Genomic DNA, 71,613 nt, shown 5'->3' on the forward strand with positions numbered 1-71,613 from the left:
TCCTTCCCCTGTCATCAAACTAAGTACTATAATTTTAGGTTTCTTCATTTGCGTGGCTGAACCAGAACACATACATGCACCTGTGAACTTAGTATATTACTAAATAAGACTGTAACATGATTTCAGGTCTCCTCAAGCCCCAAGGATACCCTAACCCACTGGTTTCTGCTCTAGGTAAAGCCTCTGGAGTGTTTTGAGCAGGGAACATGTCCCAGCAAATGCTTTATAAAAAGCAACTATTTTGTGCTGAAAATGGATCAGGGAGCAAGGATGGATACAAGACTATTTGGAAGCTATTCACTAACCTAGGGATACAGGGTAAGGATCGGGGAAGGGACACTTGGCTGGATTCTGATGGGTCAGCTGATGGCTAGAGGAAGACTTCAGTGCTGGAAGGTGGGGGCCTAAAGTGAGCAACAACCTTCAGGAAAGACCAGAGGTTATGTAAAGCTAGCGTTCCCTGAGTCATCCCTGACTAGACACAGAAACAAGGTCTGGGCCCTGGACCTCTGAATATGGTGTTACCTAAGGCATGAAAAGCCCACTTGCAGACAGTTGGTTTCGGGGTCTGTCTGTCAAGTTAGATGACTTCCTGGGATCTGTGCCCTAATCCCAGAGCTGCTCAACAGTACCTCTTTGCTATTTCTAATACCAGCACCATATCCTCCCTTACTCTGGGACTATCGAATGTCTCCCTCTCTATGATTGCAAAGGGCAGTCATGTTTCTCTAGAGCATAGCTGCCTTGCTAGGGAGCCTTCCCTCCGAGGGACCATACACATGACCCTACCCCCCAATACCTGTAGGTCCCCCTCTAACTTTTAGGTAGTCCCTTTCGAGCTCACTGCACACATGCCCTTACTGGATTCCTTTCAAGGCACGACCCCCCCAATACCTGTAGGTCCCCCTCTAACTCCTTCCTTGTCCCACTGCCTGTCTAGCATACAGCTCGCTGCTACAACTACTTTGTTCCCCAAGAACAGCCTTGCAGCGGGGTGGAATAGCCTTTAATCCCAGCACTCAGAGGGCAGAGGCAGGTGGATCTTGATTCCTAGATAGGACAGGAATGTTAGAAGAAGGCACACACGGGAGGAAACCCGTTGTCCGGGTGCTCCGGCTTAGTTCCGGACCCAGATAGTCGCTTGTTAGAAGTGTTCTCAAGTCCTGCAGACGCAGTTTCTCCAGATGGCTGCCTCTGACCACGCCTTCTGACCCACCTCTCACCCTGTGGCCACGCCCCTAAACTCCACCCCGCTTGTCTTGTCGCGCCAACTTCCTGAGTCAAGCGGGGCCAGCACGCGCCTGCGCCCTCTGGCCCCGCCTGGACCCCACCCCTATAGGCTCCGCCTTCCAGAGGCCCCGCCCCTCCCACTTGCGAAGTGGGAGCTGAGCCGCACACTGCGCATGCTCCAGCCGCGGCGCCCCCGACTCCGCACTCGGCTGGATTCGGGCATTTCCGCCTCTTTGTTTTAAACTCCGCACGGCTTTTTTCTCCTCCTCTTGGGGGGGACCCAGAGGGAGCGGCGCCCCCTCCCCCTCCCGGCGAGCCCCCGCGTGCGCCCGCTCGCCCGCCGCCCGAGACGCAGGTCAGTGAGCCCGCCCCGCCCGGCCTGGCCCGCGCGCCCGCTCCTCAGGCCGCGGCCTCGGCCCATGGTCGGCAGAAGGCTGCGAGCCCAGCGCCCTCGGCAGGCCCGGGAGGCGGGACCCTAAAAGCTTGCCAGAAGGCCAGGACTTGGGAGGTCTGGACCTTGGGAGGGTAGAACTCTGGGCCATTCTGGATCCTGGAACAACCTGGACCCCGGGAGGACAGGAACCGGGACCAGACAGAACCCTGGGAAGACAAGAGCCTGCACCAGGCTGGACCCTGGACTAGGCTGGACCAGGGATAGGCAGAATCCTAGAGCAGGCAGAACACCGAGCCAGGCTGGATTCCAAGCAGACCGAACCACGAGAGAACAGAACCTAGGGAAGACAAGGATCCCAGACGGGCTGGACCAGGCACCAGGCAGGATTCCAGAGAACAGGACCCCGGAAGAACAGAAGTCTGGACCAGGCTGGTTCCAGGGAGATCAGAACCTCAGACCAGGCAGGACCCAGAGGAGGCCAGAAATACTGGGACTGGGCAGATCCTCATAGTGCTGGGACCTCAGGACAGGTAGAGACCCGACCCTTGGATTGGTCCCTGGGGGAGGGTCAGTACTAGAGCCCTGACAAGATTCTAGGAAAGGTCATTGAGGAAGACTGGATCTCAGGACCCGACAGAAAAAGCCAGAATCACTGAGATGGTCCAACTCTAGATAGATTACAGAGGAGGGCTAAGACCCTGAGACCACCCCATGCAGGGCCAGGACTCTGGGACAAGGCCATAGGAAGGTCAGGACCCAGGGACAAATCAGCTGTAGAGAGCTGGGAATCCAAGGCTGGCCCAGAGGAATCTGGACCACTATGGCAGTCCTTAGAGCAGTTTGGGGCTCCCGAGGGTAAACCTTGAGAAGGGTTCAGAATATAGATAGGCTTCAGGACCAATAGAACCAAAGGTGGGTCACGTTAGGGTGAAAACCTTGGGACTGAACCACAAGGAAGGTCCTCAGGGAGTACATGGATAATAGTTGGAACTTCAAGGCATGGAGGCTTGGGACTCCAGACATATAGACCCCCAAATCTGCTGAAAAGATCCCTAGGCATTGGGGATCCAGGGGTGGCTCAGATCTACCCAGCCCACACAGGGCCCTTTCTGTGAAGTGCTTACATGTGGGTTCCTGGTTATTTAAGCCCAAGGATTCAAACCCTGCACTTCGCACAAGTCCCCGAGCACCCTGATGTTATGGAGTGGGTGAGGCTCTTAGTATAGTTACAAGGCAAAGTTGGAGCTCTTCATCACTGCAAGGACTCAGGACTTGCTGCTCCATGTCCCGGCCTCCAAGCTGCCTCCCCTGCTCTCCCAACTCCTACAGGACTGTGCCTTTTCCTAGTCTTGGCCACAGGTCGGTGGCTGCACCTTTACCCCCTTCTCTTTCCCCAGAAGGTCCTGAGGGTGTGTACAGAGGCTAGTGGTGTATCCAAGGGGGGAGGCACCCCAGGAGTAGATAGGAAGGTGAAGTTAATGGGCAGAGGATTGAGGGGGCTGTTTCGTGGATGACCAACTAGCACCCACATTCCTGTTTCATCCCTAAAAAGGAAATTAGAGGACCTTGGGAAGAGGTTTTTGTTTCTCTGAAATCTTCCCAGTCAGTCTGTCATAGAGAACACACTGTTTGTGGAAAAGTGAAATGTGTTTTTGCTGCTGTGGGAGACATTAAGAGATAATAATAATATGCTGCTCTTGACTAGGGCAAATACTAAGATGTCCACTGAAAACCTGATATGTTTCAAGATGAAAAGGCCAGGGGATTCTGGAGTGGCCAGGTTCCCACACAGATCTGGGGTAGTCAACAATGGGTGTGTTCCCTTGCTCTGTTTGGTCAGGCTGCACTTAAAAGTGCTGGCTATAGGGTAATAAACTCTGGGCTATTTAGATTTCCAAGAGATGCTTGAACTGGTCAATTCCATGTTTCATTTTGAGCCACTTTACTTCTTGGTTCCTCAGGAAAAAAACAAATCTAGGTTCCTTAGCACTGGGTGTCAACTGAGTTGTGCTTCTGAATGGCCCAAAGTGGAAAGTTGTGTTTGCCAAGTGTCCCTACACTTGGGACCCTTGTACTCAGAGCTTGCTTCTGGTTTGTTCTTTGGTTATGCCCCTTACTGTAATTTGCTGTGTGAAATTTTAGAAAAGAATGAGAATTTGTTTAGGTTCAATGATGCTCTTCATCTTTCCATGCTTGGACTTTAAACATGAGCAGTGTTGAAGAGATATTATTTATATGTTGCTGTGCAACATATTACCCCAGAATGTAGTGCCCTGAGACAAAAATTGGTTCCAGTAGAAGGTAAAGAGCCTAGGCCTGACCTTGCAGATCTTCTGGCCAAGTTCCATAGGCCTGTAGTCAGGGTACTAGGTCTCCTTCGGGGGTTCCACAGGGATCCCAAACCAAGCTCCCTCCTACACTGCCAGCTGGAGACCCAGTTCTTTTCCTGGGGCATCTCAAAGGACAGTAGAGAAGGGACCACTGATAGAGCAAGGCAGCCTCTGGAAGGAGGCTACAGGCTTTACAGTGTACCCTTAGAAGTGGTATGCCATTACTTCTGAATTGTTTTTTTGGAATGAAGACACAAGATCCTGTGCACAGTTGGGAAGAGAAAAATCCCACAAAGTGGGTGTACCAGAAGGTGAATCAGGCTTTGCAGTATTGCTATCAGCCAGGAATTTATCAAGTTTTAAGTATCATATGTCCTATACCGAAGAAAATTTTATAAGTAAATTAAGAGTTGTGTGTAGCTCCAGATGTGGTGGCTCACACCTATAATCCCAGCACTTGGGAGCTGAGACAGAAGGATTGCCGTGAGTTTGAGTTTAAGCCAAACCTGAGTTACAGTAGTGAATTCCAGGCCAGTTTGGGCTACAGAGTAAGATCCTGTCTCAGAAACAAAAGTAGTTGTGTGTAGAGTGGTATGTTAGAATGAGGCTTCTAAATAACATATGTCTAATGTCACTATAAAAGTTCAGATGATTGTGATGCATATGTGTATCCTATTTAAGAGGCATCTGTTACAAATAGAAAATGTTCCTGGTAGTTAACTTACCATTTGGAACGCTCTGGCAAATAGACCCCTGTGAACAAAGTGGGATGTAGGGGCATAACCTTTGGGTGAGGGATTTCCAGTATTCTGAGAACCTTGCCATGTTATTCTGAAATACATTATAAACCAACCTTCTAGTTTTTCTTAAAAACATCTTAAATAAAAGTATCTTTCCTGGTACATTGGACCTCATACACTTGATTATAAGTGGCTTTTTAAAAATAGTGTGTAAGATGTGAGGTTGGAATATTTGTCCTTGTGGGAATCTATGCTCAGAGATGTCCTGCAGACAGGAGCCCCTTCTCCCCATCCCAGGTCTTGTGAGTAGGCCTGGAAGATGGCTCAGAGTACTTATCCAAAGTCGCTCTGGATGCTCTTGCCCCTGATGGCCACTTCCCTATCATTTCTAAACTTTGGGAGGTTCCACCTCAAGTTCACAAGGTCATTGACTAGAATTGTTAGGGTTTATTTGTGCTTTAAAACAAGGTTTGTCTGGGTCTGTGTTGTTATTCTTTAATGACCATATTTATTATTTGCTGCCTTGTTTGTTTGATGTTCAGAGTTGGATTTAAAGATGAAGATGTAATTTTTTTAATTTAGAAATACATTGGAGTTGAAGGTCAGTTTCCTGTTGTCTGTTGTTACCCTTACAATCTTACCGTTCATATTGGAAGAATGCTGCACGATGCATTATGCTTCAAAAACTGGAACTATTCCTTAGTTCTGTGAGTTGATTATCATTAAATTTAGCTGGACATGGTAATATATGCCTATAATCCATGCTACTACTAGTGAGACTGAAACAAGAAGATCTTTTTGAGTTCAGAAGTTGAAAACCAGTCTGGGCAACAGTGTAACCCTGTTTCAAAAAATAAACTAATTAGTCAATCACAAAGATGGATGAAGCCTTTAAAAACAAGAAAACACTCTTGTCTGCCACATACCTTCTTACAGAATTAAATTGTACAAAAGCCAGAAGGATAGGTAATAAGCTTACCCCACTTTTGTTGTAAACTACCCATTGAATTGAGCAAACTCCCACTAACAGGAGCAGCGCTTGCTGGAGACGCTGTCTCCCTCAGCCTGTTGTTGGCTGTATGTTGTATTAAACAGACTCGACAGTGTTTAGTTGGACCTCAAGAATGGAGGTTAATTGGATTTTTCTTTTTAAAAGTTCACTGATATTTGGTGGACTTTGCTATATTATCAGTAAATTCTATAGTAAGAAGCATATAGATGGTGAGATGTTTATAAACTTCCCTAAAGTTCCTGATCAACCCCATGTCTTATGTGGGTCTCATTGGGCCTCATGGGGTCTTATGCCTAGAAATCTCATGGGTCCTGTGTGTGTTTACTGGCTTTTATGGTACAATGGAACTTACGAGGACCTGTGAGCCCTATGTGGTTATGTGGTTATTGTAAGGCCTCATGGAGGCCTCTGGGTCACATGAGTTTGTAGTGACTTTCTGTCTCCTGGTTCCACAAACGTATTAGGTGTTCAGCAAACTGTAGCCTAAAGCAAATCATAATCAGTGGCTTTTATAGCTTTGTGCTGAGGATATGTGTCAGCTTGGTTGCTGAAGTCCTCAGGACATGCTCTACAAACCAGGAATGGGTATTAAGCCATACATACCACAACTGTCCTTACTTCAAGAACTTTTACTTTTTTTAAAAAAAAAATTATAATTTTTGTGTGAGTGTATGTTTCGAAGTGCAGAAACACTGAGCATGTATGGATGTCAGAAGATAACTTTATGGAGTCTTGTTTTCTCCTGCCATCTTTATGTGGGTTCCAGGAATTGAACTTAGGTCATCAGTCTTGATGGTAAGTGCCTTTACCCCCTGAGCCATCTCACCAGCCACTACCTTTTGCTTTTTTTATCTAATGTTTACCAGAGCAAACCACAACAACAAAACCTAGTGGAACAAAAATGCAAGAACTAGCTGGGCGGTGGTGGTGCACGCTTTTAATCCCAGCACTAGGGAGGCAGAGCCAGGCAGATCTATGTGAGTTCGAGGCCAGCCTGGTCTACAGAGTGAGATCCAGGACAGGCACCAAAACTACACAGAGAAACCCCTGTCTGGAAACGCCCCCCCCCCCCAAAAAAAATGTAAGAACTATATATAGTCAATGGGCATCTGCTGTGGCCTGGATGTTGTTTTCATTCCTCCCAGTTTTTTAGGTTGAAATTATAACTCAAAGATGACTGCATGAGAAATGAGCTTTGTGGGGAGGCAAAGACAGAATAAATGCCTTATCAAAAATTCTGAGAGCTCTTCCATCCTTTCTGCCTCAAAGGACTTGCATGGTGATTGGGTTTGAACAAGCCACCAAGTCTACTGTGACCCAGCTACCAGTGCTGAGGAGTAAACTTAGGTTGCTTATAAGCCTTCCATTGTAGGGTATTTTGTGACAGCAGTCTACAGTCCAGGACGGGACCCTCATGCCCATTTGCAAGACACAATTTTCTATTTGATAATATCTTTATCAAATATCTTTTAGTATACCACTTTCCTGTCATTGAAGTATCAAAAAGTAACTTCAAATGGTAGGCCACCTCTTGCAGGAAATGAGGGGGAGGAATACTCTGCTTAAAATAGACCTGGCTCCCATCCCACAGTCCCTGCAGGGTAGGGGGCTTAACATGTCCCACAAATAATTACTTCTGGGGTTTTACAGTTGGCCTTGTTGTCATAGGAAAGTTCTTATAATTTTTCCTGAATAGATCCCTGGGTTCTGGTGCTAGGTTGATTCCCATCTTGACAACCCAGGGAAGTCTGGTGCTGTGTTGCTATGCATCATCCTGACACTCAAGGAGGTCTAACATGAAACGGATGTCTGTTCTCCTAGTACACTCATGGAATTCTGGTGTTGAGTTTTCTGCCCTCCTGACATCCTCAAAGTGGTAAACTTTAGAGTAAGACATTACAGGTTGGAATATTTCTGCTTTGTGACATATATCAACACTCCATGGCCACCTGACTTGTTCCTCTGTTGGCTGGTTTTGTAAGGCGAAATGCCTCAACATAGTCAGCCAAAGAAAGACAAGGCATATTGGTGAGGTCATAGATCTGGACAGGCATCAGTCTTTGGTGATACATTGGAGATTATGCTTACCCCCAAGGCCAATGGTTGTCACTGGAAACTGATAGCATAAGCACTTTTGGCCAGGTGTAGTACCAGATCATAGAAAGTCACAGTTTCAGCACACATTGAAGGGCACATAACTGTGGGTACCTGGGAGGGTACATTGTTCAAGCTCCGCACAAAGCTGCTTAATCTGGGAAAGTTCTAATCTGTAGGAAATGCCTACCTACCAAGGACTAGCTACACCCTATTGAATGAAGGATAATGTTCCATCTGTTATCCATGGGAGGGACCTCTGCAAGACTCCCACAGATGTCAGGAAGTGCTCAAAGAGACTGGAGTGGCAAGGGAGGCAGGCAAGAGGGTAGTGATCTTGGATATAGGAGCTATACTAGTGATAACAGCTGACCACTACAAAAAGGGTCAGCACAGAAGGAAAGAGGTCTGTCAACACAGTTCATAGTGAACAACACTGTTGTGGACAGGTCATAGAGCAGAAAGAGGTCACCTTTGGAATGAGATGGGGAAGACAGTTGTCAACAGCTGAAGGTTTGTAACTGGCTTATTTGGAAAAGATCTGTTTTTGTTTTGTTTTTCAATTGTTAAAAAAAAAAACTATTCTTTTAGTATTAATATGTATTAGGCCTGGACTATTTAGAGACCAACTTGAAATCTGATCAGATCAGTGATGCCTAAGCCATAGATCTGATGGTGTCTCTACCTAGATCTTACCCACAGGAGAGTAGGCTTGTGTTACTGATTTTAATAAGGACAGCATCATTCTTTTCCTTCTTTTGCTTTTCTTTTCTCTTCTTTTCTTTTCTTTTGAGGCAGGGTCTTATGTAACCCAGAGTGCGTCAAACTCACATAAGGATGATCTTGAGCTTCTGATCTTCCTGCCTACACCTCCCAAGTGCTGGGATTACAGACATGTATCACATGCCTAGCTCTCTATGGTGCTTGGGATTGAACCCAGGGTCTTGTTCATGCTAGACAGGCGATTACCAACTGAATTACATTCCCAGGACAAGGACAGTATCTTGCCAGCTTGGATTTAATGGTTGTTCCATCTTCTAAGGCTATGTAAGGAGCACCAGGGTTGCATGGCTAGTAGTTTGTATTACATTACCTGGATCCAGGATTAAGAGAAATTTTATTTTCTAATTTTAAAAACATTTTAAGGTTATATTTTTATTTATTTACTTTGGGTGGGCATATGTGGCATTCTGAGGACAACTTGTAGAAGTTGGTTCTTTCCTTCTACCATGTGAGTCCTGGGGATTGAACACAGGTTGTCACACTTGGAAGCAGGCACCTTTTTGGGCAGAACATAATACCTTATGGGCCATATTTTCCTCTTTTAGTCATTCATATTTTTGCATCTCACAGAACTGAGACTCTGACTAGGTGTTGACTAAAGTTAGGGAATGTGACTCCCATCCCCAGGGAGGCTACTGGGTGGAACCCACAAGCTAGACAATGTGCAGAAGGGGAAGAAGTGTTCTGGGCCCAGGCCTGCCATAGCAGGGACACTGTTTGCTTATAAGGAATATGAGTCCCCTGTATTCTCATTCATAAATTCCCCTGTATTCCCTCATTCATAAACGTGCACAGGGCATATATGTCATTGGGAATACAGCACACGGCACCCACCCTGCAGTAGATGAAGACAAGTGACCAACCTGCTTGCCTGCCTTCATGGTAGTTTCTATCCCACTGTTATGGTTTGCCATGTCCACGTGCATGTTGTTTTTGTGACCACAGGTGTGATGATGTGCAATGTAGTAAGAAACCAAAATAGATGATTCTTGGAATGCATGGAGAGGACACCAGGCTGGCCATTTGGCCACATGATATGGTAGTGGTACTGATACTTAGCTCATTTTTGAGTGCTGGAGCCTCCAGAAAACACTGGTATAGAGTTTGGTAGGGTGTGTGTTGCCTTTACCACAGAATGCCAGCCTTTTTTCTCAACACTGTACACTCATGGTACTTGGTACCATGGCCTTCTATTCACCATCACTCTCCATTTTGTGAGTCTCATTGGATTTTTAATTTATACTTCCAGTTTAGTAATAAAGTTGATCAGCTGAAATCTACTTAATTTGGACTTTTTCTTTAGTGAATCTCTTTTCATTATTTAGAGCAAAAGTGGACAAAGTTTCTCTCTAAAAACCAAATAGTACTTTGGCATAGCTGGCCCTGGGACACTAAATAGAGCAGCAAAACCCCCCCTGTCCTGAGGACCTGAGTTTGCTAAGCCTGTTATAATTCTAATATGTTGTAGATGTGTGCCTCTCAGTTCATAATAGAGCATAATGCAATCATGAATTAAAAAAGGTAATAAATACCCCTGAACATAGCACCACATACTGTGTTGAATGTTAGTATTTCCTTGAGGGATCGTGGGTGCCTGTGATCTGGTGTCACCCTACCAATAGGAGTATGTCTGTCATTTGTTTTAAATTGTAAGATACTCTTTTCATCAGTTTATTGTGTAGGTGGGGACTCAAGACCTCTTCCTGAGACCTGTGGGCCACCATTGCTGGCCAGCCCATAGCAGGCAGCTCACCTTTTTGGAATCTTGTGTCCCATGAGAATGGCATTGTTATGTTCTCTGTGGGCAATTTTCTTCTCTACAAGGAGCCATGCATAGCCAGAAGCACCCTTTTTTTCCTAACTGCCGAGGAACAGCTGCTAGGTGGGGCCCTATCTTCTATGGGCTGCCTGCTGATGGGTGTCCTAGTCACCTCCATCTGAGACTTTTGTCCGTGGAGCTGTAATTGTTCACATCTGAGTTGTTGAGCAGTCATGTGTTAATGTCTCCTTCAACAGGGTTAAAAGTATTTAGTCTTCTAGGATTCCTAAAAATAATGAATGGATGGTTTATAAAATAATTTTTACATGTCTTTTGGGAAGATCATGTGTTGTTCTATTTTTACCTTTTGTGGTAAGTGATTTTTTCCTTGTATTTTTGCCTAGCTATATTCCCTGGGATACACCTAACTTGGTCCTGAACGACTGTACCTTTATATACTGATAGATGAAATTAGCCAATGCTCTGCTTAGGGCCAGATAGGTCTGTTAGTTTTTGTCCATATCTCACCTTGCTAGAGTTTGGTGTATGGCTAGTAGTTTCATAAAGTAAGTTAGAGGGGCTAGAGAAACGGCTTAGCAGTTATAGAGCACTGACTGCTCTTCCAGAGGACCAGGGTTCAATTTCTAGTACCAGGAAATCTGACACCCTCACACAGACATGAATGCAGGCAAAACACCAAAGCACATAAAATTTTTTTTAATTAAGTAAAATGAATTAGAGATCCCTTCTTTAGCTGTGTAACTGGGAATCTGAACTTAGGACCTGGTGGTGCAGGATAGACAAGTGCATGTTCTGGCCCCAAATACTTTTAACACCTGAAAGGGTGATTTGCTCTCAGATATGGTATACTCACAGACCCAGAGTTTTGTTTTTGTTTTGTTTTGTTTTTTATCTTTCTTTTTTTTTTTTTTTTTTTTTTTTGAGACTGTGTTTTCTCTGTGTAGCCCTGGCTGTCCTGGAACTCACTCTGTACACCAGACTGGTTTTGAACTCAGAGATCCACCTGCCACCTCCCAAGTGCTGGGATTAAAGGCGTGCCCCACCACTGCCTGGCAGCCCATGAAGAAAGTTTGTGACTACTTACTCAGCGTCTGTAACAGAGAATATTTTGGGTGTTCTTCACTAATCTCAGTTCAGCTTTTCACCACCACTCAAACCCCACCCCCTCAGGAATTGATCCATTTTGTACAAACTTCATTTTAAAAAATTACATGTAAACCAGGAGGGGTGGCACACACCTTTAATAATCCCAGCACTGGAATTAAGTACAACTAGAAAGCCCTGTATGGTTGCTTATACTTACAAGCACAACACTTGAGAGGCTGAGGCAAGAGAATCACTGCAACTTTGAGGTCAGCCTGAGGTCCATAGGGAGTTTTAGGCCAGCCAAGGCCTAAAATATGTAATGGAACCCTATCTCAAAGCAATAAATGAATGACTGCCATAATCTGATTCTTTTGTCACAGGAGCCACCAAATTTCAAGGGACAGCATTTTTATATGGTCAGTGGCCTCCATAATAGGCAGGGGCTAGTTTAAGATAGGCCTGGCCTTGAGCTGGCTCCACCTCTTCCTCTAAATGTTTCCTCCCTTGGTTTACCTGATAGAACATACTTACTTTCTTCTACCTTCCCATTTCCCTTCTTCATTTTGTACGATTTCCTGGGTTGATTAGTTAATGTAGTTCTGAGGCTGGAGAGAAAGCCTAGTGGTTAAGAATGCATATTTGTCCTCCCAGAGGATCCAAGTTCCTTTCTTAGCACCCACATCAAGCAGTTCATACAGCCTGTAACTTCATCTTCGGGGGATCCAATTCCCTCTTCTGGCCTCTGCAAAACACTCATACACATATTACATACATTCCCGCAGACAGACACAGACACACACATACACAGGTGTGTGGGTGCATGCGCATGTGCGCACATAAATAAAAACTTTAAAAAAAATGAAGTTCTGGAAAATGTTTAAAGTTGAAATTATCTGAGTTGCATTTAAGAGTAAGTTCATTCCAGGACATGTTAGGGTACACCATGTCCAGGTTGTAATCAGTCCTTAAGCTACAAATACCTAGAGCTCAGGTACTGTTCTAGTTAAGCTTCCAGGTACATTACCAAGCCCTTTACCAGCATTGCCTGTTCCACGTAGGAGCCTTCAAAGTACCTCAGTCAAGAAGCAAACTGCCTGCGTAGTTATTCTTGGGAGGTCCCAGACCACTCTACCAGGATTTCTCCAGCTGCTGCCATCTCCACATCCTAGCATGAATATCTGGCTCACTGGCCTCAGCCCACTGAACCTAACCTAACTTTAAAAAAAATGAAGTTCTGGAAAATGTTTAAAGTTGAAATTATCTGAGTTGCATTTAAGAGTAAGTTCATTCCAGGACATGTTAGGGTACACCATGTCCAGGTTGTAATCAGTCCTTAAGCTACAAATACCTAGAGCCCACATGGGCCCAGAGAAAATTCAGTGAGTGGGTGGCAAGTCTGTGAGTAGGAGAGACAGTGACTTAGTCTGGGTGTGAGGATGTAAAAATGAAGTGAGCAATGAAGTGCTGCTCATCATCCTCCTGAGGTTTCTCGGGTCATCCCTGAAATCCACTGTCACCTGGAGCTTCCACAGATACCTCATCCCGCCTCTTGGGCCCCAAAGCAAGTAGTGGAGCCATCTTCTCTTTCCCTTACACCGTAAGCTGTGTATTTGCTCTGGATTGGGCAGAAACTCTGGGAGGTGTCTCCTCAGCAGAGCCACCTTCTTCACCATCATTTTAAAGCAAGTAAATAAACAGACACGTTTAACTAAACAGCACTTGAGAATTGCTAGAGGGTGAGACAAGATCCTCCCATGGTAACACCCATCTCTGCTTCTCCACAGACTTCACAATGTAGCCCCGATTCCAGGCTATCATTCACAGGTAAGCATAGCTGAAGCTGATCTTCCTTTCTGGCTACCTATGACTCAATATGGTGACTGCCTCGTATTTCCTTGAAGTTTGGTCTCTAGCAACTGTCTGTGGAGTTATTTGGTGGTTCTTGATTGTCTTCCAGCATTTCTAGTGTACCCTGTCCCGTGGTTTAATATGTAGTACTTATCTAAGATGTAGTAAGGGTTTAATGTGTGATTGTGTGCAGGATTGGCATCAATGTGCTTTGAATTAACAGTGCCATTTTTGTGCTAGAAAATGGAAAAGGAACAAGGGACAGAAAGAAGGTGCAGAAGCCAGCCAGAACTCAGAGTAAGGAGGGATCATCGCATCCACTTGGTGGCCTGAAGCCTCCATGCCACCGGGTGAGGAAGGACTCACAGACATCCAGAGGAGGTGAGGTCTGGAATTCTCCCAAGGGGCCATGCCGTCTGAAGAGTGAGGAGTTTGGCCATATTTATGCTCTGCATGCTGGCTCTAGAGTACCATTAATTCAGGGTGTGGTAGGTATGTAATATTGATCAGTCAGTTGACTAAGAGAGGTGCATAGCTAGAAATGGTACCATGAGCCAGATGGACTTTTCTAGGGCTGTTATGGCCATGCTTAGCCCTGAGTATAGTATCTAAAAGGCATAGAGGTGGCCATACTATGCTAAGAGGCCGCTGGTGAGTCTGGAGCTCAGCGGGATCTAGGTGATGACTTGATGTTGTAAGTTAGTTTCCTGTGGCATTGAGTGAAGATCTAACTGTTCCCTCTCATAAAAAGTCCTAGGGTGTGTAGACAAATTTCTAAAAAGTCTTATTAAATAAGAAACACAGAGCCAAATACAGGGGTAATGGCTGAAGAGATCAGAGAGTTAGTGAATAGCCACGACTAGCCTTAGCTTACCACCTCGCAGTAGCTTCCCCAGAGAGAGCTTCTTCCTGTCTAACCTGTGCTTTTATTGCCTTTCTGTTCTGCCTTTTCACTGGCTCTAAGCCCAGCCACATCACTTCCTCGTCACTGCCTGTCTATACAGACCTCCAGGTCTCTATGGTTGGTACTGGAATTAAAGGCGTGTATCACCACGCTTGGCTATGTCCTTGACCACACAGAGACTCTGCCTGCCATGTGATCGGATTAAGGGCATGGGCTACCACCGCCTGACTTTTGTTTATGGCTCACTATAACCTCTGATCTCCAGGCAAACTTTATTTATTAACATACAAATAAAATATCACATTTCAGCACAAATAAAATATCAACACAAGGGTGAGGATGGCTAAATATCTAAGGTAGGATTGGACCCAGATACCAGCTGTGATGTTGAAAGGCCATGTGGTAGATCCAGGTCAAAGTGGCTGGTGATTAAGTTTGGATCCACAGAACTTAATCTAGCCTCTTGTTGGGCTCTATGTCTTTCTGGTAGACAGTGTAGTGGCTAGTGGCAGTCCCTTGAGTTGAGGTTCAAACTCTACTTACCACTGAGGCCTGAGGTGGGTCATTATTTAATGATAGGATGAGAAAAGATGGGTCATGTGTCCAACAAAAAGGATGGTACATCTGTGAGTAGAGGAAAGGCAAGCTGGGAATGAAACAGATACCTGTGTATTAGTCAGACAGGCTGTGGTCCAGCTAGTCCAACAATGGCTGTCTCCCAACAGAAAGTCCAAGAATCCAGTAGTTTTTCAGTCCATGAGGCTGGATATCTTAACTGATCTTCAGTATACACTAGAATCCCAAAGAAGTAGTCTCCATTGCCAGTGAAGGAATGGATTTACCAGCAAGAGCAGGCAGACAAAGAGAGCAAGCTTCCTTATTTGGGGCCCAGATTAATGGTGGATCTTTCCACCTCGAAAGGAAAATGGGTCTTCCTACTTTAATTAAGAAAAAAATTCCTCATAGGTATATTCAATCACTTGGGTTTTAGTTAATTCTAGATGTAGTCAAGTTGACAACCTAGATTAGTCATCATTGTTACTTCACTGTATTTCTCTTGCAGAAGCCAAAGATGTTGACCAGGAAGATTAAACTCTGGGACATAAACGCCCACATCACTTGCCGCCTGTGCAGCGGCTACCTCATTGACGCAACTACAGTGACTGAGTGTTTGCACACATGTGAGTACAGCCAGTTCTACTCTGATCTAAATGGGGTAGGGAGTGCTCCAGCACATTCCTTAGGACTTTAGTGTGGGCACAAGGGCAACAGGGTCAGGAGAAGAACAAAGATCCTGAGGGGTGATTGGAAAACTTACCTTCGACTAGGGATGCTATGGGTAACTCCCTGGAGGGAAGTTTCTGTCAGGAAAGCTGAACCAAAGAAAACTACTTTTTTTTTTTGTCTGCCAGGTTGGCCACTGGTGGAGTGATACTGTTTTCTAGCAGGACAGTACTTGTGTTGTGAAATTTCAAGTGAAGTCTTTTCTTTTTAACAGTCAAGCACCTGTGGGATTTCAAGAGTCAGTATGGTACCTATTGCCTGTTACTCATTCTGCTTGTCAGGCCTGGACTTGTGCAGGACAGGATTTTTTTTTTTAATTATTGTTGTTATTTTAATTATTTTTAAATTTTTATATCTATGAGTTTAGCCTGTGTGTATGTATGCGTATTACATGCTTGCAGTACCAGCAAAATCCAGAAGGTGGTATTGGATCCTGTGAAACTAGAGTTGCAGACAGTTGTAGACCACCATGTGGATGCTAGAAACTGAACCTAAGTCTTCTGCAAGAGCCAAGTGCTCTTAACCACTGAGCTGTTTCTCCAGCCCCCTAAGATTTTTTTTTTCCTTGTCTCACTGAAAGACAGATCTCCTGTGTGGATCACCTAGAGGCATGACTGCTGCATGAAAGTGCACATAGTGACCAACACATATGACTTGTATACATTTTGCATTTTTGAAGATGTTTTCCATTTTTAAAGAATTTTTAGGCTAAGATTAATTGTATTGTTAAAAATTGGTGGTACAGTTTTGTGTTAGGCAGTTTCACTGACTTTTACCTAGTTTTGCTATATAAGACAATTTTATCATCTTTTAAGTCAAAATGCAGATTTTTAAATATTAATTATATTATTATGATCTTGTCACATAGTAACTTAGACAACCACTCCTTAGTGTTTTCTTCTCCAGTTAGTTCCTAGGCCAGGAGTGTGTAACAGGTGGGTAATGCACAGTGCAACCCAAAGGCACTTTCTTTTCAGAGGTCAGGAACTATGTGGAGGAGGTTTATACAAGTGCCCTCTTAGCACTCTTGGAGTTGGCTGGGCATAGTACCAATTAGCACCTCTCTTGTGGCTGCTGTCATTCTCTCCCTTTGGATAGTCTGCAGGAGCTGCCTGGTGAAATATCTGGAGGAGAATAATACCTGCCCCACTTGCAGGATCGTGATCCATCAGAGCCACCCACTACAGTATATTGGGTGAGTAACAGTGTGGTCTGGTGCTCCCTGGCCATGATGTCCTTATATCTGCATAGTAGTGGCCACCTTGTTTCTGGCCCCCAGATAATACACTGCAGGTGACCAGGGCCATGCCAATGGATATCTAGTAGCACCTGCTCTGGAGGGACCATGAGAACAATTGAATCTTATAAGTTTTCTTAAACTAAAAGTTGAAAGTAGAAGGGACCCCGGACCTCCTTTCTTTAGAGTAGTAGCTTGCCCCTGGGCTGGAACTTGAGCTGAGGAAGCAAGGGCCTGTAAGTGGAATTTCTGATTTCAAAGGTCATGCTGAAGGAAATTAAGGCACCGACACATATGGCATGAGGAAATCAGAGAACATGAACTAAAAGGAAGAGGTGTTTGTTTTTCACTTTAAAGTTGTACAGCATGTCACAGTCATAGCTCAGTCACATAGCAGTTCAAGTTGAGCTGTCTGACCTTAGAAGCCCCTCCAGACTTCTAGACAGCACTGCTGATGCCACTATTTCTGCTGCCCACACTGAGATGAGAGTGTTTTCTGTGTGCCTAACTTCATTGCTGAATCATTTATTCATAGAATCTCTGGAGAAGACCTCAGGGTCTACATATCCTATGTGGTGGACCTATGGCAATGTCTAGCAGTTCTTGGTGTTAAGTATTGTCCTGAGTCTTTGCATGTGGAATGGGTGGGGGACATCTGATTTAAGGAACTTCTGTCCAAATTCCCATTGACTCTTGAACCAAGTTCCGATGCTCTGTGTTCTGGACTACCCTGTATAATGGTATGTTTTTAGTTTTGTCACTATAGTGGCTCTAGGCACATCTCAGCCCACTACCATAGTTATGCCTAAGCTTGGTGCCTTCCCATGCATCAACTCACTGTTGAGACTTCCTTGTGATACCACCTGTCCCAGGCTCTGTTCTGCGTTTTCTGTCCTCATGGGATAGTACACGCTGTGTCACCCGCTTTCTCTCTGGGGTGCAGTTCTGTAGAGCTCAGAAGCAGGTTCCCCACTTAAATTGTTGCTGACAGGAGTGGTGAGGGGTCTCTCTTAGGGCTGGGAGTTGGAGGCTGGGGACACTGCTGCCCTCTTTAGGGTTGCTGGAGTTTGCTGTTGGAGGAAGAACACTAAAGAGCTATTTTGTGGGCAGATCCTCTCATGGAAGTTTAGATTGTTATGCAAACAAAAAAGAGAATTAGGGGAGGAGCACAGTAATGGACCTTAGTCTCTCTCTCTCTGGTTTAATTGACATAGGGTTTTATGTAGCCTTGAACTTCTGATCCTCCTGCTTCTACCTCCCAAGAACTTTGATTATAAGTGTTCTACCACACCCCATTTATGCAATGCTGGGGATCAAACCTAGAGCTTTGTGAATGTAAGGCAAGTATTCTCATTTGAGCTGTAGCCCCAACTCTCTTAGCCCCCCTCTCACTGGTAATGTCAGGGTTCCATCTGAAATTGTCTATGGTGATACCTCTGCTGGTGCCATCCTCTGCTCCTGACTTGGTTTCACCTAACCCCACCTCTTGCCTGATTCTCTACTTACAGGGCCCAAAGAGAGGAAGCCTGTGGGCCCTTCAATGTTATGTAGAAGGGATTTTCTTGGCTTCAGAATTTACGTCTCAAGATTTAGGGTGGAAAGATGTGTAGCCAGAACTAGCAGGGATGATCCAAGCAGGTGGTAGAGACATTGCCGAGTGTTAAAACATGCCACTATGAACCTGGAGTGTGATCATGTTCACTTTGAAGAAAGCTCCACTTTGAGAGCCTTCCATCCAAAAAGTACCCTGTGTTATGTTTCTAACTAGCCCCCTTGCTAGGCCTCTAAGGTAGGCAAAGCCTGGCATTCAAATATGGAGCTCTGACCATAATTCCACTCAGCATGGGGTCTAGCAGAAGCTAGGTGGGTGTGGTAAAAGATGTCAAGGGCATCAAATGCATGGAGGGCCATGTCTTGTTTGCTTCTCTGTTGCTGTGATAAAACACTAACCAAAACCAACACCGAGAAGAAAGGATTTATTTAGCTTATACTTCTAAGTAATAGTTCATCACTGTTAATGTAAGAATCGGGGCTTACTGGCTTATTCTCCATGGCCTTCTCAGCCTGCTTTCCCCATACAATCTTGGACCCCCTGATCAGGAGTGACAGTTACACAGTGGGCTGGACTCTCCTATATCAGTCACTAATTAAGACCCTACCCCCACCCTTGGCCACAGGCCCAGTCTGGTGGGGGCAGTTCCTCAGTTGAGGTTCCCTTTTCCCAGATGACTCTAGTTTGTGCCAAATTGGCAAAAACCAATCAGCACAGACCCCAGTCTACAAAGTCTAAATTGCACCTGAGTGGACCATGCATCCTGGTCTAGGTAGTAGAAAGGAGGTTTGGAGCTCTGTGTGACCACCTTACAGTATACAGTTGGGCCTCATAGCCAGGAGCTTCCAAAACACAGGAAGTTGGTTCATGCAGTGAGTGATGATCTTAAACAGTTAGGTGGTTACAGTTGCACTAGGACTTGCCCATGAGTAGCCACTGGGCTGAGTCCAGGATGGCTAGATTCCTATGCATTTGTTGAAGTGTAATCATTGGCCAGTTACTGGATTTATACAGGCTTATACAATAAGGATTAGAAGTTAAAATGGCTTTGAAAATTAAGAAATTCTCTATCACTTTATTCAAGAAAAGAAGTTACTTGACATAATTATTATTATTATTTTTTTGGTTTTTCGAGACAGGGTTTCTCTGTGTAGCTTTGCACCTTTCCTGGTAGACCAGGCTGGCCTCGAACTCACAGAGATCCGCCTGGCTCTGCCTCCCGAGTGCTGGGATTAAAGGCGTGCGCCACCACCGCCCGGCGACATAATTATTTTTTATGCTTAAAAATAACAAACTGCCGAGCGGTGGTGGCGCATGCCTTTAATCCCAGCACTTGGGAGGCAGAGCAGGCGGATCTTTGTGAGTTCGAGGCCAGCCTGGTCTACAGAGCGAGATCCAGGAAAGGCGCAAAGCTGCACAGAGAAACCCTGTCTCGAAAAACCTAAAAAAAAAAAAAAAAAAAAAAAAAAAAAAAAAAAAAAACCAAACAAACTATAATAAGAGCCATATTGTAGATAAAGAAGCTCTGCACCTTCATGTTTTCCTGTGTCCAGGAAGTTGAGCCTAACCCTTTGTCCAGAGTGACCTTTTCATTCCATGAGGCTGGACCCTAAATTAAATGATGCATCAATTCAAGTCCTAGATAATTTTTAGAACATGTTTTTCATTGCAAACTAGAAGGAAAATCTAACCTCAAGTTGTTAAGTAGAAGATATAAATATAGTGTTTACATTGGTTGACTCCCCCGACATGCCTGTTTTCTTTTTGCAGTCATGACAGAACCATGCAGGACATTGTTTACAAGCTGGTGCCAGGCCTCCAGGAAGGTGAGTTGAAACACTGCTCAGCCCAAGTTCATAGCTAGGGCTTTGACTCTTGGACCCAGGCCCCTTCCTCAGCAGCATCCCTTCTTCCCACATGTCTGTTATCAGTTCTAGATTCTCCATTGTCTTCCTGTGATACATAGGCTGTGTTAGTTTTGGGAAACAGCAACGCCTCAAGATAAAATGCTGAGATCTTCAGAAACATTTCCAATAGAGTTTTATAAGGATATAGCCAAGTACATGAAGATCTCTGTATGCTGTGATCACTGATTTTTGTTTATGCTACTTTGCTGAAAGTGTTTATCAACTATAGGAGTTTCCAGGAGGAATTTTTAAGGTCAGTTATGTATACAATGGTATCATCTGCAAATAAAGATACTTTGACTTCTTTTCTTCTAGTTTGTAACCTCTTGATCTCTTTTATTTGTCTTATTGTTCTAGCTAAGACTTCTGTTACTGTATTGAAATAGATATGGAGAGAGTGGATAACCTTGTCTTGTTTCTGATTTAGTGGAAATGTTTTAAGTTTCACTCTATTTAGGTTGATGTTAACTGTGGACTTGTTGAGGCCTATTATGTTGCAGTATGCCCCTTATGTCCCTGGTCTCTACAGGACTTTTATCATGAAAGGGTGTTGGATTTTGTCAAAAGCCTTTTCTGCATCTAATGAGATGATCATGTGGTTTTGTTGTGAACCACCCCTGAATCTCTGGGATAAAGCCTACTTGATCATGGTAGATGTTCTTTTTGATGTGTTCTTGAATTTGGCTTGCAAGTATTTTATTTATAAATTTTGCATGTTCATAAAGGAATTTGGGCTGTTTCTTCTGTTACTATTTTATGGAGTAATTTGAAGAGTATTGGCATTAATTCTTCCTTGAAAGTCTGGTAGAATTATATGCTAAAACCATTTGGCCCTGGAATTTTTTTATTTGATTGGGAGACTTTGTTTTGTTTTGTTTTTAGTTTTGTTTTTTTGTTTTTGTTTTTTTTTTTTTTTGGTTTTTTTTTTGGTTTTTCGAGACAGGGTTTCTCTGTGTAGCTTTGTGCCTTTCCTGGAACTCACTTGGTAGCCCAGGCTGGCCTCGAACTCACAGAGATCCGCCTGGCTCTGCCTCCCGAGTGCTGGGATTAAAGGCGTGCGCCACCACCGCCCGGCTGTTTTTAGTTTTTTTGAGACAGGGTTTCTCTGTGTAGTTTTGGTTCTCTGTGTAGTTTTGGTGCCTGGAGCTCGCTCTGTAGACCAGATCTCGAACTCACAGAGATGTGCCTGCCTCTGTCTCCTGAGTGCTGGGACTAAAGGTGTGCGGCACCGCCGCCTGGCTTGGTTGGGAGACTTTTAAGAACTGCTTCTATATCACTAAGGGTTATAGGTCTGTTTAAATTGCTTATCTGATGTTGATTTAACTTTGGTAGATGGTATAAATTGAGAAAATTATCTATCCATTTCTTTTAAATTTTCCAATTTGGTGAAGTACAGGTTTTTAAGGTTACTCTTAGGATTCTCTGCTTTTCTTTTCCAGTTTGAAGTACAGGTTTTAAGGTTACTCTTAGGATTCTCTGCTTTTCTTCCCCAGTTTGGTGAAGTACAGGTTTTTAAGGTTACTCATAGGATTCTCTGCTTTTCTTTGGTGCCTGTCATTATGTCCCACTTTTCATATCTCATTTTGATAATTTGGATCTTCTCTCTCTGCCTGGCTAAAGATTTGTAAATCTTTTGATTTTTCTCAAAGACCCAACTCTATTTCATTGTTTTTTGGGGTTTTTTTGGGTTTTTTTCTTGGTTGTTGTTGTTGTTTTATTTTTGTTTGTTTCTATTTTATTGATTTCAGCCCTGAGTTTGATTATTTCTTTCCATCTACTCCTTTGTGTATTATTCCTTCTTTTTGTTCTAGAGCTTTCAGGTATGCCATCAAGTTAGAAATATGAGATCTCGCCGATTTTTTGTTTGTGTGGGTTTTTTTTTTTTTTTTTTTTTTTTTGATTTTTCGAGACAGGGTTTCTCTGTGTAGCTTTGCGCCTCTCCTGGAACTCACTTGGTAGCCCAGGCTGGCCTCGAACTCACAGAGATCCGCCTGGCTCTGCCTCCCGAGTGCTGGGATTAAAGGCGTGCGCCACCACCGCCCGACTTGTTTGTGTGTTTTTTAACACAGGGTTTTTTGTGTAGCCCTGAATATCCTTGAACTAGCTCAGTAGATCAGACTGGCCTCAAACTCACAGAGATCCCCTTGCCTCTGCCTCCCAATTGCTGTGCCACCACTACCTGTCTCAATTTTTTAATATAGTCACTTAGTGTTATGAACTTACCTCTTAGAATAGCCTTTATTGTGTCCCATAAGTTTGGGTATGTTGTTTTTTCATTCAGTAGTGACTTGTTCAGTTTCCATGAGTGTGTAAGCTTTCTGTTGTTTCTGTTGTTGATGATATCCAGCTCTAATCCATGGTGGTCAAACAGGATGTAGGGTGTTACTTCAGTTTTCTTATATCTGTTGAGACTTGCTTTGTGTCAAGTTTGTGGTCAGTTTTAGAGTTACTGAGAAGCTATATTTGTTTGTGTCAGGGTGAAATGTTCTGTAAATATCTGTTAGGTCTATTTAGTTTATGAGGTCAGTTAGCTCCAGCACTTCTCTGTTTAGTTTTTGTCTGGATGACCTGTCTGTTGGTATTGAAGTCACTCACTCTCATTGTGTGAGGGCCAATATGTAATTTTAGTTATCGTAGGGTTTCTTTTATGGATTTGAATGCCCTTGTGTTTGTCCATAGATGTTAAGAATTATAATATTGCCTAGCAGTGGTGGCATGTGCCTTTAATCCCAGCACTTAGGAGGTAGAGGCAGGTGGATCTCTGTGAGTTCAAGGCCAGCCTGGTCTACAAAAAAGAGTTCCAGGACAGCCAGGGCTACACAGAGAAACTCTATTTTGGGGGAAAAAATGTAAATCCTCTTGGTGAATTTTTCCTTTGTTGAGTATATATAGTGTCCTTCCCTATCTCTTTGGATTAGTTTGAAGTGTATTTTATTGGCTACATTGGCTTCTTTCTTGGGTCCATTTGCTTGGAATATCTTTTTCCATCCTTTTACCCTGAGGTGATTTCTGTCCTTGATGTTAAGGTATATTTCTTGGGTGCAGTAAAAGGAATGGTCCTGTTTTTGTATCCAGTCTGTTAGTGTGTGTCTTTTTATTGGGGGAATTGAGACCATTGATGTTGAGAGTTATCAATGAGCAGTGTCTGTTGATTCCTGTTATTTTGTTGTGGTGGTGTAGAACCCCATCCCCACCCCTTTTGATTTGCTGGTCTTAGATGATATATTCTTTGTGTTTTCTTGAGTGTGGTTAACCTCTTCCGATTGAAGGTTTTTTTCTAGTGCCTTTTGAAGAGCTCTATTTGTAGATAGGTACTGCTTAAATGTGGAATGTCTTTCTTGTGATTGAATCATTTCTTGTGATTGAAAGTTTTGCTGGGTATAGTAGTCTGGACTGGCATCTGTGGTTTTTTAGAGTTTGTAGAACATCTTCTCCAGGTCCTTCTGGCTTTTGGAGTCTCCATTGAATAGTCAAGTGCTATTCTAATATATCTGTCTTTATATGTTACTTGATCATTTTTCCCTTGCAGCTTTTAATATTCTTTCTTTGTTCTGTATGTTTAATATTTTGATTATTATGTGTCATGGGGAATTTCTTTTCTTATCCAGTCTATTTGGTGTTCTGTATGCTTCTTTTACCTTAGATAGGCACCTCCTTCTTTAGGTTAAGGAAGAGTTCTTCTATGATTTTGTTGAAAATATTATCCATGCCTTGACCTGGGTTTCTTCTCCTTTATTCCTGTTATATGTAGAGTTGGTCTTTTCATAGTGTCGTAGATTTCTTGGATGTTTTTGTGCCTGGAGTTTTTTCAATTTAACATTTTCTTTGACCAAGGCATCCAGTTCTTCTACCTTGTCTTCAGTGCCTGAGATTCTCTCTTGCATCTCTTGTATTCTGTTAGTGAGGCTTGCCTCTGAGGTTCCTGTTTGAGTTTCTGAATTTTTCATTTCCATGAATCTTAAAGAGTCTTATTAACAAAAACAAACCCGGAGCCAGGTATTGGGGTGAATGCTGAAAGATCAGAGAAACAGAACAAACCACAGCTACCTCACCTTACCACTTCCTCAGCTGATCCTGTTTCCTCAGACTGGAAGCCTCTGAGTCCTCATCCAAATGGATCTCAGCTGAACTGTTGCTCAAAAGCCTAAAAGCGTAACCAGCTCTAGTTCCTGGTCCTCACGCCTTCAATACCTTTCTGCTTTCTGCCATCACTTCTTGGGATTAAACATGCCTGGCTGTTTCCAGTGTGGCCTTGAACTCACAGAGATCCAGATGGATCTCTTCCTCCAGAAGGCTAGGATTAAAGGTGTGAGTGCCACCATTTTCTGGCCTCCATGTCTGTCTAGTGGCTATTTACCCCAGATAAATTTATGAGGGTTCACGATATATTGGGGAACACAATATCACCACATTTCCATATCCCTCAGTTTGGGTTTTCTTTATTGATTCCATTTCTGCTTTCACATCTTGAATAGTTTTCTTCATTTCATTCCATCATTCATTTATATTTTCATAGATTTCATTAATGGATTTATTCATATCATCTTTAAGGTCCTTGAGCATATTCATAAAGGCTGTTTTGAAGTCCTTGTCTTGTTCTTCAGCTATATCACATTTCTCATGAACTACTGTAGTAGGGTTGCTGGGCTTTAGTGGAGACATATTGTCCTATTTGACCACCACTGATTAAAGCTGAATATCAACAACAGAAAGCTTACAAACTCATGGAAACTGCACAACTCACTACTGAATGAAAAATGAGTCAGGATAGAAATTATTATGTTTTTATCTTGATGTCTAGGCATCTGGGTTTGGAATAATTGCAATTCTAGTTTGTTGGTATCTAGTATTGTCTTTGTTGAGTGGGCTTTCCATTTTTTTGACTTCTGTTGCCCTCTCTAGATCTTAAGAGTGTGTGGTGGCTGTAGGTTTCCTGATAGGGAGTGCTTCTGAATCCCTGTAAGGTGTGGCCACTGGGGGTCCCTGGGTAGAACTTGTTTCTAGGTATTGGGAGCTGACACTCAGGAATGGGGATTGGATAGAAAGGTGGGGAGGGATGGATGGAGAATGTTCACAGGAGGGGAGAAAGCTGGGTCTGCCATAGGGCTCTGTGGAGTCATAGTGAATGGAAGAAGAGAAGACTGGCCCCACAGTTGGTCTGCTGCTGAGCTGGGAGATGAAACTGTGACTGCAGAATTGGAATTGGAGGATGCCAAGGAGAGTGAAGATCGCCTGCCTGTCTCTCTGGCCAGTGTAGTCAGTAGGTTTCCAGGGAAAGACTGCCTCAGGTGTTGGTGGGTGAGACAAAGGGATGGAGTGAGGAACTGAAGCAATAACTTTTAACCACAATTGAATCAGTATTGTCCCCCAAAAGGATTCCATTCTTCTTATCAGTGAGCTTACATTAAAAACAAAAACAAACTATACTTCATTGTCATTACTGTATTTTGATTGACAAATGTTCTGTGGCTAAACTATATCTCCAGTCCCTTAGTACTGAATTTTGAATTTCATCCACAAGAAGCTTTGGAAATTTGCTTTTCTTCTGTTATTCAGCTTTTAGCAGCATCTCAGTTTTGCCCTCCGGTCACAGAGCTTTAGGTTTGCTTTGCTTCTTTACATAGAAAACCTGCAGCCAGCTGGGCCTTGATGCTGAGTGGGGCTGGTGTACATAGTCTGGCTTGCTGTTGGTGTGTGTGACTCAGCCTTTCCACAGTGGGTTGCACCCACTATGGGCCTAGCAGACATACCTAATTCAAGTCAACTCATTGGCAGAGTGTTTTATTGGGAATAGTTGTAGAGTCTCAGATGCCATTCTGCTTCTAAATTCCGAGAGAATCCTTGTTTCTTTTTTGAGTGTGTGGGCATTACACTGGCAGAGCCTGAGCCAGTTTACAGTCTGTATTTTCCATAACTCTGGTTTTGCTCCTTGCCACATGCACTGTTTGCAGTGGCTGCCTAAGATTCCTTGGGGTAGTGACCCTACTCTAGTCCCATGGTACACCTGTTGAAGTCACTTTGCCTGTTGATTCTGGACAGTGCTGAAATATTCACACCTTCTGTAGGGCTGTCTGCTGAGCAGAGGAGATACCATGTACCTTAGACCAAGTTTAACTGGCTCAGCTCTGTTTATCATGCAGCACTTAAGTTGTGTGTGATCCTCCAGTGTTACAAGTAAGACTTCCTTATACGTTGACCTGTTTACCTTTAGGATAGATTACTAACAGAATTTTTTTGTGTTGTTGGCTAAATTTTAATGTATTTTAGATATATAATGCCAGAAAATTCCAGTTAATGTTTCTGTATCTGTTTGCTTGTTTGTTTGGGTGGTTTTTTGTTTTGTTTGTTTGTTTTGTAGATAGGATCTGACTAGCTCTAGCTGGCCTTGAATTCATTGAGATCTGCATGGGTCTGCCTCCCAAGTGCTGGTATTAATAGGCTTGTTCCAACATTCCTGGGAATGTTTCTATATTTGTATATACCTGACATTGGACATATTAGACTTTTTTTTTTTCCTGTGACCAACACCCTAGAGAACTAGTTTTGTCATACTGTTTTAGGATTTTAAGTTCATGGTCATCTAGTTCTGTTATTTGTGGGCCATGGTGAAGCAGAAGAATATCATGGTGGAAGGGTATAACAGAGCAAAGTTGCTTACCTTATGGTGGCCAGAAAACAGAGGAGCAAAAACAGACAAGAAGGACTAGGAGCAAGATCCTCTTTAGAAGCATGCCCAGGGACCTACTTCTTATAGCTAGGCCCTGCCTTTTACACCTGTCAGTAATGCAATGAGATTATCCATTGAAGTTAGAGCTCTCCTGATCCAGTCACCTCCCAAGAGCCCCATAGTTGGCAACCTTAAAAATGAGCCTTCAGAAGACATTTCAGATTCAAACCACATACTGGGGTATTATTGTTCCACCTTTTTATTATGATAGGTGGAAAATAAGGAAATAGGCAGTAAACATGGTGATAGAAGCTGAATTATTTCTGCCTTTGGTGTTCTGGGCTTTTGGTCTTAAGGTCATAGCTCTTTTTGAGGCCACTTTGGGTGACTTCCCTTTGTCAGAAATCGTTCCATGCTCTGGTTTCAGGGTTGCCTTTCATACACTTGTATATGGGAACCTCTCTTTTTTCATTTATTTATTTTATGTATATTTGTGTACATGTGGGGACACGTGTGTTCCCTGATGCATGTGCTGTGGTTGGATATAGAAGTCGGGACAACTTGTGGCAATCAGTTCTTTCCTTCCACCATGTGGGTCACAGTAGCAAACTCAGGTTGTCGGGCTTGGTGACAGGCATTTTAACCACTGAGCCATCTCTCTGGTCCAAGAGCATTTCTTGGGCTGAGCCCTTCCTTTCCTCCACTCTGGAAGGACTCCTTTTCTGACCAGGTTCACAGCTTGCACATCTTCATATGTGTACAGTCAGGTTTTGCAAAGCATCTGTTCAGGCTGGACATGTTCAGAACATGTTCTGGGCTCTCTAGAGGTTCCAGATCTATAGGGAAAGATAAATGTGCAGATGAAAAGCTTAAAAAGGCCAGGCATGATGGCACATGCTTTTAACCCCAGCATTCAGGAGGCAAAAGCAGACTAATCTCTGTGACTTAGAGGCTAGCCTGGTTTACACAATGAGTTCCAGGTCAGCTAGTGCTACCTAGTAAGACCCTAGGTCTCAAAAAATAAGTAAAATTTTAAAAAGTTTAATGAAAAATTATTTCTTGGTTGACTACATGTAAAGTATCTTTTATAGAGTTACTTGTAAATTTTTGGTTTGAACAAATCATTTTAAGTTTCCTTTGCCATCTGTATTCTGAGTAGTGACCAGAATCTGATGCATGTCATTTGGGTCTGAATTTTAGTCTCATGAATGGAGCTTTTGCTGAAAATCAGAAGCTGCTTTTGTCTCATGTAATTGATAATTTCCTCCAAGTACAAGGTATCAACCTGGTCTAGCCAGTGGGGGTTATATTCTGACCATCTAAGGACAGACCATGCTGCTTTATTGGATAATGATCCAGAGAAGCATAGTAATCTGAAACCCTGGACAGCTTCATGACTTAGATGCCTGCCTTTAGGAATAAACTTTCTCTGTAGTCTGGAGGTTTCTGTTTCCTCTTTTTCTTACATTTCTTTCATGGCCACTGCTGCCCACAGCACTGGAGGCAGTCTTCACCCAGTACAAGACAGACATGGCCACTGGCCACTGCCCGTCTCTGATGTGACCAAGGGACCTTGGCACACAAATACAGGTTTCCAGGACAGGACTGTTCTGGGTTTGTCCTTGTTTTCCAGGTGTATCTACTACCTTCAGCCTAGTGAGAATTCTTCTGCACTTGATGGCAGCCATATGGTTCTAGATTGTGACCATCATGGCTACAGGGACAGTGGGAGCACTCGGCAGTATGTGTGGATTGCCAAGCTGCCTGTGCCAAAATGGTATATGTACATAGGAATGCACTAGCAGCCTCAATGTTAGTAATGATGTATGAAGGGTCATCTGGGCCATCTCCTCAGGGTCTCTCACACTCTAAGGAGCCCCTCAAACTACCTCCCTAGGATCTGTCATGCTCCAGGTGATGAATAACCCCCACCATCTTAGAGGGCTGAGGAGGTTGGGTCATAGTCCTGGAACAAGATCCCTACAGCTCCAGAGCCTATCTTTTTGTACCAGTTCTGCACACCTGTGTCCTGTCTCAGTGTTCTCAAACACCTGCAACTAAGGCATTAAGGTTTTTCGTTCTGACCTGTGCTTATTTTCTTACTAGTATCATCCTTCAGACTCATCTAACTCTGCAAGTTTCTTTGTGTGACATTAGTGAGCAGTTTTACTATTTAAGTCCTTTCCTACTGAATATTAAAATTGTCTCCATTCTTAATAGCGGAAATGAGGAAACAGAGGGAATTCTATCACAAACTGGGCATGGAGGTACCAGGTGACATCAAGGGGGAGGCGTGCTCAGCAAAACAGCACTTAGATCCCCGCAATGGTGAGTAGCTGCATTAGACCACCATGCAATTCAGAGGCTCATTTATCAGGCTTTCCCCCACAGAGCACTTTGTCTCAAGGCTTAGGTGGTTTTGACCATTTTTTCTGATGGTTGTTGAAAAGGCTCTTCATCAACCCTGGTAGCTGGACATGTGGGTTAGACTACAAGAGATACTAGAAAATGCCTAGGGGTCATGTGGAAGAGAACAGAATTGGACAGAGGGCCTAGGAAAAAACTATAGAAGGTAGATATCCTTAAGATTCTGACTTTGCTTGCTTTATGATAAAAAGGCCAAATGGTAGTTGGATTTGGGCATAAAATTAATTGGTACTTTTAAGTCTGTATTTAATAAATTATTTAAATCTTGAGTACTGGCACTTTGCTACTAGGACCATGTAAGTTCCTGAGAAATCTCAAGACCAGCCTGTATATGCTTAAGAGCCTAAGGGGAGTTGGTGCTCAGGTTCCTATGGGAGCCAGACTAGGCTTGGGTGAGAGTGGGTAGGGTGGATAAAAGTGAGAATCTGTTCCTGAGTATTTGTCCAAATAGTAAGGTCCCATGAGTCAGAAGTAAGGTTGCTGTGGTGAGTGCTGAGTGGACCCAGAGGCTTGTCTCTGCTGTGCTCACCAATTTTGGTCACTGTCTCCATGTTCTGAGTCCCTTAAGACATATTAGTCCAAATCTATGAGTCTCTCAAGACACATAATCCAAAATCTGCCTCACCTAGCTGCAGCCATAGGTCCTCATACCACAGAGTTGCTTAGTTCCTTAGCAAACATGCAGAATGGTTTTAACTGCTATCACTGGACATACGTATGCTCTCAATAGAGTGAATTTCAACATCATTTTTAGTATACTGTGAACTTTTACAAATATTATAACATTTTGGATTTCTTAATATGGGTTTCGCTAGTCCAAAATACTTGGAGCCAAAAGTGTTTCAGTATTGGATTTTTTTTTTCATTTTGGAAAAGTTGCATATAATATTTTAATTCTATCTTTTTCTACATACAACCTGTCATATGGGATTAAGTAGAAAAGTTTACACTTACACCTCAAAAAGTTTTACATACTAGAACTTTTGAATTTTGGAATAGAGATATTTCAACCTGTACAACATTTTCTATTTGTGCTAAAAGGTGAAACCAAAGCAGACGACAGTTCCAATAAAGAGACAGCAGAAGAGAAGCAGGAGGAGGACAACGATTACCACAGGAGTGACGAGCAGGTGAAAACTGGCATCAGTTCATTCCCGTGTTCGCATACTTCAGTGTCTCATGAAGTTGTAACAGGATAAAACATCATAAAGTTTTCCTCCTGTTAATTCCTTAACTTTTCTTTATATTCCTATTGTTTATTTGTTTTAATTACCAAAGCAACACATGATAACTGTAAAGCATTTCAGACATAAAGAATTACAGTTCACAGTCAGATTATGTTTGTTTTTTTTTTTTTTTTTTTTTGGTTTTTCGAGACAGGGTTTCTCTGTATAGCTTTGCGCCTTTCCTGGAACTCACTTGGTAGTCCAGGCTGGCCTCGAACTCACAGAGATCCGCCTGGCTCTGCCTCCCGAGTGCTGGGATTAAAGGCGTGCGCCACCACCGCCCGGCCAGATTATGTTTTATACAGCCCACTGCAAACACTCACTATTGGTGGTTTGGTACCTTCTCTGCTGTGCCCCCAAGGGAAGTGACCCATCAGCACGATGAAGGGAAGTAAGCATGCAATGTTGAGGACTCTCCATGTCTCATTTGCCACATTATCAGCTAAAACAAACAACCCACCCAAACCAAACCAACCAAACAAAAACCATATCATCACAGAAGTGCCATAGAAGGATCTAATAAAACTCCGTATCCCTGTCTACAGAACTTCCTAGTTTGTGAGTTCTAATAGTTGTGATGCTTTTGATGAAATAGGATCATTGTCTTACTAAAACAAGGAGTAAGGAAATGCCATGACTGATTGGCTCTGTGTTTAGAAGTCCTCTCCCAATGGCAGGGAAACAAGAATGAGGCACTTAAAGAGGAACAAAGATGCTATTTATTATTCCTAGGTAATGCTGTCTTACATAAAACCTAAGACAATCCACTAAAAACAGAACTTACTTTGCTCCATGGGTGATTAGCTCAGCATGAAATAATTAGCACATGTTGAGAATTGGCAAAGAACCAACACACACCACCAACAAAAATTTTGGTATGATTTCCTTGGAAAAGAGCTCCTTTCCCCAGTCTGACTTTAGATATGATGCCAAGGTTGACAGGAAACAGCCACTATACAGCTTACTGGGAGATGAATGTGCATCAACAGCCATGAGATTGCTGTACATGGTGGGGGTGATCTTGGCCCTATCAGAAGACATAGTAACTGAAACAGTATATTTGGGGCTAGAATGGTGGAATCTTATTTTAACATGTCCATTTCTGCGGTTAATGATAGTTAGCACCACAGAATAGGGATAGGTTTGCAGATAAATGTGGGATAAGCATTCTCCTTTGGTGAGAGGACCACTCTGACTACCCTTGTGTAGACAGGCACTACAGTCACCTTGGAGTGAGTGGCCCCTCGTCTCATCTGTTTTACTGATTCTGAGCATCAGTAACAGAAATAATAACAGTAGGTATTGTCTGTAGGTACCTTGGAACAACTCTCAGGCAATATCCCCAGGTTTCACAGACCCTGCTCTGTAGGCCATGTGCCTGCTAGCCTTTCTGGAGCAATCGTGTTCCTTGCCTGGACTCATTACTATGCTTTTGGAAGCCACTGGGTCTCTAGACCTTGCCCAGGCCTAGATGTTGCTTGTGTCAGTTTTCTATAGATTGGCATAGAATTGTTGAGAGTATTTTCTCTAATCTTTTACATTTAACAAATTGCTATTGTTGACTGTTGTTAATTTTTGCCTTTTCCTTTTTATACCAAATATGCTACTTGTTTGTTTCTTAAAGCATATGTAAAGAGTGAATTTTGTTTTTGTTTTTTGTATTGGTCTAGCCTTTGGAGCTAAACTCTGTGTATATTCTTGATCTTACACAGGCTGTGCACTTCCTGGGTGCCTTGGGTACATCCCTGGCACTGACAAGTTGTGCCTTATAATCCTATTTCTGGAGAGGCATGAAGGCCATCATCTTACCATTCTAGATAAGTGTTCTCAAGTGTCCACCTGAATACCCTGCTTTGGCTGTAGTACTTTTTATTTCCTTTCTCTCGTATTTAGAGGATGCTGTCTATGTTGATCTCTGCATGGAGTCCTTGCTCCTCCAGTGTCCAGGTTCTGGTTTGCTCTTTTGTTGCTGTGGTAAACAACATGACCAAAAGCAACTTGGGGAGGAAGAGGCTTGTTTCATTTTTCACTTTATGGTCCATCATCAAGAAAAGCCAAGATAGGATCTCAAGGTAGGAACCTGGAGGCAGAAACTAAATCAGAGACCACAGAGGAACACTGCTTATTGACTACCTTCCTCTGGCTTGCTTACCTAGATTTCTTATACAACTCAGGACCACCTCCTTAGGGTAGCACTGTCCTCAGTGGGCTGGGCCTATCTCCATTAATTAGCAGTCAACAAAATGCCCCACAGACATTCCCACAGACCAGTTTGATGTAGGCATTTCCTGAGTTGAGATTCTTTCTTCCCAGATGTGTCAAAAAGACAATCAAGATTAGCCATAACAAGTCTACTTTTCCTCAACTAGACATACAAACATATCACTATTAAACCATAGCCTTTCCTTGTTTGTTTGTCCTAGGATCTTATGTTGATATGAGAATATAAAATACAGTACAACTTTAAAGTCCCACGGTGTTTAAGAAGTTTCATCACTTAAAAGTTCAGTGTCTTGGGGACTGAAAAGATGGCTCAATGAGTCTCTTTAAAAGTCAAAAGTCTTAATTCTGCACTCCTGTAAAATCAGAGTTGTTTCATTCTTGTTTCAGAAGGAAAGAACCAGGCTATAGAAACAATCACAGTTGCTGGGTGGTGGTGGCACATGCTATTAATATCAGCAGTTGTGGGCAGAGGCAGTCGAATCATGACTGGCCTCTACAGAGCAAGTTCGAGGACAGCCAGGGCTACATAGAGAAACCTTATCTTGAAAAACAAACAACAAAAAAGTAATCACAGTTAAGGGAAAACCAAAGTCCAGCAGTGTAGCTCCAAAATCTTATAGTTCAATGTCTGGCATCTTGGTCTCAGACTCTTGTGGGTTCCCAAGGGCTTGGGCGGCTCCACTTCTTTGACTCTGTCATCCGTAGCACACACAAGTTGTCTCAGGGTAGGTTCAGGCCAACTCCATTCCACACTCGCCTCTCTTCCCACTGTCCTAGTATCTCCAGTTTGCAGAAGTCTACTGCAACTGAGGCTGCATCTTCTTCAGTAGCTCTCCTGGCCTCTCACCTGGGGGGCTCCAATACTCCTACTTGGTACTAAACCTCAGATTCTCTCCAGGACTCTTCCAGTCCTGGAGTTTCCACTGTAACTGAGGCTGCACCTTCGCTAATTGCCCCCAACCATACACACACTCTCTGGCCTCTCTTTAGGAAGATGCCAGCCCTGCCACACTGTGCCAAGCCTCAATTGCTCTTTATGACCTGTACATGCCTGAAAAACCAGTATCATGTGGGAGACACTTCCATACCATATGCTAAAGTCTTCTGCCAGCTTAATGTGCAGCCTTGGTCCCCCACAATGGACCATAGTTTCTGTGTGTGACCCTAAGGAAATACTTGGAAGAAGATTTCACCTCCATGATGCTAGTCTCTTATTGACCACAGCTGATATTTTTAGCCCCAGCTAACCAGCAATGATTGTCCCAGTAAAGCAAAAGGTTTCACTTCAGTGGTGCTGGTCTCCTGTTAATCACAGTTGTTCTTCAGTTCCAACTGACCAGAAATCACAAATTCTTAATATCATATAAACATTAAAGACCAGGCATGGTGGCTCATGCCTTTAATCTCAGCACTCAGGAGGCCGAGGCAGGTGGATCTTTGAATTTGAGGCCAACCTGGTCTGTATAGTGAGCTCCAGGACAGCCAGGGCTACACAGTGAGACCCCGTCTCAAACACAAACACACACACACAGTCTTCCTCTCCCTCTCATGGAGTCTTTGAGCTACTCTCACATTTCTCTCTGAAACTTCACTAGCCAGGCCTTCACTGTCTGCATTTCTCTCAAATTATCTTCCAACAGCTCACGAAGCCCTGAGCACTCAATGGCTTTTCCAGCCCAAAGCTTCAACATTTTCTGCCTTCATCCCATAAAACAGTCCAAGACATTAAAGGTACAGAGTCAGGTCCATCACAGTACCAGTTCCTGGTACCAGTTTCTGTCTTAGTTAGCTCTCAGTTGCTGTGATAAAACACTGACCAAAAGTAGTTTGAGAGGCAAGGATATATTGGCTTACAGGTTCCAAGTCCATCATGGAAGGCAGCCAAAGCAAGAACCTAGAAGCAAGAACTGAAGTAGAGACCTTAGAGGAACACTGCTTGCTGACTTCCTTTCCTTGGTTTGCTCACCTAGCTTTCTAACACAACACAGGACTACCTATTAAGTGGTGGTATTACCCCTGGTAGTCTGGCCTGACCCCACCTCTATCACTTAGCAATAAAGAAAATTCCCTACAGATGTGCCCATATGTTGTTGATTGGTTTTGCTCTTTTGGGAGGCCCCACCACCTAACTCCCAAATAAATCACACGAGAGCTTATTCTTACTTAGGAATGCCTGACCTTAGCTTGGCTTAGTTTGTTTCCAGCTTTCCTTAAATTATCCCATCTATCGTTTGCCTCTGAGCTCTTCCCGTTCTCTTACTTCTGTATATTACTCTTACTCCATGGCTTAGTCTGTAGCTGGGTGGCTGGCCCCTGTAGACCTCCTCCTTCTCTGGCTTCTAGATCCCTTTTCAGTCCCTCTTCCCAGATTTCTCCTTCTATGTATTCTCTCTGCCTACCAACCCCGTCTATCTTTTCTTCTGCCTTGCTATTGGCTGTTCAGATCTTTATTAGACCATCAGGTATTTCAGAAAGGCACAGAAACACAGCTTCAGAGTTAAATAAATGCAACATAAACAAAAGTAACACACCTTAAAATAATATTCCCCAACACCCATAGAGCAGTTGAAGGAGGCAGTTCCTGAGTTGAGGTTCCTTCTTTCCAGGTGGGTGTGTCAAGTTGACAACCAAGATAAGCCCTCATAGTCCAGTTGTGCAGAGAGCCCAGAAAAACTATTCTTTAAGTCACCGATGTGGTTAAAGACATGGGACCTATAGCCCCATCTTCTCATGTCCTAACCCTAACCTTAAGCTGCAGCTACTTTCATAAGCTGACACTCTGCCATGCCTGTTTCCTTGCCTGTGAAATGGATGGTGCTTATGTCTTCCCAAGGCTTCTGTGGGGTACAGTTGAAGCATGTGATGGACAATAAAGTACCAAGCCAGCTAAGGGTCAGTTAGTGTTGGTTTCACACTTATTTTCTCTTATTTGTGTCCCCTGGATCATCACTGCTTTCTGTCAGTCTCTCTCTGTGGTCCTGTAGTTGTTTGTCTTAGGGAACACTGGCTGTGACTGGCCCACGTTCTTGAATGTGCTGTCTCCCAGTTGAGTTCTCCTTTTCTATACCCTTTCTTTGCTTTGGTTCCTGACTTTTCAGGCTTTGATGTTGCCACTTTCTTTGGTGTCTCTCTAGACCTTTCCATGTCCTGATGCTTTAGGTGTGTATGTAATATAGTATTTTAGTTGCATTTTTAAACACATCTTGAAGATCCTTTTTAACAGTTGTGTCCATTGGAGTAGCTGTCTTGTTTTTCCCTTTCCTGTTGACCCATCCTTAGGTTGTTTCTTCTCACCCAGTAATCTGGAAATACTGTATCTTTTTAGTCTTTCATGGTACTCTTAAATTTTCGAACATGCTTAAGTTTACATTTTTAAGTAATCTAATGCTTTGTTTCAGAATATTTTTTTTTTAATGAATCAGAGTTGGGCTTAATGAAGTTATTTTGATTTTAGTATAGGCTTAGGCATAAGGGGTAAGAGAAAGAGAGATGTCAGAAGAAAGTAAGACACATCCAAAAGCATGAGCAGCCTTCTCAGAGGAGAGTCATGGTCATTGTAATTTTTTATTTTATTTCCCACTACTGTTATTCCATAAACTGTTGCTTATTTTTATTAAAATTTTGGCATAACCTGGTGACTCAATACCTATAATCCCAGCACTTGGGGTGGGAAAATTATCACCATTTTGAGGACATTCTGAATGAGACCTTCTCTTCAAAAAATAGGACTTTAAGGGCTGGAGAAGTTAATCTCAGAGGTTAAGACACTGGCTGCTCTTCCAGAGGTTCAGGTTCAATTCCCAACACCCACATGGTAGTTTACAACTGTCTGTAACTCCAGTTCTAGGGAATCCAGTGTTGTCTTCCAGCTTCAGAAGGCACCAGACATACACATACACTGATGTACATACAGCCAAAACGCCATACAATATAATAAAATCTTTTTTTAATTAAAAAGCAAAACTTTAAAAATATTTTAATGACCAAAATCATTGTATGAAATTCTGAAAGAATTAATAGCATTTAAAAAAAAAGAAGAAGAAGAAGAAGGCCGGGCGGTGGTGGCGCACGCCCTTAATTCCAGCACTTGGGAGGCAGAGCCAGGCAGATCTTTGTGAGTTCAAGGCCAGCCTGGTCTACAGAGCGAGATCCAGGAAAGGCGCAAAGCTACACAGAGAAACCCTGTCTTGAAAGACCAAAAAAAAAAAAAAAAAAAAAAAAGAACAAGAAAAAGGAAAAAAAAGTTTCTTAAAAAAGAAAAATTTAACCAAGCCAAAATAAAGTTGGTTTGGTTTTGGGGAGATTGTTTGTTTGTGACAGGGTCTCACATAAACCATTCTAGCCATGAGCTCACTGTTTAACCAAGGATGATCTTGAACTTCTGATCTTCATGCCTCCACTCCTTAATTAAGTGCTAAGATTACAGGTATGCACAGCCTGTACCAGTTATGTTGTAGGGATCAAAGCTAGTGCTTTGTTAAGCAAGCACTTAACCAAGAAAGCTGCATTCCCAGAACTCTTCTCCAACAGTAAAACTTAGATGCCAAACTGATAGTTGTATAGATTTAGTTACGTTTCATGCTGTTGTTGAGTTTGGTATTAGTTTTGTTTGTGGTGCTAGGGTACAACTGAAAGCTTCACACACTCTAGGCAAGTGCTTTACTACTGAGCTACAGCTGCAGCCCTCTTCTCACTCTAGTTTTCATTCTGTGACAGGTTCTCATTAAGTTGTTCAGACTGGCCTTGAACTCAGGATGCTCTTTCCTCAACCTCCTGAGTAGCTAAGGTTAGAGGTCTGTGTCACCATGTCCAGCTCTTTGGGTGTTTGTTTTATTTTCCCACAATGTTGGATTTATCTTCAGTCTTTCTCTTTTGTGGGTTCTGTTTTATATGTCATTTCAGAACAAGTGTGTGGATAGTAAACATTTCAAGTTCTTGTGTGTTGGCGTATTTATTACTGTCCACATTCACAATGAATTCTAAATTCAAAATAATTTTATCAATTAAAGGTGTGCACCACCACCGCCAGGTTGTCTTATATCTTTTAAGATATATCTTTTCAACTGGATTGTGTCTTAAACATTAACTATTAAGAACAGAAAATGGACAAGGCTGGTGGCACATACCTTTAATTGCAGCACTTGGGGGATGGGGACAGAGGCAGGCAGACCTCTCTGTGAGTTCAACACCAGCCTGGTTGTACATAGTTCCATTCTAGTCAGAGCTACATAATGAAACTATCTCAAGAAGGAAGGAAGGAGAGAGGAAAGAAAAATGGCACACTAAGAGAGCTAAGGATGTAGTTCAATGGTAGAAAGCTTGCCTGGCATGCACAAGGCCCTAAGTTTGTCTCCCACCCCCGACCCAGGACCAAAAAGGAAAACAAATTAAAAGGCAAACTGCCTACCCCATGTGTATGTCAGTCTATCTCCTCTTGTGTTCCCTGTTAGCTTAGGCAGGACCATCTACTGGCACTCAATGGCAGAAAGGTCTAGACCTCTCTGTGACCACAGCTGGGTAAAACAGGAGAGCCCTGACCACTCTGGACCATGGCTCCAACTATTGTGTTTGGTCAATCAGGGAGTTGGATGGTGTCCTGTTCATGGTGGCCTCTGAATTCTCGGACTGTACTTACTCCTCTTTCCTCTTCCTCTCTCTGAACAGAAATTGCCCCTACTTTGTCCCCTGTCTTCACTACTAAATAACCCCAGGAATAGGCTTGTGGCCAGTAAATGATTTACATGACCTTAATTTTCCCATTTCCTGGGGCAAGGGATTGAAGGAGCTCTTTCTGTGGGAGCCTCACCTATCTGTAGGTGATCACGCTCCCCACCTGATTCAGTCTTAATTCTGTTTTGGGAGTTCCCAGCTATCTATGAATCTGCCTCATGGTTGTTGTTGCTGTTCCACACAAGGAACCTTTATTCCTTCTGCTCTTCATTTCTTCTTCCTCCTCTCAACTTTGCCCCAAGTTGAGAACTACTTGGTTCCCTTTTTCCTTTCTTTTGCCCTTGTTCACAGTGAAAAGGCCGTCTGGGCAGGACCATTAGCTGTGCCACAGTCTTTCTCGGTAGCTGCAGGTCTCTTTCCCTAAGGCTGAGTTACTTCTTTTGGGACAGCCTGAGTAGCAGGTGGTTGGTGAGTGGGCAGGTGGCTCTAATCACTTTCTCTTTCTCTTTCTCTCTCTCTCTCTCTCTCTCTCTCTCTCTCTCTCTCTCTCTCTCTCTCTCTCTCTCTCTCTCAAGCTATTTCCTCAGGAGATGCCTTCTACAAGATATTTTCACACCCAGAAACCCCACCTGTGGTCAAGGGACATCTGGGGTGGAAATGTGAGTCTTGTTTCCACAAGGGCCCCTCTTTTGCTCCCCAATGTCTACTATGATGGGGCTTTGGGTGTTTTTTGTTTGTTTGTTTTTTGAACAGCCATTATGGGCTTTAGGGGTCCCCAACTTACATTGATCCCTGTCCTTCTCTTCATGGGGCTCTTTTGCAAGGACGGAAGGATAGGCTGTCACCTCCTGCAAGAACACCTAGGAGCACCAGGTCTCTTTCTGTGCCCCCCGCCCCCGTTTCAAGCTCATCTACCTCAATTAAGTCTATTTTCATTCTGAATTCTCCTTTAATTTCTACATAGAAAGACCTTCCCAGAGCAGCCTCTGTACACAGTAGCTTTCTAGCTGTTTTCCCACCTCTGCAGTCCTGGAGGACAGCAGTGGCAGTGCTGCCCTCACCCGTGGGGAGGCACCATTCTGCCTTTGAGTTTCTTGCAGCTGGTGTAAAATCTAGATCAGATGCTACATGGCAAGAGGGGAAAGCGTCAAAGAATGTGGAGCAAGTGCAGGGGTAGAGGAGAGGCAGGAAGTAAAATCCTGTGGCCTGGTTCCCTAGACAATCTCTGTTGCAGACAAGAAATTCTGTTACCTGTAACAAAGCATGTCCTCCACTCTAAGGTCTCAACCTCCCCCACATACACCTTGGAGTCTGGACAGCAGTACCTGTGTGGGGAAAGATTCATATCAGTTACTCCTGACCCATCTGCCCTGATGCCTCCCTCACCTTCTGAGTCTTATCTCAGACCTGACTGCTGCAGGTGGTCACCTTTCCAAGGTCTTAGTTTCTTGTTTGTGAAACTTTACAGGCACCTGCTCTTGTCTCACAGATGGCTCAGACCCATAGTCCTATGGAATGAATGCATTCTGCTGTTTCTATTCCTCAAATGAAGCACACCTGAAGCATAGGTGTGCTTCAGACATCTCGCTCCCTGGGGGTCCATGGCCTTGATCACACTTTTCCTGAATACACCCGAGTCCTCTAGCCAGAGCTAAGCACAGGACTACATATCTCACAAAGATGCAGACTCTGGCTAGAGCACACTATAGCTCACAGCTTACAGCATTTGGCTAAGTAGGTGTCAAATGGGGCTACTGCAGTCCATTCACAAAGGTCACTAGATGCGTGCAATTTTTTAAAAAATTCTTTTCTCATATATTACATCTCGACCATTTTCCCCTCCCTCCTCTCCTCCTATGGTTGTTTGAAAGAAAATGGCCCCCAAAAGGAGTGGCACTATTAGGAGGTGTTGCCTTGTTGGAGGAAGTATGTCACTGTGGAGGCAGGCTTTGAAGTCTCATATATGCTCAACCTATGCCCAGTGAGACAGACCAATTCCTGTTGCCTGTGAGTTAAGATGTAAGAACTCTCAGCTCCTTCTCTAGCACCATGTCTGCCTGCATGCTGCCTTGCTTTCCGCCATGACGATAATAGACTAAACTTCTGAACTGTAAGCAAGCCACCACAATTAAATGTTTTCCTTTGTAAGAGTTGCCATGGTCATGGTGTCCTTTCACAGCAATAGAAACACTAAGATAATTTCCAGCCCTTCCCCTATCTTCCCTCTCCCATGCAGATCCACTCCTGCTCTGTTTCCCTTCAGAAAAGGGCAACCCTCCTAGGGATATCAACCAAACATGGCATATCAAGTTACAATGAGACTAGGCACATTCCCTCATATTAAGGCCGGATGAGGCAACACAGTAGGAGTCCCAAAAGAGTCAGAGACAGCCCCTGATTCTACTGTTAGGAGTCCCACACCAAGCTCTACACAACCATAACTTATGTAGAGGACCTAGGTCAGACCCATGCAGGCTCCTGATGGTTCAGTCTCTGTGAGCCCATATGAGCCCTGGTTAGTTGATTCTATGGCTGTTTTCTTGTAGTGTCCTTGACCCATCTGGTTCCTACAATCCTTCCTTCCCTTCTTCTGCAGGATTCCTTGAGCCCCATCTAATGTTTGGCTGTGGGTCTCTGCATCTGCTCCAATCAGTTGGTGCATGTAAATTTATAAACATTCCTTAGGGAATGTTTTCTTAGGGACATTTTTTTCCATTAAAGTCTACCTTATCTCTTATTAACTTAAGCCAGATTTCTTTTGGTTAATAATCTGGTATTTCAGCTTATTAAATATCTTCCTCTAATATCTAACATTGACTTGATTTTATTTAATCAAACCAGAATTTTTCTCTTTTTAAAGATTTTTTTTTTATGTGAGTATTTTGCTTACATGGATGTATGTGCATCATGCATGTGTCTGGTGCCTGAAGACTCCTTGGAGCAAGAAGCAAGATGGTTATAAGCTCTCATGTGAGTGCAAGGAACCAAACCTGAGTCTTCTTCAAAAGCAGCAAGTATTCTTATCACTGAGCCATCTCTCCAGTCCCTAGAAAGTTTAGATGGCAAGTTAGTTATATTTCCCATGACTACTGATAAATTGATGCTGATTTCTGCTTTAACTTAACATGTTTATTTTGTTCTTGTTGCTTCCCTTTTTGGTACTAGGTAGGGTTGATGGCAGAGAATTAATGTTTTCTTTAATCTTTTTTTTTTGTTATGTCTGTTTTGCAAGTTAAATGTTCTTACTTTACTGGTTACAAATTGCTTAAATGAATACATACATTTTCAAAAGTCCATAGCTGATGATAGTCAGCAGCTTACCCCTAAGATTCCTCCTGTCTCCTTCCTATCCATCTTCCTAAACCAGTCTTTTCCATAGTTGTTTGAAAGGAGCTCTTTTTCATTCTTACTCTGTAATGTGATTTAGTAATAATCTATTTTCTAATCACTTGGCCAGTATCTCCTTTCTCTCCTTTTGGTTTTGTTTTGTTTTTGGAGACAGAGCTTCACATAGAGCAAGCTGACTTGAAAATCTCTGTAGCTGAGGTTGACCTACCTACCTCTACCTCCCCGAGTACTGGGATGACAGGCCTATGCACTGCATCCAACAGATGTGTCTTAGCAATGCACTACCTTACCTCTATATCATTTCTTTTTATCTTTTAATAAGGTATTTCAAGAAAGTTGTCCTTCTGTTTAAGTTGTGCCTCCCCCCTTTTCTTTTTCTTTTTTTTTTTTTGTTGTTGTTTTGTTTTTTGAGTCAGGGTTTCTTTTTGTAGTCCTGGCTGTCCTAGAACTCGCTTTGTAGACCAGGCTGGCCTTGAACTCACAGAGATCTGCCTGCCTCTGCCTCCTGAGTGCTGGGATTAAAGGCGTGGGCCACCACTGCCCGGCCTTCTTTTTAATGTGTGTGTGTGTGTGTGTGTGTGTGTGTGTGTGTGTGTGTGTGTGTGCGTGTGTGTGCGCGTGCGCACGCGCTCCATGTGTGCAGGTGCCTGTGAAAGCCAAAAGAAGGCATTAGGCATCCTGGAACTCAAGTTACAGCTGGTTGTGAGCTGCCCAGCATGGGTTCTGAGAACTAAACCCTTGGGTCTCCTGGAAGAGCATCATGTACTTTACAAAGGGGCCATTTCTCTAGCCCCTTTGTTTTTATCTGACCATTGCTTTCCTGGTCTTCCATCCTTCAGGGAACTTATTTTTAAATTCTGACTTCCCTTGACCCTCCCTCTGTGCAAGTCTGTCTCCATCTGTCTTTCTTATTGGCTTCCTTAATTCTGATACTTTAATTTGAATCTTTGCCTTTAAACTTAAATTCTCACTTGTAATTTCCTCAAGTGATCTTTGAGAAAGTTTTTTTGTCTTGAGTAGTTAAGGTACCCAGTGTTTTTAGCTTCAGTGAATGTGTTTACTAATTTTAGAAGTTGTGTTGTATTTTTATGCCTGTAACATGTTCTTTACTCAGTATCTTATGTTTTTAATTCTTCCTTTTCTATTTCTTGTGATTTTATGATCATTATCTCAGTTACTTTCCTTTTTAATTCTTTTACCTGAATTTTCAGAAATTTGAATGAACCCATGTTGGAGATGCTCTCTCTACAGTCCTGGGATAAGGCTTTGTCTCCCTGAAGCAGATCTCCATTTGCATTGTATTAGGATCCAACAGTTAACTCCACTTGTAGGTTTCCATCCCACACCTGTACTCTGACTCTAGAAAATAATGGCTCATCCAGAGCACCCATCTAAGTGTCAGGCCAAGGCTTTGCTCATGGCCTTCCTGTCAAGAACACACCTCTGTTTCCCTCACAAACCTTGCTCAGTACAGGACTTGTCTGGACAGGGTAGCCACTTGAGAACACTAAAGACTCAGTGCCCTTGGCAAATACAGACACATAACTCTCAGGGTGACTAAATTAAGAAGACCAAAATTGACAGGCTAGAGTGTTTCTCAGCATCACAAAGACTCTGAGGAGGTTTTAAAAGGAGGTATAAAATGACCGAGGTAGAAATCCTAGTACAGTGTTGTTCTGATTTCAAAGACCAGTACTCATAGATGTAGAAACTAGTGCTCGTCCAGGAAAAGTCTGAGAGTTGGCAGTCCTGACCTCATATCCTTTCTCTTCCAGGTGAGCATCTGTCTGGAATGCAATAGCAGCAAACTACGGGGCCTGAAGCGGAAGTGGATCCGATGCTCAGCCCAAGCAACAGTGCTGCACCTAAAGAAATTCATCGCCAAGAAGCTCAATCTCTCCTCCTTCAATGAGGTAGTCATCAGCCAAAGATCTGGGATGGATCCTTCTTTGCCTGTCTTGTTTGTTAAAATAACAGCCAAAGACACACACATCCCTCTTTTTTTTTTTTTTTTTTTTTTTTTTTTTCCCCGAGACAGGGTTTCTCTGTGTAGTTTTGGTGCCTATCCTGGATCTCGTTCTGTAGACCAGACTGGCCTCGAACTCACAGAGGTCCGCCTGGCTCTGGCTCTGCCTCCCAAGTGCTGGGATTAAAGGTGTCTGCCATCACCGCCTGGCTGTTTGGAGATTTTTTTTTTAATGTTTTTAATTAGATTTATTTAGTGAGTGAGTGAGTGTGTGTGTGTGTGTGTGTGTGAGTGTGTGTGTACACAAGTGTGTACACACTTGCAAAAGTCAGTTCTCTCCCTCCACCATGGAAATCCTGGTGATTAAACTCAAAGGTTGTCAGGCTTGGCAGCAGAGTGCCCTTACCCACTGAGCCATTTTGCTGCTCCTTATATAGAATTCAGTTTGTTTAATTTATCTACTTGATTCTATTTATTTATTTACTTTTGGTATTTTTTTTTTTTTTTTTTTTGGTTTTTCAAGACAGGGTTTCTCTGTGTAGCTTTGCGCCTCTCCTGGAACTCACTTGGTAGCCCAGGCTGGCCTCGAACTCACAGAGATCCGCCTGGCTCTGCCTCCCAAGTGCTGGGATTAAAGGCGTGCGCCACCACCGCCCGGCTTACTTTTGGTATTTTGAGACAGGGTTTCTCTGTGTAACAGCTCCTCAGTGCTGGGATTAAAGGCATGTGCCACAACTGCCTGGCTCATGCCCAGATTTTTATGTTAGTACTAGGATCTGAACTCAGGGCCTTATGTAGAGCAAGTACTCTTAACTACTGAGCCATCTCTGTAGTCCCAGAGCTTTTGTTTTTTAATTTGATGAATGAGGGGTGGTGGATGGATGAATGAACAAGTGGTGGGTACTTACAGATCAATAGCTGAAACCCAAGTAGACCCACAGACCCAGAGCTTGTCGTCAGGGCTCACGGCAGAGACTTGTACGTACATGTGCTCAGAAACCCAGGCTGGTGTGGTACTTGAGCAAGAACAGCAGGAACTGGTCCTGCTGCACCAAGGAAGGGTCAAAAGAGTTCTAAGGCTGTGTGGAAAAGGACTTAGAGGGCGCATAGACCCCTGTCAAGACAGACGGTCCAGAAGGTTGCAGCAGGTACATGTGAGTGGTGGTTGAGAATAGTTTGGAGAGTAGTATATACAGCGGTGCCAGCCATCGAGCCTGTGTCCCAGCAGGAGCCTGTGGGTATGCCCACTGGAAGAAGGTCTTGGCAGATGTAACATCTTAAGGATTTTGAGATGAAACATCTCAGATTGTCTACTAAGCCTAAACCCAGGGATAAGCATCCTGTATTAGTATGCAGTAGAAGAAGATTTTAGATACAGGTCAGGGGAAGCAAGATAGAGATAACAGAGGCAGGGACTGCAGTGACCTGGACACAAGACCCTAGAAACCATAGGGCAAGAGGATCTTCTTGTACTCAGTGTCCCTCAGGTCCGTGTGCTGAAAACTCCATTTCAACCCCATGGTGCTGGGAGGCAGGGCCTTGGGGAGGTGTTTAAATCATGACTGGTACCTAGGGAATCTTTCATTGCTCTATTATAGCTTGCAGTGACAGCAAGTGCTTACATTATAACCAGAATTCCAGCCTGTAGTACATATTAGCTGTTAACCAGTTATATATTAACTGTTCATTGTGTTATATTAAAATATGTTAATGTTTTGTTATATTAACATATTAACTTCATCAGTTGCCCAGTCTGTGCTGTTTAATTATAGCCACACTGAAAGACACTCCTGGCAGTCTTGCCACAGTGCTCTTCAGAGCTGTGTATCAGACCCAGGAACCAGGGTTTTGGACTGTCAAGCAGCCCAGTGCTCAACCCTGAGCCAACCACATGAGTGGTTGGGAAGGAGGTGGCAGACACAGAATGAGGATATAACTTGATACTCACTACCAGGAACTCACAGGAAAAAGAAAAGAAAGTCTAGATTTGGTTTATTTGGGGAATAAGGTAGAGGAGAGACTTGGACCCTATGAAGGTAAAGATGTCCATCTTGATTTGAAGTGGCTTCCATGACTGTACAGAGCCAGGAACATCAGGCAGTTCAAGGGGAGGCTGCCTTCCATGTGCAGGAACATTTCTCCGCGAGGACCAACAAGAAGTGAAGCATTTTCTTAATTTTTTTTTTTATTGGTTTTTTGAGACAGGGTTTCTCTGTGTAGCTTTGCGCCTTTCCTAGAGCTCACTTGGTAGCCCAGGCTGGCCTCAAACTCACAGAGAGCCGCCTGGCTCTGCCTCCCGAGTGCTGGGATTAAAGGCGTGCGCCACTAACGCCCGGCTTGAAGCATTTTCATTGCAACTGGCTATCAGCTCATGAGTATCCCAGGTGGATCTCACACTGCTCTCAGAGCCCTGCAGTCCCTAATGCTGTGTGAAGTGTGGGGAGCATTGTCATGGACATTGGATAAGGAAGGGGGAAAGCACTAAGGGCAAGTCATAAGAACTGGGTGAGGGCATTATGCCTTGCTGGGGACAGGAGCTTATATGCAGTTTGTGTATCACAAGGTAAACACCACTTAGCAAAGATGACGGCAGACAGTTGAGTTTTCATGGACCCAAAGGCTGGTCTGTCTACAAGAAATACACATTCCTATGTGGCCTGTGAGAACAGCCTTTGTCCTCTGCCTAGAGAGATACCAAGACCATCTGGGTCATTGATCACACACTTAAGGAAATACAAATTTAAAAAACAGACATCACCATGCACGTCCTCAAGCACCCATGTGCAGATTATATAATGGCAAGTGCTATCCAGGTGAGCCTGGAGAAGTGGAGGGCCAGTGCTGGCCAGATACACCTATAAGCTTTAGACTTCAGATGAGGAGACACAGAACCACAACTAGGTGCAATGGGAATAGACTGTTATAGGAAGGTGGCAGCCAGGTTGCTGGCTCCTCACAGACTGAATGAAGTACAGGATATATAACCCATATGCCTAACAGTCTACTCTCTGTGGGAATATGTATATGTAAGATGACGTGAGAGAGCCTAAAACTGTTAAGTAGTAAAGTCTATTAAATAAGTGAGAAAAAGTCCAAGAGCACATTTCCCTCACTGTATTGAGAACAGGATAGCTAGAAGTAAGGGACAGTGGGCAGGGCAGCCATGGTGAAAGCATCCTGGTCTGAAACCCATGATGGTGTAAGCTAGCAGGTGGGTGTAGATCAATCCCTGCAGCTGTATGTGAAGAAGGCCTGTGTGCTCTATGTGGTAAGGTTCTATATACTCTGTGTGGACCAGGCCTTGTGTTTTGTATGAAGAAAAATTATCTTGTGACTTCTTTGGTATACCTTCCCACCTTGCTGTCTGGGTAGCCTGGAGTCACTGCTGTAGCTTACTGAACTGTTGGTGGTGGCTAGGCCCTTCAAGGGTCAGTCAGTAAACACAGGAATTTATATCTCACTACCACTTAGAGGGAGGACAATGACTTGAGGTACAGTGAGTGGGGATCCAGGGAGGGGTCCACATTTTGATGCCTCCAGAAATTCATTAGAGAAACCCAGAACAGGGGTAGGGACAGGGCAGGCATCATTGATGCTCAGAGCAACTAGGCTGAACCTCTTGGAAGTACACCACTGTATCTTTGACCCCTGAAGAAGTTTTGGTCTTAATAGAAATGCTCCTTTTCTGTTATACCTCGTGTTTGCAGCTGGCTTCTATATTGGAATAAGCAGGCAAGCTATATTCCCACGTGACTGGGGAGGGGCTTGTTTCAGAACATATGAGAGTGTTGTTCATATTATTACTGTTGGCCTCATTCTCTAGATAGGTTGAATATGTACCTAATTGAAGCCCCTTCTCCCACCAGCTGGACATTTTATGCAACGAAGAGATCCTGGGCAAGGACCACACTCTCAAGTTCGTGGTTGTTACAAGGTGGAGATTCAAGGTGAGACTGGGTGGTTCTTTTTGTTGTTTTGTTTTGTTTTTTTGAGACAGGGCTTCTCTGTGTAGTTTTGGTGCCTGTCTTGGATCTCGCTCTGTAGACCAGGCTGGCCTCGAACTCACAGAGATCCGCCTGGCTCTGCCTCCCGGGTGCTGGAATTAAAGGTGTGCACTACCACCACCTGGCATGAGACTGGGTGGTTCTTTTGAATGCCAGGTTTTAGATAGACTCTTGATCCTTACTTGCTATGCATGTCTTCTGTTTGCAGACACTGCTGTGGAACAGCTGTCTTTCTTGAATCATCCACCCAGCCAGGGTCTTTACTCACCACCTCTCTCAATCCCCTGAGTCCAGGGGACCAGATGTGGTAGCTGCCACAGTTGGAGCAAACTCAAACTTTGGGGTACCTTTCTGAGTCTGGAAACTGGTGTTGCGTACCCTGCCCAGGACTGGAATGCAGCTCTTCAACCTGTAGCCATGTTGCTTCCCAGGAAGAAGGGGACGGAGACAACTGGGCCAGCCAAAGACTGGGATGACCAGTAGTTGATGCTGACCAGGACAAGGGTTGGAGAGTGTAAGAAACTGTATAGGAGATCCCAGAGCTAGTTTAGTAGGCAGGAGGAGCAAGTTGAGGTTCTGGCTGCACAGGCTCTGTCATGAGCCCCAAACACCCACACAGGTGACCACTGGGTTACCTGAGACCAATGACGATTACTCCTTGTCCCCAGAACTGGATTCAGTTGTGGCGCTGCTGGTACAGTGTGTGCCTGTGGTTTGAGTGCACAGTCTAGGCCCCTTGTACCTCCCTCAGCCACCCTTGTTTTTGTCTTGCAGAAGGCGCCCCTCCTGCTACACTACAGACCCAAGATGGACTTGCTGTGAGCCCAGCCAGACTCAGCCCACACCCAACGCTCTACACGGCAAAATGTGTCGTGGAATGTTGCCTCTGGGTGCCATGTGGACCAGATTTCTGAATAGAGAATATTTATAACTTTTGTATGAGAGAATCCACTCCCAACAAGACACTACCAGCACGCGTTTACAGAGGGTGAAAACACTTCGCAGTTCGCTCGTCTCTGCTTCAGGTCTACAGGCCAGAGAATAAGTGAAATGGTGGCACGGCCCACGCCACATCCGACATCAGCGCCTCTGCTTGCTTTCCAGGTCTTGAGAATCTGAGTCCGTTTTGGTTTAATTCGTGGATTAGGTTTCATGATAAGCCTCAAAAATACTTGTACTTTCATTAAGTCCTTCCTAAGTTATTGAAAGTCTTTTCATGGTATATATTTATGTTGCCTTTAGCTTCCTGAAGACTTAAGAGATATATAAAAATTTAATTTAAAGCGCACCCAAAGAGGCTTGCAGTAATACTATTATTTAGCCATGGTATTTAATTTCCCACCTTCTAGAGTACAGTAGAGGCCCATTCCCAAGTTTAAGTCTTGTCCTGTGCATCCTGGGATGATGGCCTGTGCTGGCTGGGCAAGGCAGGACCCTCCATGACTCCCCAGTGTCATGTGGCTGCAGTGCCGGCCCCCGCAGTAAGGCAGACTAGAGGAGATCTGGCAGTGCAGCACTGGCTTCTTGAAAAGTTCTTGAAATAATCTCCTTGGAAGGCCATCCCTGAAGTTCCTGCCTTTCCCTTTTTGTTTTCCTTCTGCTGGCAAGATGTGATGGTGGCTGTTTGTCACTATCAAACGACACAAGCCATCCTGTGGGGAGACCTTGTAAAGACACTTGGGAGGTGGCCTCTAACCTCCATGTTCCTGGTAGTTGGTATTTCCAGGCTTGCCTTCCTGCTCATGGGGTTAACATGCATTCTTTGGGTCCCTTTTCCATGCAAGGTAACTGAGCAACCTGTTAAGCAGAGGTTGCTTTTTTGGTCACAGACAGGATACTATTTGGTAACCTCCCCTTTCACATGTAATTTTTGTTGTTGTTGTTGTTGTTGGGTTAAAGAATAAGATGCCAGCATATCCAACTTTATTCTCCCTTAGGGGTATGAAGGCAAGAGTGCAAAGAAGGGGTACTGTCCTGGGGTTCCCAAGGACCTCTCTAAGTCTGGGTGCCCTCTTACCTCTCCCACTTCCTGCCCTTCCAGGCCCCATGGGAATTGTAGAACCCTCTGCTCTTGGTGGGCAGATGAGGATCTTAGTGTGTCCCTTAGGCCAGGCTTCTGAGTCTTCGCCTTAACAATTGGAATTTTTCTTGAATTTATTTTGAGAGTTGAGATTGGGTTTATCAACACCCACTTCTTCTACTTCCTCTTTCACTTCCACAGTGTCAGAAGCAGCGACTAGTGAGACCTAATGTTACTAAGGATAAAACATCCAAATTAACTGAATCTTTAATGTTTGCCCTTCTAAAATAAAAGCAAGCTCTTTGGAATTGAACAAAATTCACCTCTCTATTTAAGCCCAGGACTGTTTGGATTATTCAGTTTCCTGAGTTTGCTATTCATCCAAATCATTTCTAGAGTTACTCCACAAGGGTTTGTGCGTAAATATTACCTGTCTACCTCAGAACACAAGTGCTGCTGAAGCATTCTGCAAGACCGTGTTCTCACACTGCAGTTACATTAGAATTTAGGTATTTTCCCATGTGGTGAAATTAAAGAAGAGTTAAACGGTTAGAAGCCTCCAAATTAAAATAAAGTTAATTTACAGTTCAGATCAAACTTAGTATGGCTGTATAATCTCATGATATATATTTGTAACTTTGTAGCTACTTTTAGAATCACTTGACTTTGCTATGGTGCTAAGTTGATAGATCTAAGTATTCAGCGAGGCGGACATGGCAACTGATGTCCTAGCTGGGCGCCACTGCCCCAACAGCTCTGCTTCTGTCACCACGTTAACCTGATAAACCTCAGCAGCAAAAATACCTATTTTTCTAAGATTCCATCGCGCGCCTGTCTGCACTGCAGACAGTTTCCCGATGCCCTTCTGCCCTTTGGTCTGACCTGTAGCCTTACCTCGCTCATAGATGAAGCAGAGTGAGCTTGCGTCAGATGGAAGTTTCCGGGCGCCTTGTTTCACTCCTGCCAAGCTCCATGTGACATCCAAGGCCGAAATTTTATTTTTCCAGCATGAACAGTAGGATCAGTTAGTGATTGGTCCTGTCCAGCTTTCTCAGCAGGCGGAGCTCCTGTGAAGTTGTTTTCATAGCTGCCGATGCTAGAAATCGGGTGCGTCCAGCCGGCAGCCCCGGGACCAGCCTCCCAGCACGTGGTCTCGCTCAATACCATTTTCACGAAAATAGAAAACTCAGATAGAATATATAATATTGAATTTAAGACTTGGGGGGTTAAAAAAAGAAAACTTAACTTTATAAAATTATTTATTCTATTTTAAGCCTTCTATCATATTTTCCCATCCAGTTGTTTGGTTTCCGTGGTCCAGCTTTATTTACAGGCATATAAGATAAAATTGTGAGATGTTTTGCAAGCTTCTTTTACTTTTTTGTAGCCTTTGGTTTGTATGTTCTTATAGGGATGAAGAGCATTTTTATGCTTTTGTGCAATAGGTTCCAACATGCATTTATTAGAGTGTTTAAATTGTGATCTAGCATCAGTTCTACTAAATTGAAAGGGAATATAGGTGGAATTTCAATATCTGTGCATTCAGCTATTTGGTTTTGCCTTTTTTATTGTTATTATAAGAATGTTGTTACTGGGAGTGTGTGTGTGTGTGTGTGTGTGTGTGTGTGTGTGTGTGTGTGTGTGTGTGTGTTCCATCAATATTAAAAGATAAGCAGCCAGAAAGGAAGTGATGAGGTTGCACCATGTTAGGCTCGTGTCTACTGTGGGTACACCCAAGTTCTTGAGCTGAGTCTGTGGCTGAGCCATCCTGGGGGTTGGGATTTCCTTGTCTCCACTGATGAACCTGGCAGTGCTGCCCTTGACAGGCTTGCTGGCCTCTGATGCCTGCCCTGGCATCTGAATCTTTGCAGGCTGGTATACTTTGTTTCTGAGGGCATACAGGGTGGTGTATCACAGTGCTCTGAAATGTATCATTAGATTAAATGTTCCAAGAATGAGCCAGCTGGGTTCTACTTTGTATATGGATATTGAGTATGCTCCTAAAACACTGAATTTAGTGCAGATGGTGAAATCTCTCTCTCTCTCTCTCTCTCTCTCTCTCTCTCTCTCTCTCTCTCTCACACACACACACACACACACACACACACACACACACACACACACACACAAGTGTCTGTTTCCTCAGGAAATCATTTTAACTCCAACACATCACATGTGTCCTTAACATGAAAACAGAAGTTTTCTCTGCCTTGATATTAAATACACCAAGTAAATAAATTGGGATACATAGATTAGAAAAATCACTGAATTGTACCACAGTCTGCATATCTTGCGTTCCTCCAGGCAGGATTTACTACCATCAGGCTCCCATCAGGAATAGCTGTGTGGGGCTGTGGCTCTCACACCCAGTGTTCCGCCTGTCACTTACTCCCATCCAAGAGCACATTTGGAGACAGAACTGAAATGTGCCTGTGAGATGTGTGTGTCACTTTAGCATGTCAGTTCCAGCTCTAAGCTTGTACCAGACACATTTTTCCCAAGTGAAAGTAACATCGAGTCACAGACAGCAGCACCACCTGGGCTCTCACCTCGGAATGCAGCCACAGCCAACAGTTGTCATGGTGTTTGAAATGATGCAGATTCAGATTTTTTGACTGTTTAATTTGAAAGTTTACATTTTTTATGATTGTGTTAGTGTGTAATTTTTGTACCATCAGTGGCTAGTTTTTGTCTGAAATCTTTTTTGGAATATTGCTTAATGTTTTGATTTCATGATAGTGAAGCTTGTATTCAGTGTTTTGCCAATTAATATTATATGCTTGTAATAAAAGCAGAAGAAAAACTTAACTCTCCTGGACTGGAAATGTTTTATCTGAAGTATCTGTAAGCTTACGGCAGATAATGTGTTACAGAGTGTGATCAGCCCTCTCCGTCTGTAGGCTCAGTCATCCAGGGATGGAAAATATTCATAAAAATACACAGCTTTTTTTTCTGTCCTTATTCCCTAACTGTAGTATAGCAACCATTTATATAGTATTCACTTTGGTTTGTTTGGATTTGATTTGGTTTTGGCTTTTTGAAACAGAGTCTCTTTATGTGGTCCTTGCTACCCTGGAATTCTCTATGTAATCCAGAGTGGCCTCACATTCACAGGGATCTGCCTGCCTCTGCCTCTTAGGTGCTGGGATTAAAGGTGTGGGCCACCATGCCTGGCCACAGTATATAATTTACACAAGTCATCTAGAAATGATTTCAAGAATTCAGGAGGGTGTGCTATAAAAAAAAATTAGCTCTTTTGCCAGGCGGTGGTGGCGCCCGCCTTTAATCCCAGCACTCGGGAGGCAGAGCCAGGCGGATCTCTGTGAGTTTGAGGCCAGCTTGGGCTACCAAGTGAGTTCCAGGAAAGGCGCAAAGCTACACAGAGAAACTGTCTCGAAACCCCCCCCCCAAAAAAAATTAGCTGTTTTATAAAAGGGAATTGAGCCTCCTCAGATTCTGGTGTCTACAGGGGATCTGACCTCATGGAGGCCAAGGGGAAGTGTTGGGAAGTGCTGTCGATGCCATTAAGACGTGCCTTCCTCCCTTTGCTCAGGAGCATGCTCACTGTCATAGTAACACAGGAACACGTGAGTGTGCTGGCTGTCCATTCATCTGTGCCCCTGGGCTTGCCACCCCTCCTCTGTTCCATACATCATTTCTAAAATGTTAACTCTGGAACAGAACTTCATTTAAATTGACCCAGCACGCGGTACCAGAGTTTGGCAGAAATGCATATGAAATAACATGTTATTTGTTGACGGGGAGGGGTTTAGTCTGAAGCTGTGTATGACAACAAAGATGCTGGAGAAGGACCTGCTGGTTCTGCCGTTGGACTGAAAGGATGACGACTTCCTGTTTTAAACAGTTTACTCCCAGAAAATTGAAAAAAGCACTTGTCAGACTTAGAGTTTCTAAAAGTTAAATCTTGCAAACCTGAGAAAACTGAAGTTGGAAGGCAAGAAGTAAGTGACCAAAATTAGATTTTCTGTGTAGCTTAAAGAGTCTTTATTAATAAAACCAAACCTGGCTGGGCGGTGGTGGCGCACGCCTTTAATCCCAGCACTCGGGAGGCAGAGCCAGGCGGATCTCTGTGAGTTCGAGGCCAGCCTGGGCTACCAAGTGAGTTCCAGGAGAGGCACAAAGCTACACAGAGAAACCCTGTCTCGAAAAACCAAAGAAAAAAAAAACAAAAAAAATAAAACCAAACCTGGAGCCAAGTATTGGAGTGAACACTGGAAGATCAGAGACAGAGCAAGCCACAGTAACCTCACCTGGCCAACTTCTCAGCTGATCTTGTTTCCTCAGACTGGAAGCTTCTGTGTCCTCATCCCAATGGCTCTCAGCTGAACTGCTGCTCGAAAGCCTGAAGCTTAACCAGCTAAAAGCTTCTAGTTTCTGGTCTTCACACCTTATATATCTTTCCTTTCTGCCTCACTTCCCGGGATTAAAGGCGTGAGTCACCATGCTTGGCTGTATCCTTGAACACATGGATTTCTGCCTCTGGAATGCTAGGATTAAAGGCGTGTGTTACCACTGCCTATCCTCTATGTTTAATATTGTGGCTGTTCTGTCTCTGACCCCAGATAAGTTTATTAGGGTGCACAGTATTTTGGGGAACACAATACCACCACACCTACTCTATCACTTTCCACCTTACCCTTGAGATGGGTCTCTTACTGAATCTGGAGCTAGGCAGTGGCCACCAAGGTCTTGTGATCCTCCTGTCTCCCCCTCTCTTGTTACTGGAATTGTAGGCATTCATGACCACATCTGGCTCCTTATGTGGGTTTGAATTCAGGTCCTCAGTGCTTGCACAAGTGTGCTTGTCCACTGAGCCACCTCCTTAGCTCCTTAGCTTCTGACTTAAGTTTCTTTTTTTTATATTTTTATTTTATAATTAATTTTACTTATCAGCCACAGATTCCCCTGTCCTCCCTCCTCCCACCCCCTAGCCTTCCCCCCCAATCCACACTCCATTCCCACCTCCTCTAAGGCAAGGTCTCCCCTGGGGAGTCAGCTCAGCCTGGTAGATTCAGGTGAGGCAGGTCTAGTCCCCTCCTCCCTGCACCAAGGCTAAGCAAAGTGTGTCAGCATAGGCCCTAGGTTCCAAAAAGCCAGCTCATGCACCAAGGACAGGACTCGGTCCCACTGCCTGGGGGCCTCCTAAACAGTTCAAACCAATCAACTCTCTCACTTATCCAGAGGGCCTGGTCCAGTTCCATGGGCGCTCCTCAGCCATTGGTTCACAGTTCATGGCTATTTGTCCCTGTGCTTTTTCCAATCTTTTTATTGTTTTTGGCAAGTCATTACACATCTTACAGATATCGACATACTGCTATACTGTAAGCAAAGAGAGGAACTGTCTTAGTTCCTTTTCTGTTACCATGACAAAGCACCAAGGCAACTTATAGGGAAAAAAAGCATTTAATTTAGGGTTCATGGTTCCGGGGGTAGTAGAGCGTATGACTTTCATGGTGTGGAGCATTGCAATAGACAGACAGGCATTGTGCTGAAGCAGTAGCTGAGCACTTACATAATTAGATAACAGCCATGAGGCAGAAAGGGAGCTAACTGGGAATGGCATGGGGTTTGAAACCTCAAAGCCCACCCCTAATGACACACCTCCTAATTTTTCCTAAACAGCTCCACCAACTATAGAACAAGCATTCAAATATATGAGTCTATAGGGTCCATTCTCATTCAAACCACCACAGTAGCAAACAGTCTTCATATCCAAGTTGGTTGCTGCCATCCACTTTCCGGGTGAGATCAGTGGATAGCAGGATGTGAGATTCCTGTTATTTGAGACTAGAGCTGCAGCACAAGACAGTTCCTTCAGGGAGATGGTGTCTGTCCCTTCCAAGGCCCTCAGTGGCTACATGGATGCAAGTCCAGGGTGCCTCTACCATAGTAGGTGGTACTGTTCCTGTAGTGCTTTTCTGTGTGCTCTGCCTGGCCGTGTGTGGCATAATGGAGTCAGATGTCATCTTGTGAAGGTGAAAATAGGTGATATTTTGATGGAGTTGTCAACTGTCATTGCTCTTCAGAAGAAGCCTGCCTGAGAAACAAGATGTAATGGAACTCAGATAAAGCCACAAAACACGCAGCGATACATAGATGAGTAGAAATGGGTTAATTTAAGATGAGTGAGCTAGTTAGTGATAAGCCTGGGCCATAGACCAAACAGCTTGTGATTAATATAAGCTTCTGTGTTTAATTAGGACCGAATGGCTGCGGGACACAAGAAAACTTACGTCTGCAGTAAAGACTGCTCTCTCAGATCAGCTTAGCTTCCAGGATGAAGCAAAGACAAGATAAGAAGCCTTAAAGAAGAGAGCAGTTGATCTGCCTAGAAAAAGTTCAGACTAACAGAACCACTAGGGAAGGACCACACATCCAACCTGTTGAACTGCCAGTAGGTTGTTAAGTGTGTTCCAGGTTTCCAGCTTTTATAAACTCGTCACCTGCACTGGGCTGGGCTTTTGGTGATGCAGTTGTCTGAGTAATTTCTGCTTTTCTAAGTAACCCCAGTAAAATGCATTTGTTCACCAAGTTGGACTTTGGTGATACTTGTACTTTGTTCTGTCCTTGGTTTCCTGTCTAGGGTGAGAAGATCTTTGTAAATGTCTCCCCAGAAGCCAGATATTGGGATGAAAGCTGACAGATCAGAGAAGCAGAACAACCAGCCACTAGCTTACCTCTACAAAATCCTCAGCCTCAAGAGAGCAAGTTCCTGTTTCCTCATGTCTTATATACCTTTCTGTGTCCTGTCATATTACTTCCTGGGATTAAAGGCATATGTCACCACTGCCTGGTTCTGTTTCTATCATGTTAGCCCAGTGTGGCCTTGAACTCACAGAGATCCAGAGGATCTCTACCTCCCAGTGGTAGAATAAAAGGTGTGTGCCACCACTGCCTGACCTCTATACCTAATTAAGTGGCTGTCCTGTCCTCTGATCCCCAGGTAAGCTAAATTGGGGTACACAATGTATCACCACCTCCTATCTTTGTAAGTCTAAAGTTTTGTATCTAATGTATCTTTTATCATAACTAAGGAAAACTATAACTATCTAGTCTTCAACTCCATCACAGATCAAAGAAGGATATAATATTACCTGAGTAAACAGGAAGTACATTGCAAGCAACTTCCAAAATTCTAGAAATGACAGAGACATCTGGCTCCCTGCACAGTCTTCCAAAGTTTTTTTGTAATGTTGGGGCATCCATCTTCAGCCTACAGGCCTACAGTATCTGGCATATTTTTTAGTGAAGCAGGAAATTTGAAGGACTGTTCTGCCTATTAGCAAAGTTCTTCAGTTACTTTTTTTTCTGTGTCATGCAGAATATCTGGCAGTTTCTTGTATGAAGCAGGAACCTGAAGGACCATCTTGCCTTGTTTTAGCAAAGTTTAGTGGTCACCTTCCTATGGGTCCTGCATGTCCAGTTTATACAACATATTGTCAAGCAGTCCAGGCAAGAGCAGTTTCTTGCCCAAGTGGCTAGCCTTTTCCATATTGTAAGCAAACTCCATAACAAGTTTATTTGATGCCTATAATCCTCTTTGAAGTAATTGGTGCTGCCAGGAGCAGATGTGTCTCATTGTCCAGAAAAATCTTAAGTTCTAAAAACATTTTAAATGCCATATTTTGTAGGTCTTTGAAGTGTTTGAAGATTACCTAATTAAAATATATCTTTGTATACCTAGAAAACTTAACTAACATAAGATTGATTATCATAGATGACTAATTAATCTATATTTCTTAATTATACATTACAATTTTAAATGAGTTGCATAAACATAATACCTTAAACAAGAGTAGAAATATACATACAGTATAACAAAATTGACCTTAAATTTGTATCAATAAACCAAATCCATATCAATATAAGGTATTTTGAAATTAACAGTTGTTTTTAGGATCAAAATATATTCAAAAATTACATTTTTTTCATCATTTCTATATCATAAATTATGTAGGATATCTTTCTGTACACTGTGAATATGTGTTGCTACCATTGGTTAATAAAGAAGCTGCTTTGACTATGGCAAGACAGGAGATAGCCAGGCAGGAAATCCAGGAGAGATACAGGAAGAAGAAAGGTGGAGTGAAAGGAGATACTGTGAGCCACTGCCTGAGAAGCAAGATGTAATGGAACTCAGGTAAAGCCACAAGACACACGGCGATACATAGATTAATAGAAATGGATTCATTTAAGATAAGTGAGCTAGCTAGCAAGAAGCCTGAGCCATAGACCAAAGCAGCTTCTTTATTAACCAGTGGTAGCAACATATATTCACATCGTACAGAAAGACATCCCACAAAGTTGTTTACCCACATCCTCTTGAGGTCTTGGAGCTTTATCCATTCCTCAGAGTAAGGCTGTGTCTCATGCTTCTGTTGTATGTATGTAGAAAAATCCACTGATTTCATGTTGGATCTGGTAGGCATTTTTTGGGTCTCCATGTGGGGTTACATCATCTGAAACCTCTAGTCCCTCTCTGAAGAGCAAGACTAAGCTGCCAAACAAGCAGACTGTGGAGTCCCGGTGTTGATGAGGATTTTATAATGTCTTGTTTTAAGCATGATTCAGGTTATAGTGTTTTGATAAATACCATTTACCAAGTTGAGAACTTTTCTCCTGTTATTGATTATGAAAAGGTTTAATCAGAAATTTGTACTACTTGTCAGGTGGTGGAGGCAGAGGTAGTCAGATCTTAGTGAGTTCAAGGCCAGCCTGGTCTACAAAGTGGGTTCTAGGACAGCCAGAGCTGTTACACAGAGAAAACTTGTCTTGAAAAAACAAAGGACAAAGGAAATAAATTTGTACTACTTGTTTATTAAGTGAAAAAAAAGTAAACAGTTTTGCTTTTATTTGAAGATTTAACACATACGAATTCATGTAGCCTCCAATCTAATCAGGAGGCAGGGACGTTCTGTCACCTCAAGGAACTCTTTAATGCAAGCCCACTGTTATCACATCCTAGGCTATATGCTCTTTTTGAGAATGCCATTAATAGAATTGTCCATTGTAACCTTTGCAATTTGATTCCTTCACTCTACTAAATATCTGTGAGATACATCCTATTGATTGCATCAATACCCCTCATTTAAATACTGAATGGTATTTCCCTGTGTGAGCACAACAGTTTGCTAGTAACCTGATGTTATATATTTTCATTTCGGTTGTTTTAATTTTTTTAGGTTTATCTTATGTGTATGAGTGTTTTCTTTGCATATATGTATTTGCATGACTTGTTTGTGTGGTGCCCACAGAGGCCAGAAGGCAGCACTGGGTCCCCAGAACTGGAGTTACAGACCATTGTGAGCCACCATGTGATTGCTGAGAATTGAGCCTGAATCCTCTGGAAGAGCAGCCAGTGCTCTTATCCACCAAGTCATCTCTCCAGCCTCCAGAGCATCTTTTTTGTCCATTTATCATATGGCTACATCTTTTGTGCAGTGTCTGTCCAAGTCCCTCCCCTTTTTAAGTTACTGGTTCTCTTAACTATTGAGTCTTAAGAAATCCTTGCATATTCTAAGTAATTTGCTAATATTTCTCATCTCCACTTGTCTTTGTTTTTTCCCACTTGACATTTCTGAGAGATTTTTCTCTTAGTCACATTTATAAGTACATATTTCTTGGATTCCTTTGTGGATTTTTTATGTCGTGTCTAAGATCTCTGCCAAATGCCAAGTCACAGAAGTATTTATCTGTTTTATCCCAAATGTTTTTATAGCTTTATGCTCACTACTTATATGTGATAGAATTTGACAATGGTATAAAGTGCGAGGTTTAGATCAAGGTTTTGTTTCCTGTCTGTGGATACCAGTTGTTGAGAAGACTGTCCTTCCTCACTAGTCACTTTGTATTGCTGTGAAAGACCCAGAGGCTTTGTGTCTACAGGTCTATTTCTGGACTCTGATCCCTGACCTGTCTGCTCCTTGCTGAATACCTCACTGCCTTAGTGGTTGTTACTCTAGAAGTGTTAACTATGAAATATGTGGTTCTTCCAACACCATTAAGTCACACCCTCAACCTGTTCTTTTAAAATTATCATCATCATCATCATTATTATTTATTGTGTGTGAGAGAGAGTACGTATGTGCACATGCCACAGTGCACACCCTATTGTGTGGGTTTAGGGAATCCAATACCAGTCATTGGGCTTGGTGGCGAGTGCCTTTACCTGCTGAGCTATCTTGCCAGAATCTTTTTCCTTTGTTCTGAACTTAAGAAGAAAACATTCTCCTTAATTTTTACAGAGTCATACATGTGTAAAAGTTTATAGAACTGCACACTAAAAATCAGGGGCTGGAGAGATGGTTCAGTGTCTAAGATTACTTTTTGCTCTTGCAGAGGACTGAAGTTCAATTACTAACACATCAGGTGCTCACAACTGCCTGTAACTCTGGCTCCAGAGAATCTAATAGTCTCTCTGTACATTTACACAAAGACAGACAAACACACACACAAATGAGTAAATAAAAATATTTTTAAAAATTAGTTTTAGTATGATTTTTGAAATTTAAAATACAACATCTACCAGAAGTGAACAATTAGAAATCCCTCAAAATTAAAAATACAGTATCAAGGCAGGTGAAATAGCTCGTCTTAGTAGAGATGGTCACTTGCTGCCAACCCTGACGGCCTGAGTTTGTTTCCTGAGCCTCATATAGTGAAAGGAGAGCAATGACTCCCACAGGCTGTCCTTTGACCTCCACATGTACACTGTGGTCATGCACCCCCCCACACATAAATAAATAAATAAATAAATGTTTTAAAAAACCAAAGCATCATTTATATTAGCAGTAAAGGGGTGCATAGATGTACATCTTGCAAAATACATACAAGATCCACACAAGGAAAAGTATAAAACTTTGATGAGAGGAATAAAGGAACTAAGTGATGGTCCAGCTGTTCTGTGTTGATGGGTAGGAAGACTCAATATTGTCAGAACATTAGTTCTTCTAACTTGTGTAAAGCCCGCAAATCCTAAACAGAATTCCAGCAAGTTTGGTCATGGATATTGTGATAGTGCTAATTTTTAACTTCACAGGATCTGGAATCTGTTAGGTCTCAGGAAGTCCATGTATCCAGAAATGAGCTCAAGCTGAGCTGTAGAAGGATTTCTGGTGGTTAGATAAAAGCCAGCATTCCTCGGGAACTTGTAGGACTCCTCCCAGTTACTTATCCTCCTTATAATTTGTAGGATGTGGCTACCCCTCCCCCCCACACCCCACTCTCGTTCTCTCACTGTGCTTTACCTCTTGCTCTCTATTCTCTCCTGCTCTCCCACTTCCCTATTCCTGCTTTCTTTTCTCTGCTCTGGACTCTTTCAGATGCCTCTGGATATTTTCTCTCTCTTTCCTACAATAAAAACCTTTCCCCTAATGGAGCCATCATGTCAGCAATTTCTTCTTTGTGCCCCCCTCACATACAGAATCATCTAGGAAACAACCCTCCAGGCACACTTAGGAGAGTTTGTTGAGCCTCTGGCAATGCCTGTAAGGGTATATATTAGATTAGGTTAATTGAGGTGGGAAGACTCAGCTTTAAACTGGGCAGTACCATTCCCTGGGCTGAATAAAAACAAGAAAATGAGCTTAATACAAGTTTTCATCACTCTGCTTCCTGATTGTGGATGTGATATGACCAGCTGCGTCAAGTTTCTGCCCCGCTGGCGTCCCTGTCGTGATGGGCTGTGCCCCGTTGGCGTCCCTGTCGTGATGGACTGTGCCCCGTTGACGTCCCTGTCGTGATGGGCTGTGCCCCGTTGGCGTCCCTGTCGTGATGGGCTGTGCCCCGTTGGCGTCCCTGTCGTGATGGGCTGTACCCCGTTGGCGTCCCTGTCGTGATGGGCTGTGCCCCGTTGACGTCCCTGTCGTGATGGACTGTGCCCCGTTGACGTCCCTGTCGTGATGGGCTGTGCCCCGTTGGCGTCCCTGTCGTGATGGGCTGTACCCATGGACTGTGAGCCAGGGGAAACCCATTCCCCTTTAGGTTGCTTTCATCAGGATATTTTTTTCACAGCAACAACAAAAGAAATGAAGGCATACCAAACTGTCTGGGATTAATATTCAGAAGACACAGAATAAAATGCTCAGAACTGAAGGGGAAGAATGAACCTGACTCCCAAGACTTAGAGTGATCAAGACAGTATGGTATTGATAAGAGAAAAAAACAAACAAACAGATAACTGGAATGGAACAGAGATTTGTATACATACTGTTAGAAACATAACTTAAAAACGATTTTGTGTAACTAACTCAAAAGCCATTTTGTGCTGGGCGGTGGTGGTGCACGCCTTTAATCCCAGCACTCATTAGGCAGAGGCAGGCGCATCTGTGTGAGTTTGAGGCCAGCCTGGACTACAGAGTGAGTTCCAGGAAAGGCGCAAAGCTACACAGAGAAACCCTGTCTCAAAAAACAAAACAAAACAAAACAAAAGCCATTTTGTGTGACTCGGGATAATATGATGCCTCAACATGCCACCAGGTAGCTCTGGTAAGAGCTAGGTCTTAAAAGCAAGCTCCAGGCAGGCCTTGACATGCTAATGAAGTAAGCCCAAGGTGCTGTGGATATGATAGCCCCAAGCTGTGAGCTACTGTCCAATGAAATGATAGAAAAATTGAAACTTTAGGAATCATCTCTAGGATTTCACTGCTGTACTCCCAAGACACAGCTTCTCTAGTCTCATTGGTGATACCCATCAGCAAGAAGGCTTGAGAATCTGTGTGTGGCCCTGGCCTCAGTGACCAGTGGACTTCCAGCACTGTCCTGAGGCCCATACAGGCCTTCTTGTCAGTACCAGCCCTTGGCCTAGGCTCTCAAGGACTTCCCGGGACCTTTATCAATGTCATCTTGTCAGCCTGTCACAGCTTCACGTTGGAAGTGAGCTGAGCCTGCAAGTTTCTGAAGCATCCTCACCAGAAAAGATTGCCCAGTAGAACTTTGCAGCAGTATTTCTGCTCAAACAACTGTTTCCCGCTTGGTGATATGTCTGTTTAAATTTTATGTATATTGTTTTTCAAGACAGGGTTTCTCTGTGTAGCTTTGGAGCCTGTCTTGAAACTCACTCTGTAGACCAGGCTGGCCTGGAACTCACACAGATCCTGCTGCCTCTGCCTCCAGAGTGCTGGGATTAAAGGCATGTGCCACCACTGCCTGGCTTAAGTTTTATATTAGCATGATATTATACGGGATGTTTGTGTGAATAAATGGAGCATATACAAAAGACAAACCTTGTGTAGACATACTAATTGCCAAGCACCTTATAGCCTATAGGTCCATTCTCTCCACACAGACCCATAAAAATGCAATGGCCATTTGGTTTGGAATGCAGACTTTTAAGAACAGGATAGCCACTTACTAAAGTAAAACTCAATACAGTTCTCACATCTCTAAAGTTAGATCAAAATAGATCATCTTTAATCTGAAACACAAAACTATATAACCCCTAGAAGATAACATAAGAGATTAAAAATCTAGATGTTCTTGGGTTGCTTCCTGTCAACCATGAGGAGAGCAGCTTCTGCCTTATGCTCTTGCATAAGAGTTCAACCAAGTCTCAGGCTGAGTGATGGATCCAGACAAGCTTGGACTGAAATTTCTGAAACCATGAGCCAAAAATAAATGTTCCCTCCTTTAATCTATTTCTCGCAGCAATAAAGGTCTCAACTAGTACCCAAATTATTTGAAAACTTATATTCATGTAGGACACTGAATAAATTTCTATAAGCACTTTTCATAGTTACCATAACCTGGAAGCAACCAAAATATTCTTCAAGAGTGAATGGATATGAATACTATAGTCTGATGCAGAGACCCACAACCAAACATCAGATGGAGCTTGGGGAATCTTACAGAAGAAGGAAGGAAGGATTGCAGGAAGCAGAGGGGTCAAGGACACCACAAGAAAATACAGAATCAACTAACCTGGACTCAAAGGAGCTCACAGAAACTGAACCAACAACCAGGGAGCCTGCATGGGACTGACCTAGGCCTTCTGAGTGTATGTTACAGCTGTGTAGCTTGGTCTTCTTGTAGGACTCCTAACTGTGAGACCAAAATGAGCCATCTTAGAAATAAGACCAAAATGCTTTCACCCAAAAACTAAGGCCTAAGATTTCTCCTTCTAGGAATAGGCCAATAGTTACTGAAACAAGTCAGTCCAGATTCCAGAAACCAGGAAGTGTAAAAGTACAGAGTCACAAGGTAGTACGAGGTAATGACTGCCGGACTATAGAATGTTCCAACCCTGGTTTCCAGGGTAACTGACCATAAGAATGTCCCTACCTGAGGGCAGCCAATGAGCAATGGTGGCAGGCAATCACCCCCTTAGAAGTAAGATTAAGCCATGATTTCTAGAAAGCCCCTAGAAGCAAGCCAATCAGAATTGTGCCCATACTAGCACCCCTAAATGATGTAACCTTGTGATTTTTCCCTTTAAAAACTGAACTTGCAGACAGGCGGGCACTTCCTCCAGCCTCCACTGTGTTGGATGTATTGGACAAAGTCCCTGCCTAGGCTTGTATATCCAGAATTAAACCTTGCTTTTGCATTCTGGCATGCTCGTCTTTGGTGGTCTCTCTGGGGGTCACAATCTGGGCACAACACTAACAATGGGAGCGGGCTGTCTCTGACTCTTGCTGGCTTTTTGGACCCTGTTCCTCATATTGAGTTGCCTTGTCCAGCCTTAATACAAGAGGAGGTGCCTAGTCTCACTGCTACTTGATATATGTTTGGCTGCTATCCCTGGGAGGTCTGCCCTTTTCTGAATAAAAACAGAGGAGAAGTAGATGGGGAGGGAGCAGAAGGGAGGTGTGTGTGGGAGACTAGGAGGAGAGGAGGGAGGGGAAACTGTGGTCAGGATGTTAAATAAAATCATTTTAAAAAACAACAATGGGGGTTGGGGATTTAGCTCAGTGGTAGAGTGCTTGCCTAGCAAGCTCAAGGCCCTGGGTTCTGTCCTCAGCTCTGGGGGAAAAAAAATAAAAAATAAATAAAAAATAAAAAATAAAATCAACAATGGGGGCTGGAGAGATGGCTGCTGACTGATTGCTCTTTCAGAGGTCCTGAGTTCAATTCCCAGCAACCACATGGCGGCTCACAACCACCTGTAATGAGATCTGGTGCCCTCTTCTGGCCTGCAAGGACACATGCAGACAGAACACTGTATGTATAATAAATAAAAATAAAAATAAATCTTTAAAAAAAAAAATAAAAATAAAAAAAACAATGAAAAAAAGAATAAAGAATAAAGGTCATATTGAGATTAGTATTAGAAAAAAATTACTGTAGCCTATCAGATAGTAGAATATTATTCAGAAATAAAAAGAAATGAGGTGGTGCTGGAGATATGGCTTGTGCTTAAGAACACTCCTGTTCTTTCAGATCACCCAAGTTCAGTTCCTATAAATCCAGCTCCAGGGGATCCAAGGACGCCTTCTGGCCTCCACAGGCATTCACACACACGGCATGTATTCACCCCCCCCCACACACACACACACACTCACACATGTACACACAGAGAGATAAAAATAAGAAAAGAATGCCGGGCGGTGGTGGCGCCCGCCTTTAATCCCAGCACTCGGGAGGCAGAGCCAGGCGGATCTCTGTGAGTTCGAGGCCAGCCTGGTCTCCAAAGCGAGTTCCAGGAAAGGTGCAAAGCTACACAGAGAAACCCTGTCTCGAAAAAAAAAAAAGAAAAGACTGAAAACATGGCTCAATGACAGAGTGTATGCTTAACGTGCACAAGGCCCCAGGTCCAGTCTATTTTACCATGAAGAAGGAAAGGGAGAAGGAAGAGGAAGAAGTAACCAAGCCCCACCACCACCACCACCACGCACATACTTAGCTTAAATGCATATTACTAGCTAAAAGAAGCCAATCTGAAAGCCTATATACGTGAGTCCAACTTTATGACATTTTGGAAATACGTTGATGGCTTAAAAAGATGGGAGTGTGTGGATGGTTGCCAGGGCGTTGGGAAGGGAGGGATGAATAAGAGAGCACACACACATACACACACACAGGCTTTGGGGAAGTGAACTACTCTGTGACTCTAATGGTACATGCATATCATAGCTCTCTGAATCCACAGACTGTCGAATATGAAATTAAATCCTATGTAAATTAAGGACTCATATTAGTCAGTGTCCGAACTGGCTCATTGTAGGGAGTGGAGGAAGCGCTGAATGTATTGTTGACATGGACATAGCATGACAAGGACCAAAGCCTTGGATCTATGGGAAATTGGCAAAGCTCTTCTACATATCGGTCAGACTCAAAATTGGCAAAACCTTCTTACTCTGATCTAAGTAACCCCGAGTGCTTATCAATTGATCAGTGTGTACAAAAACTAGCAACTGCAGATTCCTCCTCCCAGATGTTTGCAGTCTGAGATTGCTTGCCTACAGAGACTCCTACCAAGATTAGCTAAACCCTCCCCCTGTGCGGACTGTACATAATAAGCAAAGGCAGGTTCTGGGTGGTGGTGGTAGCAGGTGAGGCTCCATCAGACCACACACAGCCCACCTGACCCCAGTTTTTCTGTACATGCCTGTCTGTCTTTCCTTTCTTCATTTTCTTTCTGCCATACTCAGATTTTCCAGAAAGGATGTGGGTTTCTTCTTTTAGCTGTTGTTTTGGTTTGTGTTTGTTGATTTGAGACTAGGTCTTCCTATACAGACTAGTGTGGGCTTAAACTAACTGCTGACATTAACAGCACATACCACCATGCTCAGCACTTGGGTGAGTTTTGAAAATCCATAAGGAGTCAGAATTCGAGCAGCACTCCAGTCTTAAGCTGAAGTCTGTCTGTCCAAGTAGCCCTTTGTCAACATTCTAGGCTCATCACTTCCTCCTATTTCAAAATGGCTAATCCATCTGTAGAAATCCTGGCAGCTTCAAATGCATGTGCCCAGCTGTTTCACTTGGCAGTTGTATAAGCCAGGCTTCCATTCAAGTTGTGATCCCCCCTCACAGAGCTCCTGCCACCTTCATACAAACCTGATGCTGGAGTTCTTGCCACATGACTCCCCTGCTTTTGACACTTCGCAGTCTGTCCCTGTTAGCTCTTGTGGTACCCTCCCAATCAGATTATTTGTATGACTCTTTACTCCTTCCCCAATGATTTGGTGTAATGGTACTGTGAGTGTTTAACTCTAGCACCTTCCAAGCCATGTTTTGAGTCTGAGTTTTGGATGAGGTTTCATCCCCTGATATTATCAAAGGGCCAGATATAAAGTGGCCTGCAGTGAACGACTTCAAGGTATTTCCAGTGCCCTGGAGCTGTCAGAACACACTTAAGCAAGCCCAACCTTTCAATTCTGAGTCAGTTTCTGCTCCCAAGTGGGTAAAATCTTTTGTTATTTTTAAATGTTTTATGTACACGAGTATTTGCCTGCATATATATTTGTGTACCATATGTGTACATGGTGCCTACAGAGGTCAGAAAAAGGTATCAGATCCCCTGGAACTGGAGATACAGATGGTTGAGTCCCCATGTGAGTGCTAGGAACCAAACACAGGTCCTGTGAAAGAGCAACAAGTGTACTTAATCACTAAGCCACCTCTCCAGCCACACACACAAATTTACTCTTTAAAACCCTTTGAATAATATATGTGATGACATCAAAGCCTCTGCCAACCTAGAAACTGACCAGAACTCTGAAAATTCCTTATATAAATACCAGGTCTGTTCCATGTATTTCCCACACCAGGATTCTGGACAGAGAACCTGACACCTCCATTTACCTTTAAATTTTCTAAAATAGGAGTCCTTTTTTTTTCCTCTGTCATTTCAGGGTGCTGGGGAAAGGAACCAACAAGAGCCATATGTTAAAATAAGATGGATATTGGAGGAGTCTTGGACAAATTAATGAAGAACCCACCCCTCTTCTGTTTGAAAAGGCAATCAGGTCATGTATGCCTAGTTAAAACTGCTCTCACTGTACACCATTCTGGAAATTAACACCCACAACAAACAGCTGCCTGTGAGTATGTCAAACCCTAAATGAGTGTTTAAATACATCACTAGGAAAGAGGTCTCTGTTGTCTGGAGAGCTAAATACTCGCCCTATGCCCTCCAACAATGGGTAAGACTGGACTAGGATTGCTGAGGATGCAGTGGTGGGATGCTCAGGGGACACCGGCCTGCTTCAGGCTGAGGCCTGCATGTCTCCACTACCTGCTCCTCAGTTACTCAGATCCTGGTTGCAGTTAGTGTGCTCAAGGCCTGGGTTTAAGCCCCATGGGTGGAGAACCCACTGAGAAGTGCTGTAGTGTGTTGTAACCTTTCAGCAGAGGGTCAGAGAAATCACCATGGTAACTAGAACTTTGAATTTAACTAGATGAATGTTCTGATTGTGTTCTGTTTTTCCAACCACTTCCCTCATGCTTACACTTGATAGTTAACTGCCTGCTTGTTTCTCTGGCTGCCTTGCTCAGTTTTCCCACTTTGCTCCATTCCGAATGGAGTTCCCATTTGTACTGTGGTAAATTTCAACTCTTCTCAAAAACTTGTCTCTCTATAGCCATTTCCACCTTGTCCATCTAGAAGGGGAGAAATTCAGGAAGAAGACCTACCCCACTGACCATCTTCCAGGTAGCTACAGCCCTGCTGGTGGCCAGACACTGGAGAGTTGTACTTCCCGATCTTACATCTTTCACTGCCTTCTTTATGTTATTTGTGTTAACTGAGTTGAATGATTTCTTTTCCAGCTAGTAATTTGTTCTTGTTGTTGTTTGTGTGTTTTGACATAGGTTTCACTATGTAGTGTGAACAAGAATGCCTAGAAAGAAGCTGTGTCTGCAGACTAATTAACTAATTAGAGCTGCAGTAATGTGGAAAGATTGTAATGTGGCATGTCCAGATGCTTATTACCAGGTAGCTTTAGGTCCCAAATAGCCATCCTTGTCCACCTTTGTTGGAACTAACATCCTATGACTAATAGACAGTCTTTTGAAATCTGTTGCCTCCTTGTACAACTTGTGTCCCAGAGACCTGATTGGGAAATGAAGAAATGACAGATATTAAAGAAAGGACAGACACATGGAAACACAAGCTGTGATTGTGTGATCTAGGCTCTGGGGTGGAGAAGCTGCAGCCCCTCAGAATCTCAGCAAGGAGATGTTATTGCATATGGTTGAACAAGGAAACAGGCTTAGCTAATCTCAGTTGGGATCAGTCTTCAGGCCCTAAACATGGGATGAGGGTGGGAAAATCTATGGTGAACACTTTCTGTGCATTGTCAACACTCTTACTTGGACCGGAGGAAGGCTTTGCCATCCCTCTGAGCCTCATCTGGGGAAGGCTTTGCCACTCTCATGGGGCTGACATATTGGAGTCCTTGACATGGCTGTGCCCATGTCAACAATTTACTCAGGAGTTCACTTGCTTCCTACAGAAACCTATGAACTTAGTAAACCACTTGCTTCCACCATCCCAAAACTAAGATGTCATCACATAGCATCTGAAGCCTTGGAAGAGCTGCCCCCATCCTGCTGCAACCGTCTCTCTGATGTACCCACCAATGCACTTTAAACTTGACCTGATTTATGACTTCCTTTGTTCTTTAAAATTATGAAACTGCTTCCATGTTGGAACATGGAGTTTGAGGTAACCTAAATCTGTTCCCAGGTCATGGTCACTTATATTTGACTCTAGAATAAACTTTTATTCTCTTGTGAAGGCAATATGAAGACCTAGACTTGACTTTGCAGACTCCATCGTAGGGAAGGGCCACCATCTTAGACCACCTGGTGACCAGGGGCTGCGCTCAGTTCCAGGAAGAACCTCAGGAATGTGCCATGACAACGAAACTCGAACTAATAGCCTAGAAGCAGCCAACTAGTTTCAAATGTGGTTTCACGCTGAAAGTCTAGACCAATAGCTTCAAAAAAATCACCCTGCCCCATGTCCCTTCACCCAATCCCAAATGCCAAGACGTATAACTCCCGTCTGGCAGCTTTTCCCTTTAAAAACTCTCCTACCCCTGAGCTTTGAAATTGGGATCCTTCTGTACTTGACGTCTAGAGTACTGGGATTACTGTCACCATTCCTGGCCAGCTAGTGAATTTTTTAAGGAAACCTTTAGTTCTAGCACTCAGGAGGTGAGGCAGGGGGATCTCTATGAGTTCAAGGCCAGCCTGGTATACATAGTGAGTTCCAGACCAACTAAGGATGCATAGTGAAATCCTATCTCAAAAAAGAAGAGAGAGAGAGAGAGAGAGAGAGAGAGAGAGAGAGAGAGAGAGAGAGAGAGATTTTTAATTTCAAAATAGTTTTAGATTTATAGAACAATCACAAAAAAAGGCAGGTCAGAATTCTAAAAGCTACACCTAGCCTCCCAGATCACTATGTCTTTTTTTCTTTTTTAAAAATAAATTTATTTTACATCCTGGCCACAGTTTCCCCTCCCTCCTCTCCTCCCACCCCTTCCTCCCAACCCCCCTCTGTTCCCACCCCCAGTCCTCCTCTGTTTCTGTTCAGGAAAGGGGCAGGCTGCCCATGGGTATCAACAAAGCATGGCATATCAAGTTGCAGTAAGACTAAGCACCTCCCCTTGTTTTAAGGCTGGGCAAGGTGACCCAGTATGAGGAGTAGGGTCCCAAAAGCCTGTAAAAGAGTTGGAGACAGCCCCTGCTCCCACTGTTAGGAGCTCCCGCGACTGCTGGGGTCATCAGCAGGCAGCTGCGTCCCAGCCTAAAAGCAGACGTACACTCACAGTCTCTCTGTCTCTGTCTCTCTCTCCTTCTCTTAATAAAGCTCTAAAAGGTATCACTGAGTCCTGTCATGACTATGACCTTTTCACCAGGTAGCCGTGGCCAGCCACAAGCGCCGCCGTCTGCCCTTACCACCCATAAGAGGACCAAGCTACACAACTGTAACATACACTCAGAAGGCCTAGGTCAGTCCCATGCAAGCTCCCTGATTGTTGGTTCAGTCTCTGTGAGCCCTGATGAGCCCAGGTTAGTGAAAAGACCAAGCAGACGCCATAACAGCTCAGTCTTCTCTCAGAGATCAGGCCTCAAGTTCAGTTTCCTGAGATTCCAGCAAGCAGTTTCTGGGAGGGCCATGAACAAAAGATATAGTCCTTGCAGTAGCTCCCTTTCTGTACGTATTCTGACTGCTCAAGGTTCAGCCAGTTGTTTACTGTCTGGGACCCCTCACTAACTTAGAGCTATGTGCATGGGTAAATGTGAAAGCCTAGGCCACTGAGTCAGCTTCCACAGTCAGTATGTGCTAGGTTAGCCAGCCTCCATGGCAGTTCAAGCCTAGTGTTTGGGTAGGAGCTCCACCTCAGCCCCTGGCACCCTGGCAACCTATACCCAAAGAGTCTGGAATGTGTTGGTGGAAGATCCACCTCAACTCCCCTCCCCCATCTCTTTCCCCAAACCCGTCCCTTCAAAGCCCGCCAAACACAGCTCCTCCCCCAGAGAGGTCCAAGACCACTCCCACAGGGTATTTAAGCTGCATCCCAGAAAACAGACACATGGTTTTCCGGTCTCTCATCCCCATCTCCTCTCTGGGGGGCCGAAGAATCACCCAGGAAAGCTTTACCCATTAACCTGGGCCGTTTTCTAATTCAGTCTGATTTGGATTGCTGCATCAGCGGAGAGACCTATCGGTGTGCAAAAAAAACTTATTTCCTGGGACTTGTCTAGGCCTGCCCAAAAATGGTAACTGTAACCCCCAATCAACCCTAGCCAATTAAAAATTACTAATATGGGGGTTGGAGATTTAGCTCAGTGGTAGAGCACTTGCCTAGCAAGCGCAAGGCCCTGGGTTCAGTCCTCAGCTCCAGAAAATAAAATAATTAAAAAAAATTACTAATATGATTGCCTCTCATGTAAACCAATCCTGAGTCTGTTCC

The 71,613-nt window shown here is 43.6% G+C and overlaps 1 protein-coding gene across 4 annotated transcripts; it reads left to right on the top strand.

Annotated features, from left to right (window-relative positions):
• Positions 1-1,393: 1,393 nt before the first annotated feature.
• Positions 1,394-52,540, top strand: Pcgf3 (polycomb group ring finger 3). Of its 4 annotated transcripts, none has more exons than XM_052735744.1 (12): positions 1,394-1,585; positions 13,234-13,273; positions 13,538-13,678; positions 15,265-15,382; positions 16,584-16,680; positions 20,045-20,100; positions 29,069-29,176; positions 30,317-30,405; positions 38,970-39,053; positions 43,518-43,655; positions 47,575-47,655; positions 48,487-52,540. In XM_052735744.1, exons 4-12 carry the CDS (start codon positions 15,274-15,276, stop codon positions 48,532-48,534), a joined length of 810 nt encoding a protein of 269 aa, XP_052591704.1. In that variant the 5' UTR covers positions 1,394-1,585; positions 13,234-13,273; positions 13,538-13,678; positions 15,265-15,273; the 3' UTR covers positions 48,535-52,540. The 4 variants fall into 4 exon arrangements, with proteins under 4 accessions (XP_052591704.1, XP_052591706.1, XP_052591705.1 ...); XM_052735745.1 differs by lacking the exon at positions 1,394-1,585 and adding an exon at positions 1,763-2,154; XM_052735746.1 differs by lacking the exon at positions 38,970-39,053 and having other exon boundaries at positions 1,399-1,585.
• Positions 52,541-71,613: the final 19,073 nt, after the last annotated feature.

Source organism: Peromyscus californicus, unplaced genomic scaffold (assembly GCF_007827085.1).
Source record: "Peromyscus californicus insignis strain IS unplaced genomic scaffold, ASM782708v3 Scaffold_13__1_contigs__length_99412109, whole genome shotgun sequence".
Taxonomy (NCBI): domain Eukaryota; kingdom Metazoa; phylum Chordata; class Mammalia; order Rodentia; family Cricetidae; genus Peromyscus; species Peromyscus californicus.

Bases quoted from the DNA above. Each gene is read 5' to 3' on its own strand.
- Pcgf3 (XM_052735744.1), top strand. From the start codon at position 15,274: ATGTTGACCAGGAAGATTAAACTCTGGGACATAAACGCCCACATCACT. The intron at 16,681-20,044 runs GTGAGTAACAGT...TTCTTTTTGCAG, and splicing joins CACCCACTACAGTATATTGG to TCATGACAGAACCATGCAGG. The intron at 20,101-29,068 runs GTGAGTTGAAAC...CATTCTTAATAG, and splicing joins GGTGCCAGGCCTCCAGGAAG to CGGAAATGAGGAAACAGAGG.